This window comes from Delphinus delphis, chromosome 9, assembly GCF_949987515.2.
Source record: "Delphinus delphis chromosome 9, mDelDel1.2, whole genome shotgun sequence".
NCBI lineage: Eukaryota > Metazoa > Chordata > Mammalia > Artiodactyla > Delphinidae > Delphinus > Delphinus delphis.
This window is the reverse complement of record NC_082691.1, coordinates 97,329,676-97,401,764: the sequence shown is the minus strand read 5'-3', so window position 1 is coordinate 97,401,764 and position 72,089 is coordinate 97,329,676.

The following is a 72,089-nucleotide window of genomic DNA, read 5'->3' as shown; positions in this document are numbered from 1 at the left end:
GCTAACCCTAGTAGAATACACCCAGCAAACAGCTCTATCAAACATACTTTATTTACCACATTTCCTTCTTCTACCACTTGGTGACATCTAGCTAGGAGAGATCCGATTGATTTCTGTTCTATTTGAACCATAAGAAGATTACACAGATTTAGGTATTTAAAGTAAAACAAAACATACCTGAATTGAAGGTTAAAAAAAACACAAAACGATAAGCTAAGTCAAATGACAAGGGACAAATAGAGAAAATATTTGTCAATCATACTGTAAAGGACCAAACTTACTGCACATACAGCATCTAGAAACTGAGAAGAAACTACTATCAAACCAAAGGAAAAATGTACAAAGGTATTAACAGAGAATCCTCTGAAACACAGGAGCCTTAAACTATACAGAGGAATAATCTCAGACTTAACTGGAGAAAGGCAAATATAAAGGACACGAAGATATAATTTCTTCTTTCTCAGATTGGGAAAAATCCAAAAGTTTAACATGATCAGTTGCAGAGTCTGTTGAGAAATAGATATACTGATAAGTTGTTGCAGTGCAAAATGGTACTATTGCTATGGAGTGAAATTTGGCAATACTTATCAAAATAAAAATTGCATTTACCCTTTGACCCAGAAGTCTCAGTTCTGGAAATTTAGCCTCACTCTGCTAGTTCAGTTTTTGTGGCAGCAATAAGCAACACGGAAATCTCGGTGGCTTGCAACAAAAGCATTTAATTATTGCTTGAATTACATGAGGGCAGCAGGTCAGCTTCTGGTCTGTCTGGGACCTTCTCATTCCTGGACCAGGGCTGAAGTATCTCCTGCTATCGGGTTCATGCTGTTCTTAATGCAGGGGCAGAAGCTAAAGGGGCTTAGTGGAAACACAGTGGACTTCGAGTCTCTGCTTGAAATTAGCACTCTCTTACTTATGCCCACATTCTAGTGGGCAAAGATGTCACATGACTAAGTCTAAAGTCATCGGGACAATGAAATATACTCCACCTATGGGGAAGCATTGTAAAGGCGCATGGGGAGGACTGTGAATGCCGAATCCTATTACAGACAGGAAGCAAGGACCTGGAAGCCCTGCCTGCCTGTCCATGGAAGATAAGAAATGCATACAAGGTTATTCATTGCTGCATTGTTAGTAATAATAAGAGCATTGATTTGTAAACATTTATGGAGAGGTATCAGACAGACTGTCTCTCTCAGTACATCTATCCTTTCTCTTAGAAAAGTGTATGGTTGACAGTAATGCTCTCTGTGTTAAAAATTCCTATTTCCAGCAGCCATTGTGCTTGAGTTTTTTTCAAGGTGCAAAGTGATCTTTCCTGGACTACAGATCTTACATCATTTAAAACATGAACTTGTGCTTCCAATTCATTCATTCAATAAATATTTATGGAGGGCCTGGTATGGTTCAGGCTGACTTATATTGAAGAAGTCTGATGGATTAGGATTGTAGGAAAGGCATAATTAACCCTGCAGAGAACAAAATTCAGTATCTCTCAATCCTGGTTTTTCTTACTTGGCTGCCTCTGCCAATGTCCTAGCCCAGCTTATTGGTACAGGGGTTTGAGAGAAATGAAGAAGGGGTAGACGTTTGACACTAGGAGCTAGGAGTCTATGACAAAAAATTCTTTGGAAGAAAATTAGGTCAACTTAAAAAATGTGCTTGAGGGTGTTTGTTTGGGCCTAATATTACTGCAGAAATGTCTGTGGAAGGTCCCAGTCACCAGTCACCAGTGCATAGCCAGCGTATGCTTTTAAAAGGTTTGTTTGTTTGTTTGTTTTTTGAGGATTTCTGGCCTGAGAAGGCTCTGAAGGAACATTCTAACTTGGGAAGGCAGGTAGTATGTTACAGGGCTTTAAAAGTAGGGACGCAAGCAAAACGTAGCTTGTTTTGGACATGATTGATTAAGGATGTTTCTCAAAAAAGAGAAAAACTATACTATGGATTAGAAGCCACTGTTTGGGCATTTTTAGAAGGACAATTAGGAGAATGTGTGAATAAGCCATTTCAGACAAGAATTCAGGAGGGCTGCAGTGAAGTGTTCTCAGTTCTCCAGTGTCATGTGCACTTTACTGGTAAGAAATATTTAAGTTCCATTGGTAATATTAAGAACTGGAGATTCCGGGTGTCTGCCAGAAGCAAATTCTTGGGATTTTTTTGATACATGGTATTGTTACCAAGAGAAGTTTTTTGAGCAGGAGTTGGCAGACTACAGCTTCAGCCGGTTTCTCTAAATAAAGTTTTATTGAAACACAGCTATACCTGTTTATTTACATATTATCTACGACTGCCTTCACAGTATAACAGCAGAGTTGAATAGCTGACACATTTTCTTATGACCCACAAAGCTGAAAACATTTACTATTTATCGCTTTGTAGAAAAACCTTCTAGATACTTGTTCTAGTAGTAGGTTGGTGGTTATATTTGTCAGCTAGGGCTGCCACAGTCTAGGTGACTTAAGCAAGAGAGTGTTTCTCACAGTTTTGGAGACTGGAAATCTAAGATCTAAGTGCCCTCAGGTTTGGTGGTTGGGCATGCATTTCTTCTTGGCTTTTAGATGGTCACCTTCTTGCTATATCCGCACAGGGCCTTTCCTCTGTGTGTGTACAGATAGAGAGCAAGAGCTCTGGTCTGTCCTTCTTATCAGACTAGGGCCTCACCCTTATGACCTCATTTAATTGAAGTTTCCCTGTCTGCAAATGCAGTCACATTGGGGGTTAGGGTTTTGGCATTCAAATTTTGAGGGAACAAAATTCAGTGCATGGGCTTCCCTGGTGGCACAGTGGTTGAGATGCAGGGGACACGGGTTCATGTCATATGCACTGAATTTTTTTTTTTTTTTTTTGCGGTACGCGGGCCTCTCACTGCTGTGGCCTCTCCCGTTGCGGAGCACAGGCCCCGGACGCGCAGGCTCAGCGGCCGTGGCTCACGGGCCCAGCTGCTCCGCGGCATGTGGGATCTTCCCAGACCGGGGCACGAACCCATGTCCCCTGCATCGGCAGGCGGACTCTCAACCACTGCGCCACCAGGGAAGCCCCCAATCAATAGACTTTAAAAGTCCTACTAAATGATACACTACACTTTGATATTTCAGGTGATTAAAAATATTGTTTCAAGAGAAATGGTTATAGTCTCCACCTTACTATAACCACCAAATTCTTTCACCCCTCTGGCAACCACTTGAGAACTTAGAAATGGCTTTAGTCTCTTCAGATGCTTCCTTCCAACTCCTGGGATTTGATGAGCTCATTTAATTATTTTCAAAATATGTTATCATCATGTTTTCTCTTGTCCTTAATTAAATTAATACAAGTTCCCAGTTATATTCATTCCTCAATGCTTTTTACTTTCGGTCTTTCTTTGTCTTCAGGTGTCTCTTTGGCTCCATTTATTGTTTTACTCAAGTCCTTTCTCAAGTATGGAAATATGGAACGTGGGGAGACACATTTTCTAAATTCGTGCATAGACACAAGTATCTTTCTAATCACCCAGAGAGATGGACTAGTTCTTGGGATTCTTAGATTTTGAACCATTGTCTCGTGAGCCATTCTATGAACTATTCTCTCTCAGACTTTTCCATGGCTTCCTAGTTCCCTGTGTTACATATGAAAAATCTCAACTGAGTTTGATTCATCTCCACATTTAGTCTAGAAATCTGTAAGATTTTTTTTCTTTATTCTTCCACGTCTGGAATTCTTCCATACTCTTCCATCCAGAGTAGGTTGACATGTGTGTAAGCTTTGTCGTGAATTCTGTCTGTGACTGAGGGATCTCTTTCAGTCTTATAAGGCAAACCATTCCACAGCTGAGGGGTGTATTCATCTATTGTGTTAATCATTACCCTGTAAGCTCTCTTCATTTTCTTTTGTTCCCTTTTGCAGAATTTTTAAGAATGCCCCATGGAAAATTCTTTTTATATCTATCTTGGTCTGTTTGAGATTTTTATCAGGTTTCATAATTTTTCCCTGTCTGTCTCTGTCTGTCTTTTCAGTCCACCACTAATTATATTCTCAATGATAACAACTCTCTTTACAGTTCATCTATAGAAACCTTATTTTAAACAAAAAAATTCTGTAGTCTTTCTTCTGGGCTCTAATCACATAACCCCAAGAATTATTATATTTTAAATTTTGTTTGGACCCTTTTCCTTCAGTTCTAATTAAAAGGCGACCCCTTCTGCTACATGTTCAGCTTGATTTTTATCCTTTAGGCTTTGATTCCCTTAGATATGGGGTTTTAGTTTGGTTTAGTTAATTTGTTTGTTTCTTTTGCCATCTTGTATCATTTTGCTAGAGCCTCTTGACCGGAGTCTGGCTAGTTTGGTAAGGGCACAATCTTTCTTTTTCTTGAGGGTTATCATTAACAGATGGGCTTTGCTGAATTGAGTTTTCCTGCCATCATCAGAAACTGAAAGAAATCTAGACATCCAGGGTAATTCCCTATCCCATGGGTGGTGGAATTGGAGAGTCAGTTTAGAAGCACCAGCATTAAAGTGACTATTGAAAGTCTGTCCTCAGGACATTTACAAGGTTCTGCCACCTGACTCTGCAGGGAACCAGGAAAGCATAAACTCTGCCTCAAGCAGTGGTTCTCTAACTTGGATGCGGATTTTTTAAAAAAACCCAGGGATTCTGGGTTATTCACAGTGCTCAGGTCACATCCAAGACCTACTCAGTTAGAATTTCTAGGATTGAAACCCCAGCATCAGTACTTTTTATAGTTCCTCACTTGACTCTAACAAGTAACCAACACTGACTTAAGGGCTCCAGGAAACGCAGACCCTCTCTTTTATCACTGATAACCTCGGCTCTCCCCCTGGACCAACACTTATTCTACTAGTAGACTTCACCTGTTTTGGCTCTTGTGCTACTCCAGATAGATAGGGAGGATGGGATGGAACTGTGTTTGTTACCTTCCCAGAATTCGACATGTGGGAGATGTTCTCTCTCTTTTGAATTTTTTATTTATTTTTATTTATTTTTTTTTTGCGGTACGCGGGCCTCTCACTGTTGTGGCCTCTCCCGTTGCGGAGCACAGGCTCCGGACGCGCAGGCTCAGCAGCCATGGCTCACGGGCCCAGCCGCTCCGCGGCATGTGGGATCTTCCCGGACCGGGGCACGAACCCATGTCCCCTGCATCGGCAGGCGGACTCCCAACCACTGCGCTACCAGGGAAGCCCTGAATTTTTTAAATTAATTGTTTGTAAACGATCACACCACATAATCACTTGATTAAAATTAATTTTTTCAGTATGATTAGCTTCTCTCAGAAAGACAATTTACCTTCTTTTCTCTTTAACAGTACAAGTGGGAGATCACTCCCACTGGTCATATTCTTTGATTCAGTGTTTTCATTCCCTCAGCACTTGGACAGTTTTTTGCTCTTATGAGATGCTTTTTCAACCTCACAAAAGTTGAAGAGAAAGCCTTATAATTTATATTCTAAATGCCTAGTATTACAATTATTTTTCAAGTTCTGGCCTAGTATTCTCTTTAACTTAGTATGTTTATTTATCTAAATAAATAAAAGGAAATGATTTCTCAAAATGACAATGTGACACATTCCCACCAATTTTTATTTCTCGAAATATATTTATATCACTTAGCTTGTCATGGAAGCACATCAAATAGTTTTTCTCCATCCTCAAAATATCTAATGCCGTTCCTTTTAAAATATTCTCTGATGTTTAATGAACCATATGCTATGGCTTAAGAATCTGGGAATCTTATTGCTTAGTTTTAATTCAGTTTCACTCTAGATACTTTCAGCCTTTATACTATTAATTGACCTTAAATATTTAGTCTTTGAGAATAGATCAAATGAGATTTAATCAGCTTCATGAGAAGCCATTCTCTTATAAATAATTATATTGCTTTAAAACTAAGAAAAAAATCAGTATGATAGATTTTTCACTGATAATATGAAAAAAAGTCACAACAGACATTTTCTTGTTTTATCCTGCTGCAAAGAAATAGACAAGTCTTAATTTGGAGAGAATTTACAAGGTAAAAACTTAGAAAATATAACAGGACGAATCCATCTGTTCCTCAAGAATTGTCCATTTTATGAACACGTATAGTATTTTAGAAACCCAGCAGGGTGCATTTCTTGAAACTCATATTGAAAAAGGTATATCAGTAGGCAGCAGAAGTGTTAACAGGAGGGGGCCAGCAAACTTAATGCTACTATACATATGTATTATTTTCTCTTTTCATACCCTGCACACTTTCTCCGACACATGTATTATTGCTTTGTCAGTTGATTTGTTAAACTATGGAATAATTCAATATACAAATAACTAAATAATAGTAGCCGTATTTCTTCATTATTTTTCTTGAATTTAACTTGTCTGATTTTCAAAAATTCTTGTTAAAATTCTAGCTTCCTGCCCTCTTATAAGAAGTTGGTCTTTGTAATAAAAATATAGTACAATAATTTCTAGCAGGATTTTGAAGAGCCTAGAAGAAGTATTAAATTTTTATTTTGAGAACTTATTCAAGGAGAAATTATTCTGAAAACTCAAAGGCACATTTTTGTTATCATATTTGTGACATATTTATCATATTTATGTTCATTTGAAGATAAGTTCTCTATCATTGATAAATACAGAATTTTTTCTATGTATGTAAACTCAGCTTTGAAAGATTTTTTAATAAATCTACTCTAATTGCAATAGACTCCTATTTATATGTTCCCAAAGTTATTAACAGATTCAGGGAGTGGCCAATATGTTCCACTGCTGCTTTTCCTATACTCTTTCTTAGTACCGATTGTGATGTACAGCCCTGGGCTTGTCTGGGAGGAGCCTATGGCAACTTCCAGCATCCACTTAGCTCAGGAAATACAGTGTGATACTGCATCTGATCTTAACTTTATCTCTAAATGTGGTCCCATAAGCTACTGAGTTCTCACTTGCACTAGCAAAATTGGCACCATAACGTAGGGCAGAAAGATGGAGATTCCATCTCCTCCGTTTCCCTTTTGGACAAACATGGAAATAAATAATAAATAAATAAATAATTGTAGCACACATTACCGTGAAGAGAAAAGGAAAACCATTTTTCTTTTCTATGACTTCTACTGAGATTGAAAACTATTTAAAAAGGAGTGTAGTTAACATTTACATCTCACACAAGTTTTTTTTTTTTTCCAGCTTCATTCTCTAGATGACCCCCAAAGAAGGTTGTCTTAGTTATATAGGGAAATTTTCACTTGAGCAGTCATTTTCTGAAGGATATTTCATACTGAAAAGTCTTTGAAATACCATTTTTCATCTACCCACTAAACCTATTGAAAATGTCTCCACAGTACCTGAAACATTTTCTCCGTTGAAATATATCATTTTACATTACTCAGATGTTCTGAAAATTCATAAAGTGACAGTCATAATTTATTGAAATTTCTTTCTGCCAGTCAGAAATGAATAAAACTATACAGTGCATTCAAGCGGAAAAAGAAAAGAAAATGAAGAGAGTAACTCGGTACTTTTGGTTTAGAAGTAACAGAAGATTGTTCTGAGTACATAACCTTAATTTCAGCAGTTCTCTATAATTCTTAGTTCTTATTTATTTCAAGCTTGTGAAAAACTGAGCCTAAAATCGTGTGGCAAACTTTACACTGTAGATCTCTAATAAGATTGTTCTTTTACTGACATCAATAATTATTCAGTATTTTTCTGTGGGATTCCAACAATTTAGCCTTGTTTCCTTTATGCCTCAGCTGTCTTTTACTTATTTACTTTCTAGAAGATGGCTGAAGGGCCCCTGCTGCCCATTCCTTTTGTAGGTTCGGAGCCTGGGGAGTGTCTAGGTTTGTTCTTATCTCTGCTGATTTTGAACTTTTTTCCTGCACTTCCATCTGCTTTTGTTTCACTAGCTATACACGTCCATCTGATTAATGCAAAAATGATGTTATATTGAATGGCTCTTTTTCTTACTTTACAGGAGAGTTAAGGATACAAGATACCAACAACAGAGGATTGGTATAAGGATTATATGAATTAATAATGGTAATCATAACATGAGCCTGGCATAGCTCAACATATGCTCTTAGTATTTTTGTTATTATTACATGTTCTGTCATTTCAGAAAAAAAAGAGAAAATAGAATTGCTTCAAATTACTTACCTTACTTTTTCAATGCATGGTATCTGTGTATGCTGTAAACTATATAAATTTTAGCAGGAAAATTTCTCAAAAATACAATTGGATAGATATCTGGAAGTGACTTCATTCCTCAATTAAACTTGAGCCATCTTTGAGGAAACATATTTTTGAATGGCTTCACCACGATTTGTTTATTCCCCTGTGGTAGACATTATGTTTTTAAATACATTTTTTTGCTGTTATATACAACTCACAGTAATGAACTTGTGTCTATTTCTTTGCAAACTTCTTTCAGTGTATCTGTAAGGTTAAAACCAAGAAGTAGACTGCTAAGCTAAAGGGCACGAGACACTTTAATTTAGATCCATATCATGAAACTGCTCTCTGAAGTCGACGCTGATCAACATTAGCTTTAAGAATGAATGCGTGTTCCCGGTCCCCATGTTTTTCTAACGCTGCTAAATATATACTTTCAGTATCAACAATTTAACAAGTGAGAAGTGGCCTCTAGTTCTACTTTAGATTTCTCCAATTATGACTGACATCTGGCATGGTCTCATATGTTACTGGTTATTTTCAAGGCGAGAAAGGCATCTGCCTTCTCTGTTCTTCATTTTTATCCTAAAGATCCCAGGCATTACTCTTCCTCTGAAATTACTTTTGTGTTTGTTGTATATCCTGCCTCTTTTTTTCTTTCATTCCATCTGCTTTAGGTTCTCATTTAATACAATCCCATCTCTTTTCCTCACAATTTCAAGTATATGGACTGTTACCATTTCTTGTTTATAGCACATTTAAAAACACATGTCTCTGTTACACTGAGTTGTTGTGAGGACTGGAGGAGCTAATACAGGCAAAGGTTTGAAACGGTGCGTGGTACACAAGAGCAGGTCAAAGCCTGGCATGAAATTTTTCTTCTTTGCATGTTTAAAAAATTAACATCTTACAATAAGTTGATTAGCATATTATACAAAATTAAGGTTACTTTTTATTTATAAGAGCTCTTTTTATTAAGACAATATTGACTTATATGTTGCCTTTTACATTTTTCTGGGTTTTTTTCCCCTGGAAAAATGAATGTTTATGTACATTTATTTTCTGTGTGGTTTTCACTATGGGATTATTTTAAGTGGATATTGCTTATAAATAGATGAAATCAAATAATGAGAAGGAAAATAGGGAAATTATAAGGGGGAAATTAAAGTGAAAAATAATACAGGTAAGAATAAAAACTAAAAATTTGGCTGAGCTCAAATATAAATAGGTACAAAAATTAAGAAATTAGGAAACAAAAATGAAGAAAAAAGTTAATATAAAAATTAGGCAAGGGCTTCCCTGGTGGCGTAGTGGTTGAGAGTCCACCTGCCAATGCAGGGGACACAGGTTCCTGCCCCGGTCCAGGAAGATCCCACATGCTGCGGGGCGGCTGGGCCCGTGAGCCATGGCCGCTGAGCCTGCACGTCCGGAGCCTGTGCTCTGCAACGGGAGAGGCCGGAACAGTGAGAGGCCCACGTACCGCAAAAAAAAAAAAAAAAATTAGGCAAGATGAGGAAACAGGAAAACAAATGAAAAAATATTATGCTAAAATTAAATGTGATTCACGAAGAGAAATTAACAGAAAAAAAGTATGTTGCTCCTTCCTAGCCATTAGAACCAATTTCATTTTTCCAAATATGTAACATAACTGTTATCAGTGCGCCATGTAGATATCCTACTTTATTGCTCCTCATCGAAACCAGAAACATATCCACATTTAGGGTCCAAAATCAGAAGGCCTAAATTCAAGTGCTGGCAACTGGGGAAATTACCTTCGGCTAATTCTTTGAAGTTGCTAAAACCATAGACACCGATTTCAGAGTTTCTCCAACTCAACTAAGAGAGTGTTAACACTCAGATCTATATATTCAGTTAGACTACGAAGTTAAATTGAGATCCCTTCTCTCCCCTAACCAATAACATAAATATATGGTAAAGAATAATTTATTGTTTTACTGTAGAATTTGTTGTAATATTTTGCGGGATGAAGAAAATATCTGGGACACCATTATTATTTTATGTTGCCAGTTGTATAACTTTGGACAAGGTGATTAATGTCAAAGTACCGTACTTTTTGAATCTAAAAGTAACTCTTAGGGGCACAAGGATAAAAATAGAAAATAGATATTAAATATGTATTCAATATGCTTACTATGATATAACCTAACAGTGACTATTATTGTAAAACAATACAATTTATAGAGTCAATGCAATTCCACTCATAATCCCAGCAATTTCTTTTTGTGGAGTTGGCAGGCCAATTTTAAAATTAATTTGGAAATGCAAAAGACCTAGGAAAATCAAGGCAATCCTGAAAAAAATGTAAAACAAGCAAACTTACATTATCAGATTTCAAGAGTTATAACGTGAAAGTAATCAAGACAGTATGATATTGGGACAAGTACAGTCATGCAGTATAATGGAACACAATGGCATAGAATAAACATTCCAAAGGTAGACCTCATATACGAAGACCTGATTTAGCACAAAGACGCCATGGCAATTTGGTGAGAATGAATGGCATTTCAATAAATGGTGCCAGATTAACTGGATATCTGTATGGTAAAAAGAAACAAACAAACAAACAAACAAAACCCCCTGAAACTTGAACCTTTATAACTTACACAGAAATTAATTCAAGCTGTATTAGGAACCTAGAGGCAAAAAGAAAACAAAAAAGCTTCCAAATGAAAACAGGGCAATATTTTTATGACCCTGGGTAGGAAAAATTTCTTTTTTTCCCCCCACACTTTATTATGAAAAATTTGAAAGACATTTGTTGTAAGTACCTGTATATACATACCCTAAGTTACACTATTAACAATTTACTGTACTTGTTTTATCATATTAAATTATATCAACTTTCTTTTCTCCAAGGATGAAATCTTAGATTCTCCTAGGAACAAATTCCATAATTACCCATTTTTTTCACTTCATGAGATACAGACAACAGTTATAGACTAACAGTACCAATATCAACACAAATTAGGTTTCTAACCAAATAATTTTAATGTGATTTAGGGTTCCTATTCTTTTTAGTTGGTATCCCACTAGCGATGCAAAGATAATTATGTTTTAAATTCACTTGAAATATTTTTCTATCTTTGATTATACCAGCAATTCATTATACAAGTCAATTCATTTGCTTCATGTTACTCTTATTTTTTTAGGGATTGCTTATTTAATTAGAGTTTGATTTTTACCTAAAATTTATGTGGTCTTAAACTCAGGTTGATGGAAATAATATATTAAAAGAAGTGTAACTTCTATCCCTGTATATGCCACCTTGTTTTCTCCCACCTCTCCATAAACAATCATTATTTAAAATTAATTTTGTTTTAAACTACCATTGTTTTATTTTAACACAGTGAAAATGTTCTCCTCTTGCTTTGTTCATTTGTTTTTGTTCTTAATAGCCTTTATTTTTTTTAGGGCAGTTTTATATTCACAACATTATTGAGCAGAAGATACAGAGATTTCCTGTATAGCCCCTACCCTAACACATGCACAAACTCATCATTATCACCATACCCCACCTGAGTGGTAAAGGTGCTACAATTGATGAACCTACGTGTCACATCAGTGTTATTCAAAGTCCATACTTTACATTAGGATTCACTCAATTCATCCGTCCCTCCCCCCAACTGCTAGCAACCACGGATCTTTTTACTGCCTCCATAGATTTTTTCTTTTCCAGAATATCATGTAGTTGAAATCATACATTACGTAGTGTGTTCGTTGGCTTCTTTCACTTAGTAATATTCATTTAAAATTTCCTCCATATCTTTTCATGGTTTGATAGCTCATTTCTTTTTAGTGCAACATAATATTTAATTGTCTGGTTGTACCACAGTTTATGTACCCATTCACCTACTGAAAGACATCTTGGTTACTTCCAAGTTTTGACAGTTATAAATCAAGCTGCTATAAACATCCTTGTGCAGGCTTTTATGTGGACATTCAACTCCTTACGGTAAATACCAAGGAATGCAATTGCTGGATCATATGGTAAGAATATGTTTAATTAGGTCAGAAACAGCCAAACTGTTTTCCAAAGTAATTGTACCATTTTTCATTCTTAGCACAATGATTGAGAGTTCATGTTGCCCCACATCCTTGCCAGGTTTTTCTGTTGTCAGTGTTCTGGATTTTAGCCATGGTGAGATGTGTGTAGCGGTATAGACTTGTTGTTATAGTTTGCATCTCCCTGATGACATGTGATGTGGAGCATCTTTTCATATGCTTATTTGCCTTCTGTATGTCTCTGGTGAGGTGTCTAGTAAACTCTTTGGTGCACTTTTTTTTTTTTGCGGTACGCGGGCCTCTCACTGTTGTGGCCTCTCCCACTGCGGAGCACAGGCTCTGGACGCGCAGGCTCAGCGGCCATGGCTCACGGGCCCAGCCGCTCCGCAGCATGTGGGATCCTCCTGGACCGGGGCACGAACCCGTGTCCCCTGCATCGGCAGGCGGACTCTCAACCACTGCGCCACCAGGGAAGCCCCCTGGTGCACTTTTTAATTGGGTTGTTTGTTTGCTTATTATTGAATTTTAAGTATTTTTTGGATTACCGTCATTTACGGATGTGTCTTTTGCCAGTCTTTTCTCCCAGTCTATGGCTTGTTTTTTCATTTTCTTGACAGTGTTCTGTAATTGATTTTCACTTGATTTTAATGAAGCCCAGCACATCCATTCTTTCCTTCATGGATTGTGTTTTGGTGTCATTTCTAAAAAGCCACTGCCATACCCAAGGTCTTCTAGCTTTTCTCCTATGTTATCTTCTAGAAGTTTTATAATTCTGCATTTTACATTTAGGTCTGTAGTCAATTTTGAGTTATTTTATGCAGGATATAATATCTGTATCTAGAGTCATTTCTTTGCATGTGGATGTCCAGTTGTTTTGAAACTTGTTGAAGAAACTATCTTTGCTCTATTATATACCCTTTGCTTCTTTGTCAAAGATCAGTTGATTATATTTATGGGGGTCTATTTTGGGGCTCTCTATTCTGTTCCATTGATCTATTTGTCTATTTTTTGCCTTCCTCCTGTCCTTTTCTGGATCTGTACTTTGGTGTCTGACATTAATTTGGGGAAATTCTCAGTCATTGTTGTTTCAAATATTTCTTCTGTTCCTTTTTCTCTTTCTTCTCTTGGTATTCCCATTAAACATATGTTATACCTTTTGTATTTGTCCCACAGTTTGGGGATGTTCTGGGAATTTTTTTTCAGGTTTTTTTTTTTTTTGTGAGCTTTGGGGATTTCTATTGAGATATCCTCAGACTCAGATTCTTTCCTTAGTTGTATCCCATGTAATAATAAGCCCAATAAAGACATTCTTGATTACTGTTAACACTATTTTTGATTTGTAATATTTTTTTGCAAGTATTTTATTTTATTTAAATTTTATTTATTTTTGGCTGCATTGGGTCTTCGTTGCTGCGTGTGGGCTTTCTCTAGTTGCAGTGAGCAGGGGCTACTCTTGATTGTGGTGTGTGGGCTTCTCACCGTGGTGGCTTCTCTTGTGGAGCATGGGCTCTAGGTGCCTGTGCTCAGTAGTTGTGGCTCGCAGGCTCTAGAGCGCAGGCTCAGTAGTTGTGGTGCACGGGCTTAGTTGCTCCTCAGCATGTGGGACCTTCCCAGGCCAGGGATCGAAACTGTGTCCCTTGCATTGGCAGGCGGATTCTTAATCACTGAGCCAAAGGGGAAGTCCCATGTAGTATTTCTTTTTGTTTTGGTTTTCTCCTTAAGATTTCAACTCTACTTACATTTACTTCCATCTATTCTATCATGCTATCTACTTTTTTTCCATTAATGCCATTAGCATCTTAATCATAGTTGATTTATATTCCAACTTCCTTGCCATACCTGTGTCTGGTTCTGATGCTTACTCTGCCTATTCAAGCTCTATCCTTTGCTTTTTTGCATATAATACGTATTTTTGGTAGCCAGGCCTAATATACTGGGTAAGAAAAACAATCAGCTGTAAATAGACCTTCAGTAATATGATGAGGTGGGGCTGGGGGAAGAGAAGCCTCCTATTGTCCTATGATTATGTTTCAGTCTTTCAGTGGCTTCTGCCCTGCTGTGTGAACTTCACAAGTGTTTCTCATTTTGTTCTCCCTGCTCAGGTGGGTCAGGTTGGCAATCTGGGCTGTAGTTTGTTATTTTCCTTCCTTCTAGTGGAAGCCTCGGCAGCTGAGAATGGGTGGTTCCCTTCCTCCCACGCATTTAGGTTCTGATAAAAGCCCCGCGAGTTAAGCTCTCGTTAGTTTTTCCAGAGGGCAGGCCGTGTTAAGAAGGACAAAATGCTCTGGCGAATTTCAGAGTGGTTCATTTTCCCTTCCTCCTGCTTGAAGCACAAGGGGATTTTTCTCAGTCTCTGTGAGAACCTGGTAGAACCCCAGGAGACTGAAAAACTCAAAAGTCTGGAGGCCCTCGTCGCCCATCTCAGATGACTGGACTTCCCTGGAGTTTTTATCACTCAGACTTGTCTACACTGAGCCACAAGCAGCTTGTCGTTTCAAATGTCCGTTTTCCTACCTTGGCACTGCTTCCTGCAGACGTTTCAGGTCCCTGGGTGTCTGTTCTGGTAAGTTATTCTTCTCTGTATTTGCCTGTCTCTCCAATTTTGGGGGGAAGCGTTATACCCGGAAATCTCATTCCTCTTACAGTTATAAGAAGAGCTGATGATTTTTCAGTTTGTTTAGCATTTACTTCTTAGTACAGAGTGGTGACTTCTAAGCTGCTTTGATACTGGACCACAATCTGGAAATCTCTCCTCTTTGTTTTTTTAATAAACAATCCAAGGTAGAGTGATCTCCTTAACTGTATATAGAGGTATATTTTATTCATTTTGAAATCCTCATGGTAACGGTTGTTCTACTTTTTATTAATTCTACAGTTTACAGATATATTCCATTAATTTCCTATTGATAGACATTGGGTTGCCTCTCGGTTTTGCTAGTACAAACAGCGCCACAACGAATAGTCTGTGCCTGGGACATTTTATGGTTTTACCGCTGTATCTTTAGGGTAGATGTCTTGAGGTAGGAGTTCTGGATCAAAGGGTCAATATGTATTTAATTTTGCTAATATTGCCAAACTCCTCTGCGTAGAGACTGTATTACTTTGCAACCCCGCCAGCACTCTGAGAATGAGGCCTAGTCACAGCTGTATGCAATTGTGTGTTTTGTCAAATGTAGGCATTTGTGCTAATCTGACAGGTGATAATGGCCTCAGGGTGTTTCGATTTACATTTCTCTAATTGTAACGAGGTTAACTATTTTATCATAAATGTAATGGGCATTTGAATTTATTTTGAACATATGTACTTGTGTAATGAATTTATCTCCTGCTCATTTGGGTTAGAGTATTGATTTACTTTTTTTCTTTGTTATTTTTCGGAGCAAAGAAAATTCCTTTCTGTATTAGGAATATTAACGCTTTCAGTGATAAAAGTTGCAAATAGACAAAACTTTTAAACAGTGATTTTATTTAAATAATAGCGTGAAGTGTGCTATTTACAGTCTACCTCTATATTTCTGAACTTTCCACGTTTTGAAAATAGGCAAAATCAAGAATTGTGGAATAAATTATATGCTTATTTTCCTTTATTAATAGACATTTTTCTTCTAACTCTAATTCTTCACTTCACAGACTTTGTTTCCTACACAGAAAGAAATTTAGACTCTAATTTTCTTTAAATTTGTCTATTAAAATTTTGACTAACCAAAAATTCATAACTAGAGTCATATATTTCTGAGTGTAGGGAAATGCTTTCTCATTTTAAAAAATCCAGCCTCCTTGCTTGACACTCTAGTAATTGTGACCCAGAGAGATGACTTTGATCCCCTAGAGCCCCAAACTGAGTAGCAGTTCATGGATCCCTGAATTCCTTGTGCCAGGGAGTGTGGTCTCAGCAGTATCAGCAGGAGTAGTGATGTGCCAGGTGATAGGAAGACTGCAGGGCATGAAGAGAAAGCTCTACATTTTCTTCTCTTGTTTTGCTTAAAATCTAGTGGAAAAGTAGGGCATTCAGATATATAAAATCACATCCCTGGGCTCCACCACAGATTCTGCTTGAGTTGATCTTAAAAGTAGGAGGAATGTGGTGATAGATGCTCTAAGATGTGACAACAGTTAAGTTCAGTATCAGGGGTCCTACCCCATCTTCCCACAATATGAGTTTCAGTGCTTTCAAAGAAGTAAATGTTGCTGATTTATCATTTTATTTTAACCACTACTAATCATACTGAGCATTAGGCAAAATCACTCTAATTTCATTAGACTTTTTGTCTGTAATTTTCAGATTAATTTTGTAAGTATTCCTCAGAAGATAAGAATGGAGGTGATGATTTGTACCCTGAGAGAGAAATTTACAGAGAGAAGTTAAGCAAATGTTTCCATTAGAAATAGATAATACACTGGATTTTATAGGTGACTTCAATTATGTTATGTTCTAGAGATAGAAAAGTTTTTTTTAACCTGGGAATATTTATGGACATATAATGCAAACTATGACACAAACTTATTCTCCTTGAAGTTATTCATTTAGGGTACTCACAGAGGAGAGAATATCTGATGCGACAAGCTTGTTGTGTTTGTTACTGCATTTTAATGAGTTCTTGACATAAACCCTACCAAAAAAAGATAACTGTAGTAAATGACAAGTAATAAAAGACTGTACTTTGATGCAAATAAATTTGTTATTTTTGCTAGGTGGTGAATCAGACTGCTTAAGGCATTCAAATACTGTCTTCCGTTTCTAACAAGTCTTTTTTTCATTTTAATAAGAAGTATTTCCTGACATTCTGGAAAGGTGTTTCTTGAAAGAAATAGGAACTGAGCATTGTCCTTAATAAGCTTAATTAAAAAATAAAATATGTAAGCCGACATTTTAAAATATGATACTCATTTAATTTCCATGTTTTCCAGATACTTATCATGATACCATAATTTTCCCCATTGTTAGGTGTAGAATTTGGTGAAAAGGCAGGATGACAGATTTAACCGTATGTTTTAACCTGGGAAACATGTTGTGGATTTTAATAAAACTGAATTTCAATTAAATTGAAGTTTCCCATACTCTGTGATAGAGAATAATTTTAAAAATCTTTAATATGTAGTTCAAGTTCCTCTTCTGTCTCTTTGTCTTTCCTCTCTCCTTCCCATTTTCCTTTCTTCAAGAGATTTTCATCTCTATTTATATTCTAACTGCTTCCAAATATATGCCTGGAGCTCAGACCTCTCCCCTGTGTTCTAAGCATCTATACTTAACTTCCTGCCAGGCAATACTAAATGAATGTGGCCAAGAAATTTCAAACACAACATATACAACATTAAACATATACATTTTCTTTTCAAACATCCCCTCCTACTCCCTTTCTATCTGTTGTTCACCAATCAACTAGTATAAAACTGTGACTCTCCTTCCCTCTAACTTATACTAAATAATTGATTAGTTTTCTTCCTCCAATTTATTTCTTAAATAGCATTATTATCCCTTTGATAAAGGACTACATTCAGGTATTTATTCATAACTACATAACATGTTCTAATGTGTCTTTAAACCCATCCCCATTTCTGTTACTGAAGTTTTTTTTTTTTTTAATTACAAGACGTATCACCTTATTCTCCTGTGCATAGATCTTGTGACTGTCCACTGTGTACAAAATAAAGGACAACCTCTTCTTCATAACACTCAAGAACCTTCATGTTTTGCTCCCGTTCAATCTGAATCTTAGTCTCCCTCATATTACCTTACAAACTAGCATTGCCAGGGTATGGCTGGTGCAGGCATGAGCATGGCCTTTCACATTCTGCTGCTCCTATTAAAATCTGCTTATCATCAGTTACTGACTCTTCCTCCCTTTCGGCACCACTGTATCGATAAAGCCTCTGTGAAGTTACATAGCGCTCACCTTCTAGTAGCTACTTATGATCTATTACTTCATAAAGACAGGCTGATTGAAAGCCAAGACACTCATTCCGTTTTTGTTTCTTATCACGTGACCGTGTTCAAGTCTCAGTTTCTTCAAGCTTCAGTGTTTGTGGCTGTCAAGTAAGGAGGTTTGATTCGATTTTAATGTTCTTTCAACTAGCTGATTTTTCTGAGTTGTTTCTTTGATCTTTGGTAATATTTGTTGTTTATTCTATACAGACAGATTTCTAAAATTGTAATTACTAAAGAATAGATGCATCAGCCCAGGTGAATATTAACACACCTGCTTCATTTGGAAGCATTTGCTTTTGTTTATTAAGAAGACACAGTTTAAAGAATAGTACATGATTTTTCTTTAGAACTGAAGTTAGAAAAGATTTTAAAACTGCTTGTTACTGAAATCTGGGACAGATCACTGGCAGCATTTCATATATTCTATGTATGAAACATAGTCTTTCAAGGAGCTCAGATTATTTTCTAAATATGATTTTATTAATCCTTCAATCCAGCTATGGAATTGCAACAGATGGGTCAGCTCTTTTATAGTATTTATGCTCTGCGAATTGTAAAGAAATTGAGGTAAAGCAATATCATATTTTTGATAAGGTTCTTTCAGCATAGAGTTACCCAGCATGAGGGTCTGTCCTCAATAACATCAAGTCTGTTCATCAAACACAATGAGCTGTGTGCACGGATTTTCTTCCTTCCCTCTCCTCATCCTTCTTCTTCTTTTCACAAATATGTTTTCAAGTGATGCGTAGAATAATTTTCAGGGACTTATTTGAAGGTAACTATATTTCTCTCTATTGGTATTATATAGGACCTGCTTGTCTTTAAAGATAAATTTTTATTTCATTTTATATTAGTTTAGTTAGGCTACAGTGGTTCCAAGAATTTCACTAGGTAAATTGTGGCCAGAAATTGCAATATATTGAAGTTATTAAATAATTTTTTATAGTTTGACATTTACTTATGTATGTTACTCATACTTATGCGTGTTACTCATTCCCATATTCAAGAAAAGTTTTATTTTTGAGAATATTCTTATTTTGTTAATTTATTGTGTTCTAAATATTAATCCTAGTGATGATGTTGAGATAAATGAAATGTCTGTTTTCAGTGACTAAAGATGACTTATGGGAAATTTTTGGATAGAACTGTCCCCGTTGATTTCAGTGAATGTTTTTTACAGTAAGTAAAATAGTTTTAATAAGAAGTGTTAAGGATTCGTGTGTGTGTGTGCGTGTGTGCACGCACACTTCTTTTTTTGATACTTGTGTATTTAGGAATGATAAATGAAGAAATATGTTTTGAGGTATACGTTTTTACATGATCTATTACAAATATATGTGGCAGGAACAGAGATCATGTTCAGTCTTTGACTTTCTTTTGAAAAGAAAGGAAATTCTAAGAAAGAAGGTGAAGCATAAAAAGCTATTACCTCTGCACATTCTTATAATATTTTTGAGACAAAAAAATATTGAGGAAACAACACATACACAAAGAAAACCCTGAAAAATTACCAAGAGGAATTGAAAATGAGAGATTGCTATCTCCCTAGAGAATTAAAAGTTCACTTTCTTCATGATGGAGAATTCCTCTCCTCTAAAAAGAATGAGTAAATAAAATGAAATGGTACGTTAATTAAAATATTGAGAACACTAAGTAAATCAGTATTCCTATGAATAATCATGATGTTAGAGGCATGAAATATAGAAGAAAAAGATTCAAAATCTATTGAGGTTCCTTTCTAAGCCTGAAATAAGATATAACAGGTATACCCTAAGGAAAAGTCCTAACATTGTCACGGTGCAAATAAACCATATGTTTACAAACATATTTTAAGTAGGAGGGAACATCTTGAGAGCAGTGCAGTCTAACCAAGGCCCAAGTTTTTCTAAATCTTGATCCTTTATGAGAATTCAGGGAAGATACTTAGAAATGCTTAGAACAATGTTATGGAACAGACTGACTATATATTATTTATTCTTTCCTCAATTTTATATTTGAAATCTTTCAAAAATGGAGAAAAAAGGAAAGGCTAGTACACTAAAAACCTGTATCCCTTCCCATCTAGGTTTAAGAAGTATTAACATTTTTCTACATTTACTTTTAATCTCTCTCACATTTTCTCTATAAATATGTAGAGAACCATTTTTAAAATAATTTGCAGACATTATGAAACTTTCACACTAAATGCTTTGGCATGCATTTACTACAAATATTATATTCTCTGACAAAATTGGAACACTTTCTCCTCATCTGTATCTGTATAAGTAAAAAATAGTGGTAAAGTGACAGTAATTTAACAATATTATCTAATAGTCAATCAATTTTCAAATTTCTCAAATAACCCCCAATGACTTTTATTGTCATCATCCCTAGCAAGGATTCACATTGCATTTGGTTGCTGCAAATTACAAATCTAAGAGCATTCCTATGCTTTAACAATTTTTTGAATAACATTGATGTTTCTGAAGAGTGTGGTTCAGTTTTCTTATAACAAATGTTGAATGTATCTGCTTGTTTCTTCATTTTTCTCATTGAACTTGTTCTGTTATCCCCTGTATTTCCTGTCAACTGGAAGTTGAGTCTACAGGCTTGATTAGATTCAGATTATATCTTGGGCAAGAACAATTTACAAATGATGTTGCATCATATCTGCAGGCCCAGTAAGAACTCCTTCATGCTGACCTCTGTTTCCTATAACATAACCCAGTTAGGCTTTACACAGTTCCTTTCTTCTAGCAACTACCAGAGGGCCCGATTTGATCTGCCCCAGATCTAGAACTTCTCAAGTGGGAGGAATGTGAAAATTTGTGAGCAAGAGGGCATATTTTGATAAACTGAAGTACTACTCAGTAAATATCCATTCATCTCTCTCTCTCTCTCCCTCCCTCTTCCCCTCCCCCTCCCTCTCTCCTTCTTTTACCTTGGGGCAGAGGATGCTTCCCTTGCTCTGTTACTTTGGGGCTAGCCCTATGATTTGCTGTGGTCAATAGAATGTGAGTCGATATGAAAGCAGAAGCTTTAAATGTACTTAGTTGTTTTGTCTATCATGATCTGTTGATTCACCATGAGAATATGCCTTGGATAGGTTCTAGGTAAAGGAGAATGAGGCATCCACAGAGCAGAACTAAACTCAATCCACAACCTGGATATAAACAACTTAAAAAAGAACAGCCACAGCCAATGCTGCGGTAAAAAAATAATAACAATATTCTCATTTCAGTTGCTAAATTTTGTATTCTTTTCTTATGCAGTATTGTTGTGATAATAGCCGACTGATGCGTAGGTCAGAGTATATGCATAAGTAATCCTGCTACATATTGCCAAATTTCCATCCCAATAAGAAAATACCACTTTTACTACCAAAAGCAATGTAAAGAGTTAGTGTTTTTACCCAGACTTGTCAACAAAATGTATCATCAAACTTTTGAATTTTACTCAAGCTGGTGAAAAATACTATGTAATGTGCATTTTTTATTGTAGTAAAAGTGAGCATATTTGATGTGTTTAAGGGCATTTCACATACACCCTTCTTCTGAGACTATCTATTCATATCCTTATTTTTAACAAGTTGCTGTTTTTTACTTCTTGATTTTCAATATTTCTTTATATTTAAGGATGTTAATGCTTTGTCTGCTATGTAAGCTGCAAATATTTTTTCAGTTTGATTTCCTATATGGTATATTTTGTCAAGAAATATTGTACGTAGTTTGAGAAATTATATTACTAAGTTAGCTAGAAAGACCTTACTCCCATGTTTTAAAGAAATTTAGTCATATGCATTTCTGGTTCTTGTATGGTTAACTTGTAACACAATGCATGTGTGCACGCACACGTGCACACACACACACACACACACACTTAACAATCACAATGAATGAGAAAATAAGCCTCTATAAACAAGAGTAAGTAGACCTAACAAAGAACTAAATTAGTCCTAAAATATATCAGATACCAGAATATTCAGATGAAAAACGCAAAACCAGTATTTTAATTATGTCTAAGTAAACAAAAGAGACATATTAGATGAACAAGGCATGACAGGCAAGTCAATATTTTAAAAGATTCAAACAGTACTTAAAGCAAGATCAAATGTTTGACATTAAAATTTCAGTGAGTGGATAAAACGTCAGTTTAAACCCATCTGGGAAAGAATGATTGCTGTGGCTAGTAGATGTCAAGAAATTACTTAAAGTGAATCACAGAGAAACGTGAGATTGAAAATGTGGCAGACTGTCTAAGAGTCTAAAGAGCATGAAGTAAAGCATCTAATAATTGAGCAAATAAAAGTTGAAAAAAAGAAAGAAAATGAGGATTAAAATGAAGGAAGTTCAAGAATACTATGGTTCAGAACATTCTAGAATTTATAAAATCATGAATTCTCAGGTTGAGAATAAAATAAATCTGAAAAAGGATCATATGAAGTTACACATACCTAGATACTTCACAGTGAAACTAGATAACCAAAAACAAAAAGAAGGTCCAAGTACCTAGGGAGAAATCTAGATTTACTACGGAGAACTGACAATTATAGACAGACAGCAGATTTTTCAGTGGAAGCAAATGAAGCTGCAAAGAAATGAAATGTTTTCTACACAGTGTATTGACGGAATAAGTATGAAATAATATTCTAAAATACTGTATACAACAAAACTTATAGTTTTACATTTAGAGACTTACTAATTAAAATTCCAAAATAAAAGTACTTTGAGAAGAAGAAAAAAAAGATTTCAAAAAGAAATGTGAGGTAAAATATGACAAGATAAGGAAAAAGAAAATGGTGGATAAACCTAAAAAGTGACTATATAAAATAACAATGACAATATCTAATTGAAATATAAGGAAATAATAATACATAGGTGAACACATTTCAAAAACTGGGTATCATTCAAATCAGTGTGTCTGAAAAAAAAGTAAGTGGATTAGAAACATCAAGTTAGAGATGGTAATATCAACAAGACATAAATACATGGAAGAACATTTTTAGAGTGTAGCTTAATTACCTAAGTTTCAAAGATTAAAATGGCCTTATGGAATTACTAAAACTGAATGTAAATAATATGAAAATATGAACATTTATTAATAATTATGTTATATATGTTCCTTAGTTTACGATGCATTTTTAAATTTTTAAAGTACAATTCAGGTATTGTACAAAAGATGTGTGAGAAAATAAAAGTGTGTATCTACATGTGCCTATACATGAGTACATGCATTTAGTTTTGGAATTTTTACTTTTCATGTTATGAAAAATGTTTTACTTTATTGTATGAAGTTTAAACACTTTACTTAGACAACCCACTTTCTGCTTTCTATGTATTTACCCAGCTATAGCTTAATTTAGATTTTGAGATATAGAAAAACATTAAAACTGTGAGGAGATACATGCCTAGAATGTGAACAGCTCTGATATTTTTCTGCTAGTTCATATTTGGAAATTCTTCAGCAATGTTCAAATAATATTCATTACTGTAGACTCTCAAAATAGAATTTTGCTAATTAACTTATTTCTTTTATATATCCAAGTATTAAAATTTTTAAGAGCAAAGTGAGTAGTATAAAAAAGCCAAACTTCTCATTGTCTGCATTTCTTCATAGAATTTAGATTTTAGAAAGAATATTTGCAATTATACATATCAACTTCTTTTAGAAGAGTGAATAAAAACCCATATTTAAAGAAAAAATACGAATAAAGTTAGAAATGGCTAACACAACCTTAGCCCTAATATGTTCCAAATATTTTGAAGATTCTTACATATATTAATTGGTTTAATCCTTAAAATACTATTATTTCTGTTTGCAAGTGAGGAAAGGACATCTTAGTGAACTAAAATAATGAGGAGCACGTAGAATGTGGTAGTGTTAGAAGTGAAGCAGGTGATTTAACAACATAGCCTGTGCTTCTTATACCATTACACAAAGAGTCAAAAATTATACATTGCCCAACCCTGAAACTGGATAGAGGAGAAAAATGATGGAGAAAATGAATGGGACAAAGAGAAGGTGTATTTGAATATAGTACAACTTGACCTATTTTTAAAATTCAGTGACACAGTTCAGGCCCTTACAGTAGAACAGAATCATAGAACAATGCAACGAAGATGTCCTTAAGTCTGAAGAACCAAAAATGAAAGTGTTGTGCTTAGAAGGAGGAGAGCTAATGAGGAAAGGAGGATGGAGATACAGGCGCGTGATTCTGAGGAAAAAGAGCAGCTGACGTAAGCCACATTTGAATACACCTTGTTACCTTAAAGTAAGTTTGAGTGAGTGGGATTGATAGGGAAGATACAGAGCTTATGTGAGTGGCAGCAATGCAAAATTAGCAAGAAACCAATAACACTGTAAGGTATGCAAACTAATATATTGATGGAGAACAGAGAGATGAGTTAGACATTAGTTGGTATAAACATATGTTGGCGTGCTTGGAGCCATTGGATTCATTATAATAGCACATTTTTCAGAGGTCAGGAGACCAAAGCAGGCAAGAAACAGGAGCAAGTAGATTAACCAGGGTTTAAGGATTGGAAAGACTGATGCAGAAAAGAGAAGATGCAAGGCTTTAATCATTTAAAAGTCCATCCTCAAAGAGATCTGGGTAATAAACTGTGTAGGGCCAGAAATTGTAAAATCGTTTTCCTCTTATTTACTGCCAGAGAGTATTTGATGACGGAACAGCTTCAAATTATCACACATCTGCACGTGACATTATTTTATGTGAATGATAGAAAACACCTGGTGATTAAAAGCCCAACCAAAGCAATGAATCTAAGGAATACATATATAATTGGACCACTTTCACACAATTTCGAAAATGAGAATTCTATCTGTGTATTGTTTTTACCCTGGCCAATAAATATATTTAGGAGTTTTAGGATTCAGCATGGTTCAAGAAAAAGTGTAGTTGTGGTCTAAATGGAATATAGACCAGAGTGGACCAGACACTTTGGAGCATGGAGACTTAGCTGGCAGCATCAATCTGCCTCATCTACTCAAGTTCCTTCTGCTTATCTTCCACCAGAGATAACAGAGGCCCATGTGTTACGTTGGAAGGGATTGGACTTGTTATAAGGCTGCTTAGAAAGTTATTTTTATTTTGGAGTAAAGACATCTTTGTTTTTGCTGACTCAGCTTTGTGTGAGACAAGATTTGTATTCTGTAATGTCAAAGGCAACCACGTGGTCTTTAAAAATCTCCCAATGTTCTTTTCACAAATTCTATCTTAATTATGCACACACCCAGTTTTTTATCATCTTTGTTGGAGTTAGAATATAGATAATTGGTATTGGAAAGCATAAGAGAGAATACAATTAAAAGAGGAAAACATTTTGGCCTAGTTAGAGTAGAGGTGATGTTCTCATCATCCAGGTCAGGCTGGGTAGAGAAACATGTGAATCTTGGAAAAAGCTGATGGAGGAAGAAATTGGAGGTGGTGTCAAGAAAAATGAAGCCACAATGAATGGGAAGGAATCATGTTATCATCTCAGAGAAGTAGAAAATTTTAAATGCATGGGATTTTGACTGAAGTTAAGTTTTCAGTATGAGACCATGGCATCAGAGTATATTCCAGTAGAAATGCCCTTAACTTCTAGTCCCTTAACAATGTTTTAGAAAATTGTCTCTAAACAAATGACCATCTAAACTTTTATTAACACATCAATGGATGGGAACAACTGATAGGAAAGGTTATCTCACAGGTATTTAATCCTAATTTTAAGGACCTAATTCCTTCTTATATTAAGCGATATTTCTTTTCCTATAACTTGCATTCGTGGAATCCAATTTTATCTTCTGGGACAACCTAGACAAGTTTCTACATTTCTCTTTTCCTCATATTAAAAAGATTTAAGTATTTTTAGGGCTTTTTTGTTTCCTTCAAGTCTTCTGTTTTCAAGATAAGTATTTTCCATTTCTTCAGCTAATTTTTAATTGTATCATTTCAAGCAGTCTCACCTATTTTCTTCTAGATCTTTTGTATTTGCCAACAGCTCCTAACAGGTATGGCCTACAAGCCTAAGTGAACTATCTAAAATACAATTCCAAGTCCAAAGGAGAGTGACTATTATTTCCCTTCTTATGTACATTATAATCTTTAAAGTGGTCTAAGCTCTATGTTTATCATTTCCCTAATATTTTGATTCTTCATTTCACATGCAGAGAACTAAATTCCCTACCTTCTGTTTCCCATACATCATGCTGTTAGTCAGGCTTTACCATCTTGCCCTTGACATTTACATTCATGTCCCCATTAAATGTCATCTCCTTTCAATCTATACTGGATTTTTATTTTTTGCTATCCTTCCCACATTCGTGCTATTTAAAAATTAGTTACGTGCACAATCAATGTTAGCCTTGAAAGACTTAAGATAAAAATGATTGAAATTATATGACTGCAGGACAAGGTAAAGATAAAATCACTAGAATGTATATAATGACAAGAGGAAGAGGTAAATGGGGGAAAAAGATTGGGAAGAAAGAAGAATCGTATTGAACTACAATCCTGCTAGCAAACAGGGTGTTCTTCGGATATAATTAACTTTGTGGGGAGGGAGCTAAAACAAAGATATTTGCACCTGCAGGACCCAACATGTTGGCAGTTCAATATGGACAGATTTCCAGGAGGGATGGAGAGAGGGAAGGAGGTGGGGGAACCTATATACCATATATTCATTTCGTTTAGGCTTACTTCTGGTGGGTGATTTTTCTTTTCCAAGCTAAAGCTTATTCTTTTTCTTACGGAGAAATATTATATATTTGAATCAAGGCAGTGCCTGGACTAAGTGGTGTGATAAAACCCAAAACTGACATTAGATAATATAACAGAAATGAAGTATAAATCAAAAGAGCTCCTTTCCTAAATAATTGAATTCATAACCCATGTCTTCGAATTTCAGATTTTACTCATTCATTTTATAATGGCTTTCTAAATTGGCTTTCTCCAGCTGATACGCCGAAAACACTTGATAGCCCAAATTTTCCCATTATAGAACTACTTTGATAAACTAACGTTGAAGTCACTTGGATCATTACAGGCAAAAAGAAATGCAATGCTTGCAAATTTAGGTCAATATATAGAGATCTTCTTAAAGATGATTTTGTAGTTGGATGCAGACATTTTCATGTCAAGGTGCTAAGTATTAAGAAGGATACAAATAATTAAAGTTTCAGAGCTTACCCTTAGTGTGTTCGAAATCTCATAAGGTAGAAAATAAATGTAATATTCATTTATTCTTTCATCATTTAACAAATATTGACAAAATAAATTCCATGTGCCAGACACATCTAGCCATTTGGGATACATTAATTAAAACATTTTTGCCTTCATGAAGCTTGTATTGGAGCCATCAGAGAGACAATAAACAGTACAGGAATTAAATAAGTAAATTAAATGATATGCCAAAATGTGATATTGCTATATATAACATAAGAACATGAAAAGGAGTTACTTAGGCTTTAGAGGTGGGGGAAGGATGCTGTTTTATACTGAGTCCTCATTGAGAAGGAAAGATAAGAAAATATTTGAATCAAGTGATGGAGTTAGCCTTGGAAGAAAAGTATTACAAACAGAAGGAGAGCAGAGAAAAAACCCTATAGGGACATGCTTGGTGTGTTTAAGGAATTAGTGGGGGGCCACAGTGACTGGGGCAGAGTACCAGTGGGGATAGAATAGGAGATGAGGAAAGAAAGGGATAGGTTGAGAGATTATAAATGATGTGGTAGGTAGCTTCTAACCTGGCCCAATGATTCCCCACCTCCTGGTGGTCATAACCTCTGTCATCCTCTACCCTTGAGTGTGGGATGAACATAGTTAATTTTTTCTAGCCAGTAGAATATGGCAAAAGTGATAGAGTATCACGTCCATGATTAGGTTACAAAAGATAGTGACTTTCATCTTGCTGGTACTCTCTTTCTTCCTGGAACTCTTTCTTGCTCTCTTCCTTACTCATTCTGATAAAAAGCCAGCTGCTTTGTTGTGAGATGCTCTGGGGTGAGGTCTACATGGTAAGGAATTGAAAGACACCTCTGAACAACAGCTCACAAGAACCGAAGTCCTTAAATTCTACCACCAATCTTGTGAGTGATTTAGAAAACAGTACCTTCCCTGTTGAACCTTGAGGTGGTTGAAGGCTCTCAGAGTTGCCACATAAATGTATGCTCAGCTAAATCTGAAGTTCGGATAAACAGTAAAATTTGTTGTGTGTGTAAGTATACAATATTTTGGACAGAAGCTAAGATTGTTGTTTATCTGAAATAAAAATTTAATTGGTCTTCCTATATATTATCTGCTAAAACCAGCAACCCTACTTGTGAATGACCCAGAGCCAGAGGAATGATCTAATCTTCTCCCTGATTCCTGACCCACCGAATAATAAATGTGTGTTTATTGCTGTTAGGTTTCAGGGCCATTTGTTATGCAGCGATAGCTAGCTAAAATAAGGTAGTTTTGATAAAAGTGAAAGGAGAAAAGTGCTAACCCAGGTTTGAATGAAGACCCAGGAGGTATTGAGGAAGAAAGTAGGGTTTGTACTATGTTTTAATTAATTGGTAAGAATGCTAAGGTGGATTAGAATATACATAGAACTTTAAGCTTCTCCATTCTTCTTTTACATTAGCCTAGAGGATATCACAACTCTTCTATTCACTAATTTACACATCCATAATAATCATAAATTGTCTCTTTGAACATATTCCTGAAGCAGCTTCATTGTATTAACTTTGCAAAAAATTAAAATATTTTATATGTTCTTGCTGTATCTCCATGCTATAACAATAGCAAATATATATGTATATAGCACTACCTATGTGACAGTTACTGTTCTAAATGCTTTCTGCATATTAGCTTAATTGCCATAAAACTAAATAAATAATGTTATTATTTATATAGATGATGAAGTTGAGACGCAGATGGTAAAGTAATTGCCTAGGATTATAGAGATGGTTAGAGACAGACCAATACACACTCAGTGGACACCAAACGTTTTGATTTTAACGAACATAAACTCCTTTTTTTCTGTTGTCATCTGGCACAAACTCTAGATTCATCTTTATTTAGATGACTAATATTTTATCATAAGAATATACATTTAATCTCTTAGAAGCTTCATTATTATCTTTTCCATGAAATCCATCCCTTGCAAATCCAAATTGTCACAGTCAGCTCGATGTTACACATGAGGCTTACTTTCATGTGATCTGTTTATCCGCTCTGGCAGGTACTCAGTCAACCTGGGTATAAATCCTGGTTCTGTTCCAAGTGAACTTCAAAACCTTTAGCAATTAAAAAAATTCCTCTTAGTCTCAGTTTTTCTCAACTATGAAATGGGAATAATAATAACTATTATAATAAGACATGGAGAAGATTTTAAAATATATTTTACATAAAGTGCCTATATAGCACCTGAGTTAAGAAATGCATACCAAACGCTAATTTCATGTCACCTCACATTTTTCATTGTGCCTAACCTCCAATCACTACCATCTAATCCCCTGAAATCTGGCCAGAATTCACAGCTAACACTGAAATATTCTCTTCGGACACATCTCGTTTCTGTCCAAAAGCAGAAGCATTTCCTTCGTCCTAATTCCCCTTGTTGTCTTTAGAGTTTTTGACACTTTTACTGCCCCTTTGATTTAAAAATTTATTGCTCCCTGACTTGTTGCATCATCTTACTAGAATCTTACCATTCTCTTTGACCCTTTCTTTTTGTGTGATTTTGCTACTAATAAGGAGATGGCTCTGTCAGTCGCCAAGTGTTACTAAGCCTGTCCCACGTGATCTGTAGATTGGGCTTCTCAAGATCTACATCCTTACACATTTACTCAATTTCTTCTAATCGTATTAGTTTATTCCTGAAGTTCTTATGGTTAGTCACCTAATTCTTCCTTATGCCAGGTACTGATTTGTGGCCTCTCAACTCCCAGTCTACCCGTATTTATCTTGCTTTATGACTTACGAATATTTCTTTTTGGTCAACTGATGTTAAGTTTGTCAGTAAAGGATGCTGGAGAGATACTGGGGAGGAAGTGGATTCTCCTCCGGGTTCTGGTGCACTTTTCTCTCTCTTGCTCTGGCTGCCAGCATTGTACACACCAAGACAGTGTTTGCTCTTCAGCAGGTTTGCTTGCCCATCCTGTCACATGGTGTCCTGCCCACCAGCCTCAGCCTCCCAGCAGTCTGGCAGGAAGCTTCCTGCTCATCAGGATTTATCTGCTAGCTGTGGGCCGGCTCTACCAGGGGACAATGTTGGCACCATGTTCACCATTTAGTTGGTTTCTTACTTCTCAGCCTTGTCCCCACAGTGGGACTTAATGTCCTTGCAACTCAGCAACTTTGTCAAGCATCAGTGGGTTATGGCCACACCCTCTCCAAGAAGGCTTGAATCTCAGCCTTGGGGAGGAAGCCTCTTCTCTAGTTGGTTTCTTCCTTGCCTAGTTCTCTCAGCCCTAGGCTATTCTATAAAATTCGATTTTATTTTCCCTTGGTAGGTTTTCCCCTGTTTGTAATTAATACTTTTTTTAAAGTCTTTATTGAATTTGTTACAATATTGCTTCTGTTTTATGTTTTGGTTTTTTGGCCGCAAGGCATGTGGGATCTTAGCTCCCCGACCAGGGATCGAACCTGCACCCCCTGCATTGGAAGGCGAAGTCTTAACCACCGGACCGCCAGGAAAGTCCCTATTAATATGTTTTTAATATTACTTTTTAAGTATTCAAACTACTCGTATGGTTTATGTGTCCTAACTGAATTCTAACTGTTAGAGGATAGGTATGTGAAAGGTCCTAGGAGGTAAATCCTAAAAGATGGTATTGTGGAATTAGTTTAATCACGTCTGTGGTCCTAGCATAGTGCTGGGCTCCTTGCCAATGGGAAGTGAGATGCTAATAAACCATATGAATGCACCTGACTAAGTGTGTTAGGCCAGGTAATTCTCCAAAACGGTTGTACACATTTACACTTTGACCAACAGTGTATTTGAGCTCCCGTTACTTTATATCCCTGAGAATACTTGCCATGTGTATCTTCTTGGCTTTAGCCATATTGGCAACTGTGTAGCGCTATCCATTTATGGTTTTAATGATTTTTTATTAAGATTAATGAGGTTGAGTACCTTTTCATATGCTTACTGTCCATGTGAATATCCTTTTAACCATTTCCTGTTGGGATATCTTGCCCATTTTTTCCATTGGCTCAGCTACTTTTTACTTATTGATTTATAGGAGTTCTTGATATATTCCATAAAACATAACTTTTATTAGTTGCATGTATTGCAAATACTTTTTTTCACTCTATGGAGATACCGTTTAGAATAATAAGAACCTGTAAATGCTAAAAATAAATCTTAAAGTAAATTTACAAGACACCACTGTAAAACTGTAAGTTGAAGAAATAATATGATCTACACAAGATGTGCTATGTTTATGGAGAGTAAACCTATAAAATGTAGAGGTAAGGATTCTACCAGTCCTATCTATAAAATCAAAAAATCCTCAATCAAAATCTAAGCTAGTCTGATTAGAAATTGGAAAAACTGATTGCAAAATTCATACAGAAACATGACAAGCTTGAAGATTTACTCTACCAGATATCAAGAACTGCTCTAAAGCATCATTAATTTATAGTGTGACTATGGCACAAGTATACATATATTTGTATTTATATATATAAAGCAATGAAAAACAACAGTTTAGTAACAGAACCAGCACTCTTTTCCTCAGAGTTGTGTGTGTGGTGCCTAGCGATGATTGATTTGCAAGTCTTTGGCCTCTATTTATATCAAAATATTTGCTCTCCAGGTTTCTTCCAAATCCTATACTGTATTGGCATCTTATATTACTTCCTCTTTAATTTTCCCGAAATAGGATTCATGAGGAAAGTTCTGAATACTTCTTTGCATATATCTCTGGCACGCAGCAAGGGATTTCCCTTTGAAGTCTACCGTATAATGTTTATTCCCACAGAAATTTTCATATGTTTTATTTCTTAAATTATTTCAAGATAGTATTTAGCATGTCCATTTCCAAATTACATTATATTTCCTCTACTCTCCTGTGAGTAAATTAATTCCTTTTTAGAAGTTACTGTGATACTTTATCAGAGATTAAATTTAGCATCTCTCTTTAAATTTAGAGACTTAATTGGGGTGGTTGGGTGGGAGGGGAAGGCCGTTTAATCTGATCAGCATTGTTCCCAATGAAAAACATCATGTTGTGACAGACTTGTGTGTTTTCAATGAAGGACATTTAATTTCCAAGGGCTAGTTTTATAGAGAATATTATTGCCCATTCATAGAAAACAGCAAGAGCTAGTGATAACGACATGCTTACCTTTGAAGATACTGTTCTGCTTTTGAGCTTCCTTGAAAAGATCATGCCGGTTTGGGGTGGCATTCCCAATAGGAAAAATTGAAAACTCTATTACAACCATCACTAACATACATGTCAAGTTTGAGCTCGCTTTCTTCCCTGCTGATTCAGGTAATTACTCTTAAAAATAGTTTCACATTTTTTTCCCCTGCAATTAAAGGCAAGGTACTGCTCAAACGATCAGTACAGTACAAATGATTAGCTATTTTTTCCTCAGTCTTTCACCTCTTCCTTGTTGATATTAATTTAAAATAGTTGCATTTTGAAAAAAAATAATAGAAAATTTATCTTTCAGAGGATGAGTAGAGGAGACTATAGACATCTAAAGGAAGGATGAGCTATTCTGAACTGCTTCATAAAAGAGAAAATTTTATGAATGTTATTGAAAAATATACTTAATAGATTCTTTGTTTACAAATAAAAGATGAAAATTTATGGAAATATTTTATATTTATATTAAGACAGCTGTGAGAAGGGAGAGGGTAGGCAACATCCTCCAGCTGTTAACTTAGGTTTTGCCTCAGCTGTACAAACAGAGATCTCGTTTTGCTTAGGACACTCCCAGTACCTAAGCAAGGCAGGGGTCGTTGAGGATGTGCTTTTCAGGGTGGATGGTGGCCACTGTCTGAGCAAAGCCATTGTGAAAGGTCCTAGACATTTGCACCCACTGTGGGACTCCCTTATTGGGCAGGATTTACTCTGAAGCTCACCTTTGGGTTGAGAGAGACTCTAATGACAGGTCTTCATCATAGTCTGATCCGTCCCCTGCCCAATCCTGCTTCTCCCCGTGATGGTTCACAAGTGTTCCTCCCTGATAAACCTTTTCCACACCTATCTCCATCTCGGAATCTGCTTCCCAGAGAACTGGACTTATGCCAGGGAAGTTTTTAAATATAATATAGAGTCTTGTTAGAAATCAGAGACAAAAGGAGGCAGAGACAAAGCAGAGACATAAAGTTAAACCAAATAGTGCCGGACTTTTTATCTACTAAAGTAAATTGGCTTAAATCTTCATAGTTAAAGCGATTTATTATGGATTATTTTAAGCATCTTTGAAATGCTTTCTGTAAGAGTAGAAGAAAAGAGAAGAAAATTCTTCAAAGTAAAAACATGTACATGCTGACTGAACAATTTGGTATCAAATAATGACTGCTATGATGGTGAGACCATTGTTAAAAATTACTTTCATGTTGTTAATTGCTTTTTTTTTCCCCTAAGTAAATGCTCTTTTGGAGAAAAGTAAGTTGATATCTTAATATCAGTGGAAAAGTAGACAAGTTCGTTAGTATGTTTCAGGAATGATGACTATTATTAGCAGGGAAGAATACTTGTCAAATACTCTGATTTTTAAAATTAAAAAAAAAAACCTAAAAAATTTTTGCTTAGAGTTTTGCTCTACTTTTGCTTAGTAACAACTATTACTTTGGAACTACATTTTAACTACACAAGCATATTTGAATTTAATGATCTTTATTTAGTCAAAAGAGACCAAATTCAGAAGTTAAATTGATACCTACCTCTACAGTACTATAATTGAACTATATACATGATGTTAGTTAATGTAATTGTGGATTGCCCTGTTTAATATGGACCAGAATTTGGCCTTTAGATATAGCATTTTCAGAGATGTTCAAATACATGTAATAATATTTGAGATGCACATATATCCTTATCAAAACATTGCTAACATAAAGCTCTTCCTTTCTTTTGTTTTGAGGGAGTTGAAGAGAGTCCCTGTTTAGATGCTGGGGTTATGCCCTACAAACACTACCACTGTTCTACTTTCCTGTATTCTCAATTCCATAATATCAGTACAGAGGAGTCATACCAGGAAGGGATAGAAACTTGATGCTTTAAATAAGGTTTCAAAAAGTTTGGGCTGTTGGAGAGATTGTTTCTTCTCACAGCTAGCCATATTTATCTTCTCTTCTCTTGGCATGTAAGATTTACAACTCTGTCTCAAGTTTTTAAGTTCTTTAATGATAACCGTAGTTTCCTGTTTCAAGAGGCTTCCTCCTAGGACACTTAGCATTTATCTACCTGTCTCCTAGCTATTCTTAGGCGTTATTATTTATATGACTTATTTTAGCATTTGATTATATTCAACTTAGCAACTTTCTTGTATTTCTATATTCTTAGATTATCCCCTACTTTTGAAAGTACCTAATATGTCACTTTTCCCCCACATACTATCGCTTTCAGGGATGAACTGTGTCAAGTATTTGTTTGGTATCCATTTTTTCCCCACAGTATTCCAACTTCTATTAGGGATGAACCATGTCATCTATTTAAACATCCATGAGAATAGTTAAAGTTTAATAAATCTTTTATTGATGGAACTGACAGTAAGTCTCCTGTGGATAATACTGTGCTTAGTGTTATCTTCAGTTAATGTGGCTCAATGAATGGAGTGACCCGTTCATGGATAGTGAATTTCAGAGGTACACGTTTTCCACGAATAAAATTCAGTATCTATGAGAATCACTGGTTGAGGGATCTGAAGACTAAATAATCGAGGAAAACATATTTCTTTTCTCTTCTAGTATTTTCTCTTAGAGTATGGGATTTAGTTGTAGCCACATGTGAGAAAATATTACAGTGTGTAGTTTTCTTCAACTCAGATATGATTCGCTTCTTTGTCCTTGGTCTCTCTTCCTTCACCTCTCTAAATTCCACTGGTGATATAAACAGAATGTCCCGCACTGCCACCTTGGCTTCTTTTCTGTCAGGCTGAAGAAGCAAGGCTTATTTGTGTGGCCTTAAGTGAAATAAAGATGGGCCTAATTTGTATGGTTGCATCCTACCTTTGCAGAAGCTACTTAATGGGTCTTAAAAACTTTTTTTTTTTTTTTTTTTTTTTTTGCGGTACGCGGGCCTCTCACTGCTGTGGCCTCTCCCGTTGCGGAGCACAGGCTCCGGACGCGCAGGCTCAGCGGCCATGGCTCACGGGCCCAGCCGCTCCGCGGCATGTGGGATCTTCCCGGACCGGGGCACGAACCCGCGTCCCCCGCATCGGCAGGCGGACTCCCAACCACTGCGCCACCAGGGAAGCCCCACTTAAAAACTTTTGAGATTGTTTCAAGAGTTAATAGACACAGGGGAATTTAAGACTAGAGGTACTTTTCCAAAGTCACTCAATGATATATATTTATAATATATGATTCAAATGAAAAATATATAATTATATACATACTTATATATAATTAAGAGTCAGTGTTGTTTAGCATTCTCTTCAACATTATGTTTTGTATATTTTATTTGTGTGTAGGAGATGTATAATACAGATATAACTTAATAAAAAAACAATTTTCATTCCATACATGCTTTTACTCTGTGTATATTCATATCTTCATTAAACAAATATTAAATTCTTAATATATTTCAGTTATTGTTCCAAACTCTTGGAATAAGGAGGTAAAGAAGAAAGTAAATCTCTGTTTCCAAGGACTTCAATTGCTGAGTTCTTGAGAATCTAAATTGTTTCAGACTCTTGCATATATGATGAGCAGTTTTTATGTTATAATTCCAGGTGAAATTTACCTGTCTGAGCAAACTTGTTAGACTGCTAAAACCTTGTCAGTCTTCTGTGTGAATTATTTATCATCATGTAGACATGTTTAATAGTTTAAAATCCACCTGCTAATAATTGCTGTCTTTACCTCATGCCTAGTATTTGTGGGTAACACAGGTAAGAACTTTTGTACATAGTCAAGAATACTGTAGCATTCCATAAGAGCATCTACACCATATAAAAATCCCAAGATGTTCAAGGAAACATATAATAGATTCCATAGTCACAGACACATAGACACGAGTGCGTATGTACACCTGTGTGTGTATGTGCTGTATGTGTCCCACAAGCGGATTGTATAGGTGCAGAAATTAGAGAGTAAGTAACTATCACTGTTTTTGGGGACCACCCATCTCCACACAAGAATGCTGGCCTAAAGCAGAGCATTTCAAGAGAGCTGTAATTCCATTCCTTCAGGGCGGATATATGACAGATGAAATGAAAAAAAAAGGATTCAATACAAATACTTCAAGAAGGTTGTCAGCTTTTTTTACTTTTTGCTGAGCTGCCTCGGGGGGAAAAGGAGACATTACCAATTAAGATAGGGTTGTGGGAATCAACACGAAGGAAACAGAGAGGATCCTGCTACTACAATATCACTCTCATCTAAACAACTGCATTAGCAAGAAAATAGAGTGCTCAGTTAATAGCGTGGCAGTGCATTTTTTGGGAGATAATTTTTGCATTTAGATTTTTAAGTAGCTAAAGTGTTCAGTTCCATTCCCTAAAAATAAAACAAAAATAATAGACTAATTGAACTATCAAAAAGAAGTGTTTAAGGAATTTGAGGCCAGATGATAATCCATTATGGAAAGAAACTTAACGTTCTCTAGCTCTGTTGAAAAAGTTGATAAAAGATCAACTAGCAATGAAATATACCAGTCAATATTCTAGTTTATTTTACATTGTCTTAGGATCAATTGATATTCTGCTGCTTCTTTTTAACATACATAGTATTCGGAGTCCACCTATATTTAGATGTGTCTAATTAATTCAATATTTTTCATGAGAAAACCTTGTTAGTAATTTGAAAACTGCAAACTGGTTTAGGTTTTGAATGCCAGCCTGAGAAGAATGGTCAGTATAAAATTTCTAGATGATAACAAAGCCACAGGAATGTGTTTTGAGCTCTCGAGCATGATGAAATGGAAAGAGTTTAGGAATTTCAGAGCTCAAAGATACCTGTGCTACATTTCCTGGTCATGCGATGCTGTACAATGCTATTTCAATATTTAAAAAAATGGAAATAGTCATACCTACTTTGGAATATTTTCTTTTTAAGGACTTCTAATTAAAGTATAACATTTATGCAAAAGTAGACCATCATTAGTATACAGCTGGAAGCATTTCACAAATGGACTCTTAAAACCCGTACCCAATTCAAGAAACAGAGGATTCACACCTGAGAATCCCTTCTTATGCTCCCCTCCAGTCTCTACTGCCTCCCAAGTTTAGCTACTATTAATTTTTTCCACTTTAAAAAATTGAGGTGAAATTTGTATTCCATAAAATTAACCATTGCAAAATATATCATTCAGTGGCAACTAGTACATTCACAATATTGTGCAACCATCACTTTTCTCAAATGCCAAGACATTATCATCTCCCCGATGATAATGTGTATGGGAAATCCCATACACATTAAGTAATCGTTTCTCATTCTCCCTTCCCTTGAGCTCCTGGCAACCACCAAACGCCTTTCTGTCCCTATGGATTTACGTCCTCTGGATGTTTCATATAAATGTAATTATACAATACATGGACTTTCGTGTATGTCTTCTCTCACTTAGCATGAAGTTTTTGAGGTCTAACCATGTTGCAGTATGTGTCAGTACTTCGTTCCTTTTTACAGCTAAATAATATTCCATTGTATGTATATGTGTGTATCTTACAACTCAACAGAAAAAACTCAATTAGAAATAGCCAAAAACTTGAACAGACATTTCTCCAAAGAAGATATACAAAGGACAAACAAGAATATTAGGTCATATTCGTCATTAGGGAAATGGAAATCAAAACCACAAGGATGGTTATAAAAACCCACTAGGATGGTTATAATAAAAAATATGGAAAATAACAAGTGTTGGTGAGGAGGCAGGGGAATTCAAGCCCTCATACGTTGTTTGTGAGAACCACAAACATGGAAAACATTTTGGTGGTTCTTCAAAAACTTAAACAGAGAATTGCCATATGACCCAGCAAATCCACTTCTGGGTATAAACCCCAAAGAACTGATAACATGTATTCAAACAAATACTTGTTCAGTAATGTTCATTGCTGATATGAATAAGTATCTTGACACAGGGAGATTATACTGGGCCCTAAATGTAATCACAAGTGTCCTTGTAAGAGTTAGGCAGAGGTAGATTTGATGAAAGTAGATGTGACCACAGACACAGACAGTTGGTGTAATGTGGGGAAAAGGTCATGAAACAAGGAATTCAGGTGGCCTCCAGGAGTTAAAAAAAAAGGCAAGTAAACAGAGTGTCCCCTAGAATCTCCAGAAGGAAGTAGCTCTGTCAACACTTTGACTTCAGCTTAGTTAAACTAATTTTAGACTTCTGGCCTCCAGAATTGTAAGAGAATAAATTTGCATTGTCTGTACCTACCGAGTACCTAGGAATTCATTACAGGAGTCATAGGAAACTGATACAGGGTCAATTATTATTTTTTTTATTCCGCATGGCTAGCCAAATGATCTGGATTATTTATTAATAATCCATATTTTATCCCCTGTACTACAGTATCATCTTGTCATAAATCAGGTGGCCATATATTTATAAATCCATTTCTAGATTCTCTTCAATTCCCTGGTAGATTTGTTTGTCCCTGCATCAATACCACACCATTTGAGTTTCTATAGGTAAATAATAAATCATGATTTATGGTAGAATAAATCCACCAGCTTTATTTTTCTATTTAGGTTTGTCTTGGTTATTTTTCATATTTTACATTTCCATAAAAACCTTTAAAATTAGGTTTGCATTTTAGATAAAGTATTTACTAGATTTTAGGGGGGGGGAATTTCTTTACATCTATAGATCAATTGGGGAAGAACTAACACAACACTGAGCCTTTCAATCTATGAGGATTTTATATCTCTCAATGTATTTGGGGTTTATTTAATTTTTCCTTCTAAATTTTTTCTGTAGGTTGGACACATCTTTCTTTTTTAAAAAATATATTTCATGCTTTTAAAGCTACTTGGAATCTGTTTTTAACATTTTAATTTACTGTTCGTTGCTGGCATAGAGTCTAATTTTGTGTGTTATGTGTATGATGATTTGTATCCAGTGGCCTTGATAAATTTTCTTATTAATTGTAATAGTTTGTAGAGTCTTTGTTTTGTCTATGTACATTACATTTTTATTTGGAAATAAGAATGCTTTTATTTCTTTCCAATATTTTTGGTTTTTCTTCAATTATGGTACTTTCTAAGATGTCCAGTTCAATGCTGAATAGAAATGGTGGTGAGAATCTTTGTGTCATTTTTAGTCACCAAGGACAAAGATTTTAATATTTCATCATTAATTATAGTGTTTTATATATTCAGTTCTATGGATAGTATTTTCTTTTTTTTTTTTTTTTTTTTTTTTTTGCGGTACGCGGGCCTCTCACTGTTGTGGCCTCTCCCGTTGTGGAGCACAGGCTCCAGTCGCGCAGGCTCAGCGGCCATGGCTCACGGGCCCAGCCGCTCCACGGCATGTGGGATCTTCCCGGACCGGGGCGCGAACCCGTGTCCCCTGCATCGGCAGGCGGACTCTCAACCACTGAGCCACCAGGGAGGCCCTATGGATAGTATTTTTAAGATGAAAGGACTTTCCTTCTATTTCTAATTGGCTGAGAGTTGTTTATCAGGAATTATATTGAATATTTTCCATATTTTCTGCGTAATTTATTGCTGAGGTGTTTTTTGTAAACCTCTTATAAGAATAGGAATTTTCCTTCTATTTCTAATTTCCAGAAATTATTTAACAAGAATGGATGAACTATTTTTAAATCCTGTTTTTAAAATCTATTATCATGATACTATGGTTTTTAATTCCTGTTTTTAATTGTTTTCCTATTCCATCTTTTCTTTATCCTTTTGTTGTTTCAAAAAATCAGTAGTCTTTACATATAAAAATAATTTTCAACATGTGTCTTAGGGATGGGAGATGGGGGTTGGGGATGAAGTTTTAGATGTTTCCCCTTGGCTTTTCCCAACAGAGAAATTTGAGGAAATAATAAAAATCTCATTAAAATAGAACCAGACTGGGCAGGGTAAAAACTGATGCTAGAACGTAGTTAAATACTGAGAGTACAGGGAAAACTAGGAGATTAAAGGTTAAATTGGGAGCAAAGAAGGTAGGTAAGGAAATTCTAATTTCACTGGAAGTGAGGATATTCTCTGATTATTTTATTGATTAGTTCATTTATTTAACATAAGTGATGTGTTACTTAGAGGCATAAAATTGTTAACTATACTAAAAACCAGATATAAATAAGCAAATTCCAAACTAAATAAGTACATAAAAAAGAATGTGACAGATGCTATCATTGAGTAAGTATAGGGATTCTTCCAGCACATAGCAACAGGACATATGTTTGTCCAGTAAGGTTTAAGAAAAATCCCACAGGTTTTACATTTGAGATGCTACTTAAAATATAAATATAATATTGGCTGGAAAAGGGAGAGGAAAAAGAAAAAGCACAAAAGAGTTAGTATGGTCATGGAGGCAAGGCATGGAGACTGGAGCAATTCTGGGCACCCTATGTAACTGATTCTGAAAATTATCCAGGATTTATTTAGTTATAGACACCAGAATTTCTAATTTTCAAGATTCAGAATTGGTTTCTTGGAAATATACATTGTAAAAGGTCCACAAGTTTTTTGATTAGTCTCCCAAGCAGTGCATAGAACCATACTCTGGAAGTTCCACCATACAGAGAGTAACAATTTAGGGTCAGTTTACCAAGCATAAACTGAGTCAAGTTGAGATAAACAGGAAGAGATATAAAGGCATTCAGTCTAGAACTTTGAGCTGCCAAAGCACAGGAAGGTGAACAGAGCAGAAGTAAGGAAGAAAGGCCTAGAAGAATCTTCAATACTGAGTTTCAGCCTTGGGCAGCTTTGTGTAAAGTGCTTGCTCTCGCTGGTTTCAAGAGTATGGCCTGCCTAATAGATTAAATAGGTTTTTGGGAAAAGACTTTCAATTATGGCCTGCCTAATAGATTAAATAGATTTTGGGAAAAGACTTTCAATTTGTGTGTCTTAAGTGAATATATCTAGAGACTATTTCAGATAAACAGAGGCATATATGAAGTAAAAATAGAAAAATTCACAATGGGCAAGGATGAAGTTTAGACTTTGAAGTTTTGAGCTGATATGGAAAAGATTGGATTTGTTCATGATGAAAACAGTGGAGAGGCAAATGTGACTTACACAGATGAATGAAGTAAAAGTCTGTTTGAAATTAGTAAGAGGGGATAGGGGAATTGAATTGATTAAACTGATACTGCCACTGGAATGTTGGTGTAAGTGTAGTTTTAACAATCTCACATGTGGTGGAATTAACCTGATGTGATTCTGAAGATGGGTTATGTTGACCCTTGACCCAGGTCCACCTCTACTTGGAGTTTTTCAATAGTAAATGGTATAGTACAACACAGGGATATATAATCATGAAAGTGGAAGAACTGCGGATACTGACTATAAATTATACATGGATTTTCCACTGCATGGAGAGTTGGCTCCCCCAACCCCTTTGTTGTTGAAGGGTCAACTGTATTTCAGTCTTTTCATTTACACACGAAAAAATTCTTCATCAAAGCAAGTTCATGTTAGGAAAAACCTTCTTAGTCCTCAGCTGCAAGAGTAAATTGCTTTAGGGCTCAGTTTGCAAGTGAAGACTCTTACAGGTATTTTACCGTTCGTTTACAGCAACTATTTTTACCAGGAATTTTCTTTTGGGTGGTTTAAATGTGTCTAAATACTGATATAGCAACTTAAAATATTCTCATATGAAATAACACTAAAATATCAATTCAGAGTTCTATATTTTGTTCTAAAAGTTTTATATGAAATTTATGACCCATTTTGAGTTATTGTATAAGTTATGAGGTTTAAGAAAAATTGTGGGTTTTTTGGCCTAAGGATATTCAGAATTATTTGGTGAAAGAAGTATTGTTTCTCATTTTGATTTGCTTTTGAACCTTTGTCAAATATCAGTTGTCTATACTTATGTGAACCTGTTTCTGGGGTCTCTAATCTGTTACTTTGATCTATGTGTCTATCCCTCCAGAATAACCAAATAGTCTTGACTACTGTAGTTATGTAATACATAAGTTATAGAATCAGGTAGACTGATTCTTCCTGTTTTATTCTGCTTTAAAATTGTTTTAGCCATTCTAATTCCTTTGCATTTCCATATAAATTTTAGACTAATTTTGGCTATACTTACCAAATTCCCCGCAATATTTTTTGTAGGAATTGCTTTGTACCTGTATATGAATTTGGAGAAAATTAATATCTTTACTGCCCTGAGTTTCAAATCTATGAGTGCCATATGTCTCCAGTACTTAGGTCTTCTTTGAATTCTTTCCTGAACATTCTCTAGTTTTCAGTATAAAAGTCATGTAAAAATTTTTTTAGATTGCATCTAAGTATTTCATCTTTGGATGATTGTAAATGGTATTTGCTATTATATGTAAATAAAATTGATTTTTGCATATTGATTTGTATCTTGTAAACTCGCTTAATGCATTTATAATTTCAGAAGGGTTTCTTGTAGATTTCTTGGAATTTTCTAGAAGTAGGTATAGTTATCTGCAAGTAGGTGTAGTCTTATTTCTTCCTTTGTGATCTCTTTGCCTTTTATTTCCTTTTTTTTTTCTTATATCACTGGCACTTATTCTTTCCATTAAGTATGCTGTTAACTGTAGGTTTATTGTAGATCTTTTTAATCAAGTTGAAGAAATTCCTCCTATTCTCATTTTCTAAGTTTTAAAAAATTTATGAATAGATATTGAATATTGTCAAATACTTTATCTGCATCAATTAACATGATCTTTTCCTCTTTACACTGATAACACAGTGTATTACAATAATTATTTTCCAAATATTGAATTATCCTTGCATCTCTGGATCCCTGGAATAAGCCTCACTTGATATTGTATATAATTATTTTTATAGATTGCTGAAATCTATTTGATAATATTTTGTTGAAGACTTTTGCATCTATATTCAAGAGAAATAGTGGTCGGTAGTTTTCTTTCATAAATGAGTTGGAAAGTGTTCTCCATTTTACTATTTGGAAAAAATTGTATAGAAGTATTAATTCTTGTTTAAATATATTGATAGAATTCTCTAGGGAAACTACCTGGGCCTGGAAGTTTACTTTTCAGAAATTTTTAAATTATTAATTCAATTTCTTTAATAGTTATGCAGTAGTTCAAAATATCTATTTCATATTGGGTTACTTGATACAGTTTTATTTTTTAGGAGTTAATTTCATCTAATTTGTCAAATTTATGTGTGTAGGGTTTTTTGTATTCTGTATTATGTTTCTGATATATGCAAGTAGTGTAGTGATATCTGCTATTTCATTCTTGGTATTGTTCATTTCTATCTTCTTTTTTAATTTGTCAGTCCTGCTAGAGGTATATTTTATTGACCTTTACAAAGAACAAACTCTTTTTTTCATTGATTTTATTACTTTTTGGTTTTCAATTTCATTGATTTAGGCTTTTATCATTATTATTCCCTTCCTATTGTTTGAGGTTTATGCTGCTCTTCTTTTATTTGGTTTTTTAGACAAAAGTTCAGATTATAAATTAGAGACTTCTTTTTTTTAATAACAAGAACAGTTTACATTTGGTGCTATGTTTCCATTGAAGTACTGTTTTTCTTGTGTTCTGCATATTTTGATAGTTGTATTTTCAATTTCACTCAGTTGAACACATTTAAAAAGTTTCCTTGGAGATTTCCTCTTTGTCCAATGAGTTATTTAGAAGTGTGTTAATTTCCAAGTGTTTGAGGGTTTTCCTGTTACATTTCTTTTATTGATTTCTAGTCTGATTTTGTTGTAATTAAACATACTCTGAATTATTTAATTATTTTGGATATATTAAGATTTGTTTATGATCCAGGATATGATATATTTTGGTATTTGTTGCACAGAAACTAGTAAATAATGTACATTCTGATGTCGTTGGGTGGAGTTTTCTATAATGTTCATTATATCCTGTTGGTTGATGATATTGTTGAGTTCTTCCATATCCTTACTGATTCTTCTAACAGTTCTTGTGAGATGAGTGTTGAAATCTCCAGCTATAATTGTAGATTTTCTATTTCTCATTTCTGTTTATCAGCTAATGTGTCACATATTTTGCAACACCTTTGTTTGATGCATACATGTTTAGGGTTGCTATATCTTCTTGGTGAATTGATTATTTTTTCATTATGTAATGTCCCTCTCTGTCTCTAGAAATTTTCTTTGCTCTGAAGTGTACTTAATGTGATAATAATAGAGCCATCCCTCCTTCCTTTTGTTAATATTTTCGTGATCTATCTTTTCCCATATTTTTTACATGCAATCTCCTGTATAATTGTATTTGAAGTGAGTGTGTGATATAGACAACATTTAGTTGGGTCATGTTATTAACCACTCTGCATTCTCTCTTTCAGCCTGTGTATTTAGACCATCTACATTTAATGTAATTGCTGATAATTTTAGGAGTGGTCTACTATTTTATTATCTGTTTTGTTTCTTCTCTCTGTCTTTTCTTTCTCTGTTTTCTAATTCCTGCCTTCCTGTGGGTTCCTTGAACAAATTTAGAATTATATTTTTACTTATCAATGCTGTTTTTGAGTGTATTTCTTTGTATAGCTTTTTTGGCGGTTGGTCTAGGTATTACACATGCATATTTTACATATACAGTTATACTTATTTTTCCATTTTTTTAATTTTTGAATTTTATTATATTTTTTTATACAGCAAGTCCTTATTAGTCATCAATTTTTTTTTTTTTTTTTGCGTTACGCGGGCCTCTCACTGTTGTGGCCTCTCCCGTTACGGAGCACAGGCTCCGGACGCGCAGGCTTGGCGGCCATGGCTCACGGGCCCAGCCGCTCCACGGCATGTGGGATCTTCCCAGACTGGGGCACGAACCCGTGTCCCCTGCATCAGCAGGTGGACTCTTAACCACTGCGCCACAAGGGAAGCCCCCTGTAATTGATTTCTAATCTCTTAGTGTTGTGGTCGGAAAAGATGCTTGATATGATTTCAATATTCTTAAATTTACTGTGGCTTGATTGGTGACCTAAGATGTGATCTACCCTGGAGAATGTTCCATGCGTACTTGAGAAGAAAGTGTAATCTGCATTTTCTGGATGGAATGTCCTATAAATATTAATTAAATCTATCTGGTCTATGGTGTTATTTAAAGCTTCTGTTTCCTTATTTATTTTCATTATGGATGATCTGTCCATTGGTGTAAGTGAGGTGTTAAAGTCCCCCAGTGTTATTGTGTTACTGTCGATTTCCTCTTTTATAGATGTTAGCAGTTGCCTTATGTATTGAGGTGCTCCTATGTTGGGTGTATATATATTTATAATTGTTATACCTTCTTCTTGGGTTGATCCCTTGATCATTACGTAGTGTCCTTCCTTGTCTCTTGGAACATTCTTTAAAGTCTTTTTTATCTGATATGAGTATTGCTACTCCAGCTTTCTTTTGATTTCCGTTTGCATGGAATATCTTTTTCCATCCCCTCACTTTCAGCCTGTATGTGTCCCTAGGTCTGAAGGGGTCTCCTGTAGACAGCATATAGATGGGTCTTGTTTTTGTATCCATTCAGCAAGCCTGTATCTTGTGGTTGGAGCATTTAATCCATTCATGTTTAAAGTAATTATCGATATGTATGTTCCTATGACCATTTTCTTAATTGTTTTGGGTTTGTTTTTGTAGGTCTTTTTCTTCTCTTGTGTTTCCCACTTAGAGAAGTTCCTTTAGCATTTGTTGTAGAGCTGGTTTGGTGGTGCTGAATTCTCTTAGGTTTTGCTTGTCTGTAAAGCTTTTGATTTCTCCATCAAATCTGAATGAGATCCTTGCCTTGCCGGGTAGAGTAATCTTGGTTGTTGGTTCTTCCCTTTCATCACTTTAAGTATATCATGCCTCTCCCTTCTGTCTTTTAGTGTTTCTGCTGAGAAGTCAGCTGTTAACCTTATGGGAGTTCCCTTGTATGTTATTTGTCGTTTTTCCCTTGCTGCTTTCAATAAGTTTTCTTGTCTTCAGTTTTTGCTAGTTTGATTACTACGTCTCTCAGCGTGTTTCTCCTTGGGTTTATCCTACTTGGGACTCTGCGCTTCCTGGACTTGGGTGGCTATTTCCTTTCCCATGTTAGGGAAGTTTTCGATTATAATCTCTTCAAATATTTTCTCTGGTCCTTTCTCTCTCTCCTCTCCTTTTGGGACCCCTATAATATGAATGTTGTTGTGTTTAATGTTGGCCCAGAAGTCTCTTAGGCTACCTTCATTTCTTTTCATTCCTTTTTTCTTTATTCTGTTCCACGGCAGTGAATGCCACCATTCTTCTTCCCCGTAACTTATCTGTTCTTCTGCCTCAGTTATTCTGCTATTGATTCCTTCTAGTTTATTTTTCATTTCAGTTATTGTATTATTTATCTCTGTTTGTTTGTTCTTTAATTCTTCAAGCTCTTTGTTAAACATTTCTTGCAACGTCTCAATCTTTGCCTCCATTCTTTTTCCGAGGTCCTGGATCATCTTCAGTATCATTATTCTGAATTCTTTTTCTGGAAGATTGCCCATCTCCACTTCATTTCGTTGTTTTTCTGGAGTTTTATCTTGTTCCTTCATCTGGTACATAGGCCTCTGCCTTTTCATCTTGTCTATCTTTCTGTGAATGTGGTTTTGGTTCCACAGGCTGCAGGATTGTAGTTCTTGCTTCTGCTGTCTGCCCTGTGGTGGATGAGTCTATCTAAGAGGCTTGTGCAAGTTCCCTGATGGTAGGGACTGGTTGTGGGTAGAGGGGACTGTTGCTCTGGTGGGCAGAGCTCAGTAAACCTTTAATTTGCTTGATTGCTGATGGGTGGGGCTGGGTTCTCTCCTTGTTGGTCATTTGGCCTGGGGCGACCCAACACTGGAGCCTACCTGGGCTCTTTGGTTGGGCTAATGGTGTACTCTGGCAGGGCTCACGCCAAGGAGTACCTCCCAGAACTTCTGTTGCCAGTGTCCTTGTGCCAATGGTGAGCCACAGCCACCTCCCGCCTCTGCAGGAGACCCTCCAACACTAACAGGTAGGTTTGGTTCAGTCTCCCCTCGGGTCACTCTCCTTCCCCTGGGTCCCAGAGCGCACATCACTTCGTGTGTACCCTCCAAGAGTGGAGTCTCTGTTTCCCCCAGTCCTGTCGAAGTCCTGCACTCAAATCCCACTAGCCTTCAAAGTCTGATTCTCTAGGAATTCCTCCTCCCATTGCCAGACCCCCAGGTTTGGAACCTGATGTGGGGCTCAGTACCTTCACTCCAGTGGGTGGACTTCTATGGTATAAGTGTTCTCCAGTCTGTGAGTCACCCACCCAGCAGTTATGGGATTTGATTTTACTGTGATTGTGCCCTTCCTACCTTCGCATTGTGGCTTCTCCTTTGTCTTTGGATGTGGGTTATCTTTTTTGGTGAGTTCCAGTGTCTTCCTGTCGATGATTGTCCAGCAGCTAGTTGTGATTCTGGTATTCTCGCAAGAGGGAGTGAGAGCACGTCCTTCTACTCCACCATCTTGGTTCCTCTCTTTCCATTTTTATATATAAAAATAATTTAGAAATATCGATAAGAGGTAGAAAGTCTATAGCATTTGTCCATATGTTTATTTACCTGTTTTTTAATCTTTTTCTTCCTTTTTGATGTTACAAGTTCCCTTTTATTTATCACTTCCTTTCTGTTTAGAGAACTTTTGTTTAGCCACTCAAAGTATATATTAATTTATTAAGTGACACATTCTTCTGGTTTTCCCTCATCTGATAATACCTTGATTTCCCCTTCATTACTCAAAGATATTTTCACTGAATATAGGATTCTGAGTTGATAGCTTTTTTTTTTCATAATTTAAAAATTATGTTCCTCTTTTGTTTTGTCCTACTGTTTTTCCTTCTAATAAGAGACTTATTGTCATTAGAATCGATTTTCCCCTCTCTAGGTAACATGTTGTTTAACCTCTATCTGCTTTCAAGTTTTGTTTTTTATCTTTAATTTTCAGAAGTTTAATTATGATTTGTCTTGACATGGGTACCTTTTTTTGGAGTTTGCTCTGCTTCTTAAATATGTAGATTATGTCCTTTGCCAAATTTAAGAAGTTTTCAGCCCTTATTTTATTGAACTGCTTTTTGAGCTCATTTTCTTTCAGGTCTCCTTCTGGGATTTTAAATCTTTTGTTATAGTTCCGCAGGTCCCTCAGGCTCTGTTTTTTTTTTCCAGGGTATTTTCTCTCTGTTGTTCAGATTGGGTCATTTATATTGTTCTTTCTTCTGGTTCAAAGATTCTTTCCTCTGTTCCATTCATTCTTCTGTTCTTAAATTTCCATTTGGTTCTTCTTTATATCTCCTATTTCTTTACTGAGGCTTTCTACTCCTTTTATGAGATATTCTAATTAAAAAAAAACTTGTTCCAAGAAGGATAAAACTGTCTACTAGTTTTAGGTGTGAATGGAAGTTTAGGTTTCCCACTCAGCCTCCATTGATATTCTGGGATGGGGTTCAGAAGGGTCATCATTACTGGGTAGGAGGAATTGTTCAGCCACCCTCCCCGCCCCTCTCTGGAGACCACCTTGGCTATGAAGGGGAGATGTCCTTTGTCATTGTTCCTGATATTGCCTCCACTGATGCTGTGTGAGTTGAGATCATTACTGCTGAAGGTGGGGAAAGTCTCAGATGTTCACTCAGCCTCCTTGATTTCACACCAGCTGGGAAGAAGGTGATGCCTTGTTTCTGCTGGGTGAGGCTAGGGTTCAGGCTCCTCATGTGACTCAAGTGACAGGATGGAGTTTGTTTTGTCTGTGCTTTTGTGGTTTTTTTTTTTTTCTCCCATGTTTCCAATTTCTCTAATACCCAGTCTGGTTTATATATGTCATAATGAAAGCCCAGGGAAATTATCACATATCATTTTTCAGAAGTCAGGATCCCTACCCTTTCTGCTTTCTCCCCACACTTCAAATTCTTCTTGTGTTTGCTTTATATTTAAAATTCATATAAACCCAGAAAAGTACAAATAATCTCTAGGATTTTAGCATAGATCATAACTACCTTACTAAAGAGCACCCCGTGGGCAAAATATATAAAGTTTTTAACTTTATTTAGGATAACTTAAATAATTTCATGGTGGTCCGGCTAATAAAGTACTGTAAGGATGAGTATAGATAATTGTTTGCATTTAACTATATTTTATAAGGTCTTATTATTTTTCAAAATTTCTTTCCAAAGCTTTCTTTGCCTTCCTTTAATAAGGTTCTGTGTCGATGACAATATTTTGCTGACAATATTGGAGTTTTTAAAGACCAGATGTTGTTAAACCAAAATTGCCACTACTCTCATGCACTGTGGTCTACAACATTTCTAATTCAGATCATCCAAGTAAAGACCAATATAACTCATATCGTATGCCATACTTCACCCTTTGGGAATAATTGGGGAGAAAAAAGCTCTATGATGAATTTGTGGTGCCTTAACTAATCATCAGAGGAGGGCTTCTCCAAAATACGTTTTTAATCATTTATTTAGTGTCATGGAGGTATTTTTATTTGCCGAAAAAATGAGAAATTCACAAAGGATAATATATATTTGTGTGTGTGTGTGTGCGCACACGTGTGCATGCATGTGTGTGATTTAATGACAGAGGAGCTGTAGTTAAAGGGGAAATGAGAAAAGAAATTCTGTATAATGCTAGAAAATAATGTATTTGGAAATTCAGGATCTTGAACTTTATGTAACTTAAATAGTATCTAACTCCTATACCTTAATATCACCCCAATATTACACATCTTGCTGGAAGAACACAATTTAAGCAGGCTACAGTTTTTCACTAGTAGAAATAAAGTTGCAGTAGGCACCTTCTGCATTTCTCTATGTGAGCATATGTGAAAAATTTCTCTTGGGAGCAACCTAGAAATAAGATTGTTGACTAACAGGAAACAACATCTTCAACATTGTTATATATTCTCAAATTAGATTCCAACGTAATTGTAACAATTTAGTTTCCAAAATATTGTATTAAATTTTCCTTTGTTTGATATCCAGTCTGTTTTATATCAGCAGCCCTCAATTTTGGTGAATATGATAGGCAGGAAATAGGATATCACTTTTTAAAAAAGTTACCTTTCTCTATTTATTTTTGAGATTGAGCATTTTTCATATATATTTAAAACTTTGTAGTTTCTTATGTAATTTCTCTTTTTAATTAATTTTCTTCTGTTGGATTTACTTTTTCTTACTGATTTGTAAATAGTTCTCTATATTTGTTGTATAGTGATTATTGAATAATCCTTTTAATTAATATAGATTTAAATTATTTTCTTGAGTGTGTAATTTGTTTTTCCATGTTGAATATAAAAGTTATTTTTGTGAGATTTTTAATGTAGCCACATTTATTAGTGTTTTCTTTGTGTTTTCTAATCTTTCTCTTTAAAATATCCTTTTTTGATCTGAGATCATATTTTCCCATACTGCTTTCTGAGAATTCTGAAGCTTTGTTTTTCACCTTAAATTTTTAATCTTTTTAGAGTTTTCTTTTTTTCATATGTGGTATGAACCTGAGGCCTTAGGAGTGGTGTTAGTTTTCTATTTTTGCATGACAAGTTACCACAAACTTAGCAGCTTAAAATATCACCCATTTAGTATCTCCCAGTTCTGTAGGTCAGAAGTCTGAGTGGGCATAGCTGGGCTGTCTCATGTCTCACAAGGTTGAGATCAAGTGTCCCTGGAGTAAAGCTCTTACTTAGAAGCTCCGGGGCAGAATCTTCTTTCAAGCTCCTTCAGGTTATTGGCAGAATCCAGTACACTCAGTTGTAGGGCTAGGTCCTTGGTTTCTTGTTGGATGTCAACTGGGATGATTCCTAGCTTCTAGAAACCAGTCAGGTCCTTTCCATATGACGTGTTCCATCTCTAGACCAGCAATGGAATCTCTCTTTCTCTCTCTCATAATATCCTTCTTGTACTTCAATCTCTCTGGCTTACTCTTCTATTATCAACCAGAGAAGACAAAGGACAATTAGGTTTGATTAGGTTTAGTCTACCTGGAAAATCTGCTGATTGTATGGTCAACCCTAATCATTGATGCAGCAACAGACAGTGGGGGTCATGGGGTTATCTTAGAATTCTGCTTGCCACAGAGGTATTTGGTATGGGTTTGCTACTCAGTTATTTGAGATTTCCTACATGCCTTCTGTTTGAATCTTTTCCTTAGACAGGTGAGAGAGAAAGAGATAAGCTTAAGCCACTTACTTCCTAAAATCATTTAAAACGGAATTAAAATAATCTTTATAGGAACTTCCCTGGTGGTACAGTAGTAAAGAATCCACCTTCCAATGCAGGGGATGCAGGTTCGATCCCTGGTTGGGGAACTAGGATCCTACATGCTGCGGGGCAGCAAAGCCCATGAGCCACAACTACTGAACCCACGTGCTTCAACTAGAGAGCCCATGTGCCACAAACTGCAGAGCCCATCATGTGCCCTGGAGCCTCAGCACCACAACTAGCGAGAGAAAATCTACACATCACAACTAGAGAGAAACCCGCACACCACAACAAAAAAATCCCGCATGACTCAATGAAGATCCCATGTGCTGCAACTGAGACCCAACGCAGCCAATAAATAAATAAATAAATAATAATCTTTATAAAATTCTTATTTTAGATTTTAATATAGTCGAATAAAATGCAATATTTCTGTATTTTTTATACTAATTAAATTTAAAACTCCCATATATACATGCCTATTTTTAATGCATTTAACTTAATAATTAACAAAGAATAAAAGATACATACTACGTCCTTAACTTCTGTTGAAAAAACTTTAGATCTCTTTTATTGAATATACATGCCATACTGAATTTAAGGTAGTAACTCAATTATGACCGCATTGGTAGGACAGGAAAAAGATAGGACAGATATATGTTTGTATTTAACATTCTCAGAAATTCAGGTTCTGCAAAAGGCTTTAGGCTTTTCTCATTTTTAATTGGGAACAAATGCATTCAAGTGGATTGTTGTAATGGACCTGCGTTATCTCCTGGGGCTGTTACACTGTTGTTTCGATTTTACATAAAGTGAACATTGCATTGCAAAAGTGACCTTGGGAGAATTGCCCTGACCATGAACCATGTATCCCAAATCCTTGATTTAATAGAAATAATTGAAATAAGTGAGCTATGGCTTACTTTCCAATTGAATTGTGTGGCTTTTCAATTGAATTATGTATATAATTCAAAAATAAAAAGGAATATACCATATTCTTTTTTATTTGCTTTTTTCCTTTGTTCTCAAGGCCTTTCTTTCTATAGACCTGTGCCCTAGAGGTCAACAATATAACATAATCATTTCAAATATGAAATCAATGAAACCTATGAAGGTAAAATGACTTATCTGATTAAAATTGCATTGAGCTGAGTCCCAAATTCAGGCCATATGGCTCAGCCTGGTCTTCTGTGACATTATGCTAGGTCACCAAGTCACTCAGTTATATAGCACAAATTAGAGGTTATATATAAATATCATGTATTAAATTCTAGGATACTAGATGGGTTAATATTTGGGGCAAAATAATGTCATGTTAAGAAAAACCATCCACTTGTTTTAACCTTATTTCTCTTTCACAAGAATGGAAAACAAATCTGTTTATGTCTAAGTTGTATTCCCTAGTTCATTTCTACTTTTCCTTTGGACATTTAATCCAAGTTCAGTTAAGTTTACATGGAATAAGGGGATGACACAACTCTACCGTTTCCATCCTTGACCTTCCTTTTCATAGAACTGATATTTTTATCTCTCTGACATTTCAAGCAATGGGATGTTTTACATATTTTATTCCTAAATTCATTGCAAACAAATGTAATCCAACCTTTGTTGGAAGAATATACTATCTATTACTCTGAACCTGGGCACACTCCTTTTCTTTGGTTTCCCTGGAACATCATCTTATCCCCTTTGGGGCATCTCATCAACCTTCATTCTCTAACTCCATTCACCCTGTAAACTTCCCACACTGAGAGTATCCTCATCTTTACAATATCATCTCATAAATAAGGTCATAAATCAGGTTTCTCATTCCTTTTGCTGCTGCTTCAGTCAGCACTAAAAGTGGGTATTTTGGCTTAATAATATTGAGATAAAATACGATGCTGGTGCATGTTAACATGCAATTAGCCTCACATGGAGCAGAGCTAAATTACTACCTAATTAGTATGGGACAGACAAGGAGGGCCTGATGCATGATGAGATTCAAGAGCAGCTCTAACGCCATCCACCACTTATTAATTTATCTGCTAGAACATTTTAATGGAGTAACTTACATTCACCACAATTAATGTGAAAGTGGTGTAAAATAGATTAGGTACTTTAAACTGGGAGGCCGCATGAAGGCTGTTACAATAAGGTTATATGGGATAAGAACGTGAGTCAAAGAATTAGAAATGAGAATTGAAAGGCTGTTTTTAGAGGAAAAAATAAGTAAGATTTGATGGTTACATAGATAAGAGGAACTAGTGAGACAGAAGAGTGAAAGAAACTATGCTGTTCTTTTCTTATGGGACCAGGGAGAACTAGAAAGCCATCACCAAACAGCAAACTCCAAGGCAAACTTGGTTTGGGAGAGTAGAACGTAAGTTTAAGGTATATTAATCGGGAGACATGGTGGTATGAAAGAAAATCATAGTAAACCCTAATCATTTAAGGAAAAAATCAAAACTATGTTCTTTTAAAAGAATGGTAGGTGTTTTAAACTCTATGGGCACACAAACTAAATTGAATATCAAATAATTTTAAAGAAAATATATGGCTTTGATTTATTTATACTAAAATACATTTTCTGCAATATGTATTTTTGCAGAAATGGTTACTAAGGAGCTAAACGACTAAGAAAAAGATAACCAAAGATTAAGACAGTCAGAGAAGGCCCTACATGATACTACCTCTCTCACGCAACTCCAGTCACTTGATTATATCACATTTGCTCTTGCCACGGGGCCTTTGCACTGCCTTTTCCCTATATTTGGTATATTGTCCTAGACACCCACATGGCTAACACCCTACTAACAAGTCTTTGCTCAAATGAACCTTCTCGGAGATGTCTACATTGACTATCTTTTAAAAAATTGCAGCCTACCCTCTGTCCCAGTACTGAGCCCTCATACCCTACTCTACCTTAACTTTTTTTTTTCCCGTAGAACTTGGCACCTTTTAACTTTTGACATACAACCTATCTTATTAATTCTGTTTACCGGCCAGTGTCTGCCTCATCTGTCAGAATTCAAACTTCTTTGAATCTTTGAGTTTTGGTCACTGACTCTTAAGCTGCTTTAAGCACATGGTAGATACAATGTATATATGTTGAATAGTGACTGAAGAAATTATTCAGCTCATGATTAACTTGACTGTCGTCCTTTCTTAGTTAAACAAGTTTTGTCTTTTGAAACCCTGTTTGTGTCTATAATACAAGCCTATACATAGCCTTGAATTGTCATTAAAATTGTAAAAGCTAACATAAAGCTAACATATATTGAATACTTTTATATGTGCCAGGCATTCATTTAAGAGGTTAGCAAGCAACACTTATTCCTCAAAACAAATATATGTTAGGTATATCACATAACTTACTTTGCAGTTGAAGGGGGGCTTCAATAACTTCCCTGGGGACATTTGGCAGGACAAGACTTTGAACCCTGCTCATAACTCCTGTGCAATATTGGGATACTGACTAGAGGGTCAGTGGTGAGTGTACTGAGTTCCTTAAAGGGGAATGGTGTCCAATACTTAAAAAAAAAAAAAAATCTCATGTTTGTTTGATAGCAATATTTGGTTTTACACTGTATAAGCAGAAAGATACTTTCTCATTTTTCTTAAGTCCTAATCTACAGGCATTATTTGTTTCCTTGTTTTGAGTTATGAGATATTCCAATAGAAATAGCTGTTGAATATCTGGAATTTTAACTCAAAGCTCAGTACTGATCTCACACTAAGTAAAGTTACTTATATTTCTATCAAACCATGACACATTTAAGAACACATCCTTTTATTTCTTTAAACATTCACATTTATTCAGTCGGTATCTATTAAGTGTCTGTCATCTAGGCACTGGGACACACAATGAACTTATAATGACCAACAAAAATGAATATGATCTATCTCATCAAAATTTTATGGATAAAGGGATATTAGGCAAGTAGTCACAAAAAACTAATTTAAAATTACAGTTGTGAAAAGTACTATGGAGAGGCACATGTTATTATGAGAAAAATATTAAATATAGCTAATTTTTTATGCATAACTTTAAAGAATATCTATTTTAGATATTATGTTAAGATGATCTTAACAATGCAAATAGCAGATTAGCTTAATACCTAAATCCCAAGATAATATTTTGTGTGTGGATATCGGTGTGTGTTTATGTGTGTAAAATCTTTCAGTGCTTGATTCTTGTGCTTGGAAAGTTTTCTCTCTCCTGTTAAACCATTCCCTTGCTGCAAAACATACAAGTAGTACAAAAACATCTCTTAGTTATTGGTAGCAGAATGAAAAACTGGACATACAATTTGGCTTTATTTTATTTAATTCTAAATCAAATACTTTTTATGTAATACCCAAGGTTATTATTTTTTCATATAAATTGTCTTGCTTCCTAAGTAGTTTATAGAAACATGAACTCAATTGCAGAAAATTATTTTCAGAATGTAACAAAGGGAGCTTTCCTGAGGTTAGGGTAAATTCTCTTTGACTCATTCATTTTATTGGTGCATATAAGTAAACAACACAAGTTTCAAGTAAACATTTAAATTTTTTTTTAATATTTGAATTTCATTTTATTTATTATTTTATAGAGCAGGTTCTTATTAGTTATCCACTTTATACATATTAGTGTATATATGTCAATCCCAACCTCCCAATTCATCCCACCACCACCACCCCACCCCCTGCCATTTTCCCCCCTTTGTGTCCATACATTTGTTCTCTACATCTATGTCTCTATTTCTGCCCTACAAACTGGTTCATCTGTACCATTTTTCTAGGTTCCACATATATGCGTTAATATACGATATTTGTTTTACGCTTTCTGACTTACTTCACTCTGTATGACAGTCTCTAGGTCCATCCACGTCTCAACAAATGACCCAATTTCGCTCCTTTTTATGTCTGAGTAGTATTCCATTGTATATATGTATCACATCTTCTTCATCCATTTGTCTGTCGATGGGCATTTTGGTTGCTTCCATGACCTGGCTACTGTAAATAGTGCTGCAATGAACATTGGGGTGCATGTGTCTTTTTGAACTATGGATTTCTCAGTGTATATGCCCAGTAGTGGGATTGCTGGGTCATATGGTAATTCTATTTTTAGTTTTTTAAGGAAACTCCATACTGTTCTCCATAGTGGCTGTGTCAATTTACATTCCCACCAACAGTGCAAGAGGGTTCCCTTTTCTCCACACCCTCTCCAGCATTTGTTGTTTGTAGATTTTCTGATGTTGCCCGTTCTAACTGGTGTGAGGTGGTACCTCATTGTAGTTTTGATTTGCATTTCTCTAATGATTAGTGATGTTGAGTAGCTTTTCATGTGCTCTTGGCCATCTGTATGTCTTCTTTGGAGAAATGTCTATTTAAGACTTCTGCCCATTTTTGGACTGGGTTGTTTGTTTTTTTAATATTGAGCTGCATGAGCTGTTTATATATTTTGGAAATTAATCCTTTGTTGGTTGATTCATTTTCAAATATTTTCTCCCATTCTGAGGGTTGTCTTTTCATCTTGTTTGTAGTTTCCTTTGCTTTGCAAAAGCTTTGAAGTTTCATTAGGTCCCATTTGTTTATTTTTGTTTTTATTTCCATTACTCTAGGAGGTGGATCAAAAAAGATTTGTTGTGATTAATGTCAAAGAGTGTTCTTCCTATGTTTTCCTGTAAGAGTTTTTTAGTGTCTGGTCTTACATTGAGGTCTCTAATCCATTTTGAGTTTATTTTTGTATATGGTGTTAGGGAGTGTTCTAATTTCATTCCTTTACATGTAACTGTCCAGTTTTCCCAGCACTAATTATTGAAGAGGCTGTGTTTTCTCCATTGTATATTCTTGCCTCCTTTATCAAAAATAAGGTGACCATATGTGCGTGGGTTTATCTCTGGGCTTTCTCTCCTGTTCCATTGATCTATATATCTGTTTTTGTGTCAGTCTCATATTGTCTTGATTACTGTGGCTTTGTAGTATAGTCTGAAGTCAGGGAGTCTGATTCCTCCAACTCTGTTTTTTTCCCCTCAGACTGCTTTGGCTATTTGGGGTCTTTTGTGTCTCCATACAGATTTTAAGATTTTTTATTCTAGTTCTGTAAAAAAAGTGCCACTGGTAATTTGATAGGGATTGCATTGAATCTGTAGATTGCTTTGGGTGGTATAGTCATTTTCACAATATTGATTCTTCCAATCCAAAAACATGGTATATCTCTCCATCTGTTTGTGTCATCTTTGATTTATTTCATCAGTGTCTTATACTTTTCTGAGTACAGGTCTTTTACCTCCTTAGGTAGGTTTATTCCTAGGTATTTTATTCTTTTTGTTGCAATGGTGAATGGGATTGTTTCCTTAATTTCTCTTTCTGAGCTTTTGTTGTTAGTGTATAGGAATGCAGGAGATTTCTGTGCATTAATTTTGTATCCTTGTACTTTACCAAATTCATTGATTAGCTCTAGTAGTTTTCTGATGGCATCTTTAGGATTCTCCATGTATAGTACTATGTCATCTGCAAACAGTGACAGTTGTACTTCCTCTTTTCTAATTTTTATTTCCTTTTCTTCTCTGATTGCTGTGGCTAGGACTTCCAATCCTATGTTGAATAATAGTGGTGAAAGTGGGCAACCTTGTCTTGTTCCTGATCTTAGAGGAAATGCTGTCAGTTTTTCACCATTGAGAATGATGTTTGCTGTGGGTTTGTCATATATGGCCTTTATTGTGTTGAGGTAGGTTCCCTCTATGTCCACTTTCTGGAGAGTTTTTTATCATAAATGGGTGTTGAATTTTGTCAAAAGCTTTTCCTGCATCTATTGAGAAGATCATATGGTTTTTCTTCTTCATTTTGTTAATATGGTGTATCACCTTGATTGATTTGCATATATTGAAGAATCCTTGCATCCCTGGGATAAATCCCGCTTTATCATGGTGTATGATCCTTTTAATGTGTTGTTGGATTCTGTTTGCTAGTATTTTATTGAGGACTTTTGCATCTGTATTCCCATCAGTGATATTGGTCTGTAATTTTCTTTTTTTGTAGTACCTTTTCTGGTTTTGGTATCAGGGTGATGGTGGCTTCATAGAATGAGTTTGGGAGTGTTCCTTCCTGTGCAATTTTTTGGAAGCATTTGAGAAGGATGGGTCTTAGTTGTTCTCTAAATGTTTGATAGAATTCGCCTGTGAAGCCATCTGGTTCTGGACTTCTTTTCTTTGGAATATTTTAAATCACAGCTTCAATTTTATTACTTGTGATTGGTCTCTTTATATTTTCTATTTCTTCCTCGTTCAGTCTTGGGAGGTTATACCTTTCTAAGAATTTGTCCATTTCTTCCAGGTTGTCCATTTTATTGGCATAGAGTTGCTTGTAATAGTCTCTTAGGATGCTTTGTATTTCTGTGGTGTCTTTTGTAACTTCTCCTTTTTCATTTCTAATTTTATTGATTTGAGTCCTCTCCCTTTTTTCTTGATGAGTCTGGCTAAAGGTTTAGCCGTTTTGTTTATCTTCTCAAAGAACCAGTTTTTAGTTTTATTGATCGCTGCTATTGTTTTCTTTGTTTCTATTTCATTTATTTCTGCTCTGATCCTCATGATTTATTTCCTTCTACTAAGTTTTGCGTTTTGTTTGTTCTTCTTCCTCTACTTCCCTTAGGTGTAATGTTAGATTGTTTATTTGAGATTTTTCTTGTTTCTTGAGGTAGGCTTGTATTGCTATAAACTTCCCTCTTAGAACTGCTTTTGCTGCGTCCCATAGGTTTTGCATCATCGTGTTTTTGTTGTAATTTGTCTCTAGGTATTTTTTGATTTCCTCTTTGATTTCTTCAGTGATCTCTTTGTTTTTAGTAACGTATTGTTTAGCCTCCATGTGTTTGTGTTTTTTACGTTTTTTTTCCCTGTAACTGATTTCTAATCTCATAGCGTTGTGGTCGGAAAAAATGCTTGACATGATTTCAATTTTTTAAATTTACTGAGGCTTGATTTGTGACCCAAGATGTGATCCATCCTGGAGAATGTTCCATGTGCACTTGAGAAGAAAGTGTAATCTGCTGTTTTTGGATGGAATGTCTTATAAATATCAATTAAATCTATCTGGCCGATTGTGTCATTTAAAGCCTGTGTTTCCTTATTAATTTTCTGTCTGGATGGACTGTAACCATTCAAATTTGTTTCTCTATATGTGTTTCTCTATTTCTTTATGTAATATCACTATTATTTATTAATGCTATATTTTTTCATTTGCTATGCAAAACTCATTATTAAAATAGTTAAAATTAGAATAATTTTGCATGGGTAATGAATGCAAATTTAAATCTCCATTATTTTTAGATTAGAAATTTCATAATATTAAATGTATTTATATTCCATTTTTATGAGACAATAAATCACATTTTAAAATTTGTTTTCAAATGAGGTATAAGTCTACATTGATGGTGATAAACATCAAAAGTTGTTTTTGCATTTATTTTCTTCTTTCTTTTGTGATATTAACTTCGTTTTATCAGTAGCAGAATGCTCAGTGCCAATTTAGATTTCATCATTAGCTTCAAGGACAAGATTAGTATATGGTTGGATCACACATTTGAGTGATCTGAAACAATAAAAACTAGGAAGAAAAAAATAATAAATCCATCATTTTAAAAAATATAAAATATATTCATTAATTACTTTCTTCTAGTTGCCTGAAAAAACGTTTAGGATTTTCTAGCTTTTTTAAAGCTTTTTTTACAGCCTTCCTTTTGTGACTTTTTTTTTTTAAAGCTCTAACATATGCCTTATTCACATTATAGAGAAACACTTTTATGTTTTAAAAAGTTGATGAAAATAGTCAGTTTTTGCGGTACCAAAAAGTCATTTTTGAAAATCAAGAAATTTATAGGTTTTTAAAATTACATGGAGTTGAATAATAAATTGAAACTCCCCCCTTTCCATCCCAACAGAATTATTAACTGCCATTTCCTCTATGACTTTAAATATATTTGGTTTTATCGTGGAAATACTTGATTATATGAGCAACAAAATATTCTTCTGCTTAAAATTTGTTTGATTTACCCTAAAACTTAACCAACCAAAAAAATCAAATACTGTTCTTAATCCTCTTAAAAAGATTAACATCATATCATAATTTTAGGCAGAATCCAGATGAAAAGTACAGTCATAATTTGGTCAGCTTTTTACTGAATTGTTATAGTCATACACTATTTTAAATTAAAAATCAGTGGGATATTTTCTGAATCTCAAAACATTTATTCTAAATGAATCTCAGATGGAAATAAAAGTGGTAAATTTGGTTAAAGGAGATAATTTACCCACATATCTTTTTGAAGTTCGAAAATTTATTTTTTGTTGTTTGTTTCCCAGTCTTTATTTTTATCTAACTTTAAGAATAGAATACTAAAGCTGAAGCAGAATCTATTCCTGGACTTTTCTGATCTACCTCAAGCCAAAATGCATTTACAGTATCCTGAGAAGTTGTTTTCCCACAAAATGTTACTATATTTTCAAGACCAGAGAACTTCAGATATAGTGTTCAGCTCTGAGCCCCTTGTCTAAAAATATAATGCCAAAACTCAGTTGTACTTACTTGCTCCCCAAATCCAAAGAATTTATAGAAAAGATGGTATACATTGTTTTCCCAGTGCATAGCCTTTTTCTGTTCTAGCTGTTTATATGTGAACTTGGTGGAGGGGGCTGTTTTTAAAGAGTATGCCTTATAGTATAATTAAATCCCTATTTACCCCCCAAAAATCTGTTCTACAAGGTCTTTATATATGTGTGATTTTAAACAAAGGGCGATATAATTGATGGCAGAATTTATAAGAAATAGGTTCAGGAATATAGAGGGCAGGGCAATGTATAAAACAAATTATTTTAGACCAGCATTAGAAAGATAGCTTATTAAATTATTACTGATATCAAGCCATATCCTTTTCACTGACATTGTTTTAGAAAATGTATTGGATTATTAAGAATATATAGGGTTTTTTTTTCCTTTGCAGGGGAGAAAGGATAGCTTTCTTTACTTAAATAGTAGAAATAGATTTAGAGATTATGCCCCATAAAAATAAGGATTTTATTTCTATTTTTCTCTTCCTTTCAAAAGAGAGGAGGAGAGAGAAACTTAAATACAACAAAAATATTAGATTTTCTAATGAGTGCATTTATTTTCCAGTGCTGTGAATGACTTTAGCTCTGTGAAGACAATTACGTTTTAAAATGTGGTATTACAGATATGTCTTATTTTGAGTTCTTCTAGATTACAGTATTAAGAAAAAAAAGACTTTAGTGATGGTAGTTTTATTTAGGGGGAGATCCCAGGAAGATGTGAGGTGTAGAGAAAGCAAAAGAAAATAAAACAGGACAGGAAGAAAAACCAGTAAAGGGTTACATTGAGGAGTGGGAAAAATGATGTAAGCAGCAGAGACTGAAGCCTGTTGGAGTCCTCTAAGGAACTATGTCGAATTAGTCTCAGAATTGTCTTTCTGGATTTTACTTCCACAAAAGATGTCGAAAGCTGGTATAGCCAGCCACTAACATCCTAATAACAAGAAAGAGTTGGATAAACTACAAAATCCTATGTTTTCTTTAAACCATCAGGCAGCTGAGGTTGCAGGGCAAGTAAGTAGCCTGAAATCTTTGGAAAGACTAGCTCCTCCAAAGAGAAATGGAAGACAAACACTGGGTCACCTTGTCAGAACGTGAGCTAAAGGACACCAAGTATTATATGAGCGGATGAAAATAATTTAGCTGCAATACTTAAAAATGTACTAAAGGTTGAATGTGCGCTGGGGGAGATTGTAAGCTTCAGACACCAAGAGAGTTAGGACCTCTTTGCAGGCTTTTCTCTGTAGACCTCTACTGGGTACTTAGAATGGATAGAGGTAAGGCAGGGACTGAAGAAAGCCTCCCTCACTGGTACAGACCTGAAGGATGAAGGATGAAAGTGCTGTCACTGAAGGAAGAGGCAAAATGGTCCAGGAAGACAATTAGTCTCTACTGAACAAAAACCTTAAGCCACTGGAGAAGGGCAGGAATCTCTGTGAGCACGTGTAAAGATCCTGAGTGGCTAGGGGATGGGAACTAAAGGCAAAACAAAACACAAAACATCTTTGCCACAGCCCGAGGAGCAGGAAATGATCCTGAGATGGGGACCTTATACAACTAAACTTAGAGATTCCCTACTTCTGAAGGAAAGACAAGAAACCCTTTCCACAGAACTGCCAAAAAGGCAGAGTTTGGCTTCCATGAGAGGAGGAATAGTATCACTGTTACCGACCAGGTTTCTTGGTCTCCTCAATCGATAGAAATTGATCAGAGGCCAGACAAGAAATTCAGGCAAGGCTTTATTGGGGCCCCTGCTGTAGCAGGGGGCAGAGAGAACAAACAACAGGTTCCCTTGCTTGTTCCCTTGCTGATGGTGGTGGGTAGCTGGTTCCTTATATGGGGTGAGTGTAGGGGGTGTGTCCTGCGGTCGGGCTGGAGGGGTAGCTTAGGTGGTTTGCCCTCCCCTTTGGAGGTGTTGAGTGCAGGGGGCATGCACAGTACCCTGGTTTTGCTCCCGCCCTTGGGAAGTGGCAGTGGGCTTTTCAGTCTCTTTGTATCTTGTTGTCCAGAATTTACCCCAACTGCTCATGCACACAGTTATTTTTAGTCCCTTATAGTTTCTTTGTATTTTGTTGCTGAGGAGATGTTTGTCCCATGCACGCATTGCAACACTGCAGCAAAGGGTCCCAGGTCCCAGCCTGTCTCATCACCAGGAAAGCCATATCCCTGGGGCCCAGGGCATATAAGGCATGCCAAAGATCCAAACTAGACTAGGACAACAGAAAACCCCCCTAACTCCACTGGCATGGTAACAAACACTGACATAAGCAGTAGCAATCTGCCATTGGAGGAGGGGTATGTACATGGAGGCAACCAAGCCTCCATCCTAACCACAGGTAATGCTGGAAAAATTTGAACTGGAGGCATAGAAGTTAACCATATCAACAACAAACATCTAAACTAACACATCTCTGGAAGAGATTGATTCAAAAACACACTCTAAAAATCTAGTGCAGGAAGAGGTATATTCAGGTATACCATTTTCAGGTACAAATGCTTTATAACCCAGTCTCTATGGTTTTTCACATAATGACCAGAATTTAATAAAAAATAATGAGGCAAACACAAAAAGCGAGAAAATAAGCACAACACACTGTCAAGCGGCAGACAATATACATATACTCAAAGAAAGAGCCAGATGCTGAATCTATCAGATAAGGATGTTAAAATAACAATGCTTAATATGTAAAGGAGTCTAGTGTAAAAGATGGGTGGGCAGGCTCTATTAATTTCAGGAATAAGATGGAAAGTACCAGAAAGAGTTAATGGAAATGCTAACACCACAACTACAGGTTGAAGCCCAAAGAGAATGACCTTGACAGGCTCATGAGTAGACTTGAAAAATCCTAGGAAAGAGTCAGTGTCCTAAGAGACAGCTTAATACAAATTATCCAAACTGAAACACAAAATGAAAAAAGAATTACCGGCAACAACAGCAGCAAAATTCCCAAGACATCCAAAAGCTGTTACCATCAAACTGGGTAACTCTTTTGGAGGGGAATTTGGAAATATCTAACAAAGCTACATATGCATTTATCTTTTGATAGTCCAGGACTGAACAAATAAATTATATTTTAAATACTGAGAGCCACTGTCAGAGAAGTGTTACAGATAAGGAAAGGAGGGAAACTAAAATGGAACTTGAGGTGTTGAATTGGAATCGGAGTTGTCACTAAGAACTCATGAGGTGTGGGTATGTGTTTGTGTATGTAGATAGAGCACATCTAGTTCCCAGATATTTGTTTCTACCTATTAGTTCTTGATAAAATTAACCAGGGCTCTGTAGCAAAATCACTTTCATTAGAAATTCCACTGGTTTTAAAAAGCGCATTTGATTTTTGTCCACAGTTGCTAGAAAGATAGGTGTTTTGGTGTTTAGATGGACATAAACAGGAAGTATTGACAAAGAAGAAAGAAATATTATGGAACATTGTCTCCATTTATTTATTTTTTAAATTTATATGTCCAAGCTAGATGTAGCATTTTACAATAGATTTAATGCATTGAATTTTTGTCACAAACCTCAGCACATACTCTTCAAGCAATTTGAAATTAACATAAGTTGTAAAATTCATCTTGTAAAAAATATGGAAACATGAGATGAAACTGATCATTTGAAAATAATAAGAAATGAATCCTCCAGAGTAAAAATATGTATATATATATATACTTGGTCACATTATTTTCTAGACTAAGTAATCAATCAGTTCCACAATAAAATCCAACACACACAAAATGCTTCTTTTCATAACCACCAAATCTAATAAAACCTTACTTTTTGAGAGTTGATTTCCATCCTCTATTTGCACGAGATCATATTGGCGTCAGCAATTGTCATTGATTTAGCCATTGTCAAATTGTCATTGTCATTGTCATTGATGTAGCCACCAAAGTGCTAACCTCTATTCAGACTCCTTCAAAAACATTAGTTTCAGAGATCTGATTTTTTTGTGGAAGCTTAGACATAAATTTAACTATAATATTGTTTAAAATTTATTTATTTATTTGGTTGCACCAGATCTTTAGTTGCGGCACGTGGGCCCCTTAGTTGTGGCATGTGGGTTTCCCAGTTGTGGCATGCAAACACCCAGTTGCGGCATGCAAACACCCAGTTGTGGCATGCATGTGGGATCTAGTTCCCCAACCAGGGATCAAACCCTGGCCCCCTGCCTTGGGAGCGCAGAGCCCTAACCACTGCACCACCAGGGAAGTCCCTAACTATAATATTTTAAAGCCATTCTTTCAAACCTAAAATTCATGACTGATACTGAGTGGAAATTAAAAATAATATTTCTAATTCTTGCTTGGTTTTGCATAGCAAATGAATTTTTAAAAAAACCTATTTTAACGTACTTTTCATGTCATATCTCTGCAAGCCAGATCATCACTCATTTCCATCAAAAATGTAGTCAGTGATGCTGGTGTTAGACCTAAAACAAATGTCTTTATTTTTTCCTGGATTTACATCAACTTTATAAACACACACTTGATGACAATCATATGGTGATTGAGCCAGGGCATAATTTGACATGGCATTCAAAGTATGTTTATATTCATTTAGTCTGGCTACCTTGTACATAGTATGCAATTCTATTTCCTTGAGTCCCAGGGATTCTAGACTCTTGAATATTAAAGAGGGATCCTTCTACTTTCTAGATATTGCTACCATGAAAGAATATCACATGTGGTATGAAAATATTTATTCTGCCAATGTCACCTGGGAGTTACAAGGCTTTAAATTACCCAACTAGATGAATGGGGAAATTTGGATATACAGGAATCAGAGGAAAGTGTATCATTATATACCAGGAACTGCAGACGAGGTCCATATAGTAGGAGGGATGAGTTCTTGTGGATAATATACTATCTGTGACTGAAACCACAGGTCCTCTCAACCTAAACAGTATTTTACTACTCCCAGGTGTGATAACGGCCATCCTTCCTAAACCTCGTTTTCTGGCAGCTGTGTCTCAGCAGTGTTCCCAAAGAGCAGTCCTTTTGTACGGTGCCAGCCTAGTCTCGGTTGACCAGTATGCAGATGGACAGATACTAATGTTGGCTCTCTCTTGGGCACAGTCTTTCCACCAGGTGGAGGGAGAGAGAATAGTGAAGACATATACAGAAAAAATCCCAACATCTGATTCCTGGTTCTAGTAGTTCCAAAGGGACAAGTATCACTGACATTCCTGCAGCTTTCCTGATGTATCTCAGTAAGATTCCAATAATTTCTCCCTTTTTCTTGGATTTTCACCTGAATCAGTCAGTTAATAAGCATAGCAAAACTTTTGGGCTTAAAATAACAATTTATTAGTGCTTAGGAGTTCATGAGTCAACTGGGCACGTCTGCTGGTCTGAAGTTAAGTGAGCACAACTGATGTTGGCTGCACTCCCACAGATGGTGGATGGCTTGTTTCTGCTCCATGTGGTCTCTTTTCCTCCAGAGAGCCAGTCCAGGCTTAATCAAATGGCAACTGGGTAGGGTTCCAAGAGAAAGAAAGGAAGGGAACAAGGCCTTCTAAAGCCTAGGCTTGGAACTTATACACTGTTCTATTTGCCTCCTTTTTGGCAAAGAAGTCCCAAGGCCAACCAGATTCAAAGGCTGAAGAAATAAACTCCATTTCTTGATGAAAAGAACTGCAAAATCACAATGTAAAAGAGCATTATCTGGGGCGTGGTGGACAATTATGGTCATTTTTACAGTCTGCCACCCTATAAGTCACAATCTAACCTATCCTAACTAACAGAGTCCTCATTATGAAGAGAATTCTGTTGCTAAAACAGAAGAAGCTTGCAATGTGACTCAGGCTTGCTTCAGAATGCTTTTTATACAGCAGTGGGAATTTACTCAGCCTTTGTTTAATTAAATTATTGAATGACGTTTTAAACTCTTGATAGCACTGCTCTACCATAGTAATATCAGAAATTTCGTTAAGATAAATGATTAAAAATGACTAATATGAATCAGAAACGGGGCTTAATGGTTATTACTGGCTAACGGAACTTTACCAAATTGTTTGGACTGTGAGAAAGGCAATTTTTGTCCCTCCTGTAGATGTAAGGAATAAAATTATTATCAGTATTGAGAGAACAATGTGAAACTTCTGTTTAACAGGTTGCTTAAACTTAATTACACAGGGAAAGCAAGAACTGTTCAACTTTAAGGTATTAAATGCATGAGGCACAGATGGACTGAGTAGATGAGGGAATTCTAGAATTATTACATGATTAGTCAACTGGAGAGATAACAGGGAAGACATCTTCCACTTTATAATGTCCTATTACCATAAAGAGAAGATAATGTAGTAGATTTGAATCCTGTTTAGATCGACTGTAGTACTGATTTTCATTTTGATGATAGTGATGGAGGTAGGGGACCAAAGTGAGTTGATCTTTTAAAAAATCTAAAATTATCTTACATAGAATCTTTATTCTGTTTATAACCATGTGAAATGTAATTTTTGAATTTGACTGCAAAAATCATAACAATCATTAATAAGAAACATTAATACGTTCTTACAGTGGACAGTTTGCTGGGTGTGCCAATCGAAAGGTCTTTAGACCTAATCAAGACCTAAGTGTTTCTGGAGGTTATACACTTACCTTCCTCACTTTGCCAACATTTCTGAAAGTTAGTTTATCTCTTTTGCCTCCTTCTGTTCTCCTGAGTCGTGGTGTAAGTTTTAATTAATTGGTTGATGCAAACTAATTGTTTCATCTCAGTTTCTGGGTAAGTAATGAATATGAGCAGTGCGTCTATATAACAGAATCTATTTGTAGACATCTATTCCTATTGATACATAAAATACAATTTTAAGCAGGTCTTCATGAAAATATTACAGTTCATAAACAAAATATACAGCTTGGACAAATGGCTGTGACAATATTACTACGTAATTTGTGCTATTGTGTTGGAGATGCAAAACATATAGGCTATTATGTCAACTCTAGGAACTTATTAAAGTTATGAATTCTTCTCAAAAGTGGGCTTTAGTGTAAAAATTTATAAAGAAGGAAACGAAACTTTTTTTTTCTCCAATCAATTGGTATTTGTTTCAAAGCTATGGGCAGAATGTTATAGAACAAGAGGAAAGTCAGAGGAGAACAATTTGAAGAATCAAGATAACTACTTTTTACTTGCTAGAATTTGATAGATTATATAAATTCTCTTTTATGCTGCAGTTTTGATTTTCAGGCTAAGACATAATAGGCAATTTTGCCGAAATACAAACTCTATTTGATATCTTTTCCATTTAATGGAAATAATATTATTCATTGATGATATAGATTTGCATCATAGTAAGGTTTTGGGCTCTTTTATTTTCCCTATACTATTATGTCCAACAGTGAAGTCGTCACTTATCCTCACCATTTTTATTCTGATTTCCACTGTCTTAATTCAAGCTCCTATCTTATCTCACCGAGATATTGCCGTACGCTTCTAACCTAGAGTCTTGAACTCTTCCAGTCTATCTTCCATACCAATTCTAGAAAAAAAACTTTACTGACTGCTACAATAGACAGAATGGTTGCCCCAAACGCCCACATCCTAGTCCCCAGAACCTATAAATATGTTGTATGGAAAGAGGGGACTGAGGTTGCAGATGGAATTCAGGTTGCTAATCAGCTGACCTTGAGATGGGGAGGTTACCGTGGATCATCCAGGCAGACCCAATGTAATCATAAGGGTCCTGGTAAGTGTGGGAAGAGTCAGGAAACGGTGTCAGAATGACATGATATAAGAAATACTCTCGGGCTTCCCTGGTGGCACAGTGGTTGAGAGTCCGCCTGCCGATGCAGGGGACGCAGGTTCGCGCCGCGGTCTGGGAAGATCCCACATGCCGCGGAGTGGCTGGGCCCATGAGCCATGGCCGCTGAGCCTGCACGTCCGGAGCCTGTGCTCCGCAACGGGAGAGACCACAACAGTGAGAGGCCTGTGTACTGCGAAAAAAAAAAAAAATGAAAGAAATACTCTCTAATCCTTGCTGCTTTTGAATAAGAAAGGGGACGAGAGCCAATAAATGTGGGCAGCTGAAAAAGGAAAGGAAACTAATTCTCTCTAGAGCTTCCAGAAGGAAAGCCCCACAGATACCTTGATTTTGGCCAAATGAAATCCATCTTGGACTTCTGACTTTGAGAACGGTATGATGACAATTGTGTTGTTTCAAGCCACTAAGTTTGTGGTAATTTGTTGCAACAGCAATAGGAAACTCGAAGTCATGCCCTGATTTAAAATCTTTTAATGATTCCTCATTACGCGTGTGGTAAAGTCAGTAGTATGTCAATAGATGCTTATCAACTAGATCTCTGGGATAAAAAGCCATAGTTTGGAGTGTTTGTCAATTTCCATGGTATAGTTACTCAAATTATGGCAAATGATGGCCTATTTCAAGCTACCAACCTGCCCTAACTGAAGGCCGAGTTGAAAGAACATACCCAAGCATCATGTCGTACAAGCTGGTGTAAGCTTGGTGATGGATAAATTCTATCCCCCCGGTGACAGGACTTTTAAGATCATCCTTAATCTAACCCCTAAGTCTAGTTGTACTTCATACATCTTTGCTTGGTCTCTTTCATGGTTTTTGCTTATACTGGCCTTTTCCCTGGGCTACCTCCCCTGTATCTGTCTATTGGAATTCCACTAACTATTTACAAATAAGCAAAGCCAATGCCTCTGTGAAGCCTTCCTCTACCCATGTACTCCAACGCAATTAAGTTCCCACACAGCAAAGAGATCACGGATGCCCTGTTTTTCTGGTGGCAAAAGTACCTTGTAGCTTCTTTTATCGCAGAATTAATCCCAAATGGTTGTGATTTATTTATTTTCATTTTTTTCCCTTAGGCTGAGACTCTAGGAAGGGCAGACATTTCTGTTTTTTTAAGTTCGATATGTAAAATACCTAACATAAACATAGGCGCATAATAAAAATGTGAAAATGTTTGTTTGATAAAAAAAAATAAGTTAATGTGTGTCAAGCTCATACTCAAATAAGAGAAATGCAGAAAAGATTAGTTTCATTTGAAAGAGAACCATTCACCATACAGAAGCCATATTTCAGTTTTGTAAAGAAGATGAGAGGATGAAGGTATGTTGGGTATGAATGGAATAATTGTGGTAAATGAGCAAAGCTTAAGCTCACAATTGCTTGATCCTCTCCTTGATCCCTGACACTGTGCTGGCCGAGCAGAGGTAATATCACCTGCCCTAGGCAGTCTGGAATGTTAAATATAAATCAGCTCTGTGAAAACGAGAAATTCTCAGATTAGATTTCAAAAGAAAAATATAATTTTATGGTGTTTTCAAAGGCCAAATTAAAAAAAATAGATTAAAAGAATTAAGAGCAGGGCTTCCCTGGTGGCGCAGTGGTTAAAAGTCCGCCTGCCGATGCAGGGGACATGGGTTCGTGTCCCGGTCCGGGAAGATCCCACATGCCGCGGAGCGGCTGGGCCCGTGAGCCATGGCCACTGAGCCTGCACGTCCGGAGCCTGTGCTCTGCAACGGGAGAGGCCACAACAGTGAGAGGCCCACGTACCGCAAAAAAAAAAAAAAAAAAAAAAAAAGAATTAAGAGCAAAATTTTGGAATTTTCATAATTAGCAAATTAAAAAGCCAGTATAGTAATATTGGTATCATAATATGAAATCTAAGGTGAAGAACTGTAATAAAGTAAAAGGATCACAACAGAAAATATTCAGGTAATCCACAAAAAAAAGATAAATCAGTCATGTACTTATAAGCAATTCAACTAACAAAATAGAATCAACCTATACAAAGCAAAAAGTTCTGATTTTATTAGAATAGGATCATGACTAATTTGGAAAAGTTCAAAGCATCTGTTTGACAATCGTATGTATCAAGAAGAAAAAGAAAAGGCAGAAAGAAAAATAAGTTATTCCAATTCCAATTAATACTTGAGATAGGTAGATGGATGTATCTTCCACTGAAAACCAAAACTCCTAGTTAAAACAGTTAAAATGTAGTTTAAAAAACTTTTATAACTAGTAAAGATGTAAGGTCTCAGTCTTAATTGTACAATGTACTGAACATGCACATGGGTATTGTATCAAGTACACAATAATATAAACAATAATTGTTCATAATTTTATAATACCTTGTACACTGCTCATTTTTATCATTAATCAGTGCATGCTTAAGGGTCTACAGAGGTCACTATTATCCAGTTAGAACCTAGAGCTTCATGAAAATTAACATTAGAAAAAAAAATCTATTATGGGACTCACCTGTCCACAAAATCTATTTTGCTATCTATTACATCTTTTAAGTACCCAGATTTCCAGGGTCGAGATCAATTTTGTTGTTTAGATAACATGTATAACAACTGGTAATCCATGTATGTAGATTAAAGGAAGAAAACTTACTGGCCAAGATCTCTTTCAGTGGCCTATTTCTTTTCTTTTTTTTTTTTTTTTTCCCTGTTCTATGCGGCTGCTTCCCACTAGCTATCCACCTTACGTTTGGTAGTGTATATATGTCCATACCCCTCTCTCGCTTTGTCACAGCTCACCCTTCCCCCTCCCCATATCCTCAAGTCCGTTCTCCAGTAGGTCTGTGTCTTTATTCCTGTCTTACTCCTAGGTTCTTCATGACATTTTCTTTTCCTTAAATGCCATATATATGTGTTAGCATACGGTATTTGTCTTTCTCTTTCTGACTTACTTCACTCGGTATGACAGACTCTAGGTCTATCCATTTCATTACAAATAGCTCAATTTCATTTCTTTTTATGGCTGAGTAATATTCCATTGTATATATGTGCCACATCTTCTTTATCCATTCATCCGATGATGGGCACTTAGGTTGTTTCCATCTCCGGGCTATTGTAAATAGAGCTGCAGTGAACATTTTGGTACATGACTCTTTTTGAATTATGGTTTTCTCAGGGTATATGCCCAGTAGTGACATTGCTGGATCATATGGTAGTTCTATTTGTAGTTTTTTAAGGAACCTCCATACTGTTCTCCATAGTGGTTGTACCAATTCACATTCCC